The sequence below is a fragment of the Doryrhamphus excisus genome, linkage group LG8 (assembly GCF_037039965.1).
Source record: "Doryrhamphus excisus strain RoL-2023G ecotype Guam linkage group LG8, RoL_Dexc_Guam_v1.1, whole genome shotgun sequence".
NCBI classification, from domain to species: domain Eukaryota; kingdom Metazoa; phylum Chordata; class Actinopteri; order Syngnathiformes; family Syngnathidae; genus Doryrhamphus; species Doryrhamphus excisus.
The window spans coordinates 11,596,412-11,668,500 of record NC_136364.1 but is presented as its reverse complement, the minus strand read 5'-3'; the positions used below and the strand labels follow the sequence as shown (position 1 = coordinate 11,668,500).

General features: G+C 40.7%; 1 protein-coding gene across 3 annotated transcripts; it reads right to left on the bottom strand.

The window, feature by feature from the left end:
• Positions 1 to 29,488: 29,488 nt before the first annotated feature.
• ets1 (ETS proto-oncogene 1, transcription factor) lies at positions 29,489 to 70,421 on the bottom strand. Of its 3 annotated transcripts, none has more exons than XM_058080193.2 (10): positions 70,147 to 70,421; positions 67,353 to 67,454; positions 64,326 to 64,473; positions 37,086 to 37,205; positions 36,446 to 36,646; positions 36,085 to 36,162; positions 35,240 to 35,485; positions 33,969 to 34,229; positions 30,627 to 30,745; positions 29,489 to 30,180 (listed from the first exon to the last, which is right to left on the bottom strand). In XM_058080193.2, exons 2-10 carry the CDS (start codon positions 67,419 to 67,421, stop codon positions 29,965 to 29,967), a joined length of 1,458 nt encoding a protein of 485 aa, XP_057936176.1. In that variant the 5' UTR covers positions 67,422 to 67,454; positions 70,147 to 70,421; the 3' UTR covers positions 29,489 to 29,964. The 3 variants fall into 3 exon arrangements, with proteins under 3 accessions (XP_057936176.1, XP_057936174.1, XP_057936177.2); XM_058080191.2 differs by having other exon boundaries at positions 64,326 to 64,476; positions 70,147 to 70,420; XM_058080194.2 differs by lacking the exons at positions 64,326 to 64,473; positions 67,353 to 67,454; positions 70,147 to 70,421 and adding an exon at positions 52,389 to 52,827.
• Positions 70,422 to 72,089: the final 1,668 nt, after the last annotated feature.

The window sequence follows — 72,089 nt, the reverse complement described above, 5'->3', positions numbered from 1 at the left end:
GAAAAACATGGCCACTATCACAAAAAATGTTTTTCTAATGTCATCTAATTGTCCATAATTCATCAACCTTTTGTCTGATGATTATAAGATTTGGAGGATATCTATATTACATGTATGCTAGCACGTCTTCCAGCGCACTTTGAGTACAACCCACAGTGGGCTCCACAAGGGCCATCTTCATTTTTCATTGTGTACAAACTAGTTAAGCTGTCAAGCTGTGAGGCTCCGCCCACTTTCAATGGCGCATCATCACAACCACAAGCAGGCGCTTCCTGGAGGAAATCCTCTGTCCGTCCAGACATAACATAGTGTCACAGTTATCACAACGCACCATCTGCTCATGTTGTCGTGGGCAGGTTAGTTGCCCCGGAGAAAAAAAAAAGAATGTGACGGAAATGGCAATTTGACTTCATTTTTGTACACAAGAACCTCTCCTTTATTATCTTCTTTAATATCCGACCATGCCAAGTGAATTTACTGATTTCACAGTATTATATATCAACACAAAAACATCACTAGGAAGAATTCCCGGCATGCTTTGCTATTGTCACTTATGACTCTGAAAGGTGTTATTTTGTATAGACAACCTTAAGAAGAAAAGTTGTGGAATTCATTTACAATACTATTACTATACAATACTCTATAGTATAATACTATGGCCACTTCATTCTGCTAAAGACAGAGAAACAGTCAATACTGGAAGTCAACTCAATGCTATTTTCTAACAGCTACGTGCAGGATCAAATAAATGACACTTATATCCGATAGCATGGGTGGGCAAACTACGGCTTCGGGGGCCACATGCAGCCCACCAAGCGTTTGAATCCGGCCCGCTAGTTGCTTTCTATTATTTCTAGTATTTCAACTTTTAACATACAAACTGACAACTTGCAAGTCAGATGTCTTATTTAGTAAAAAAAAACAACAACAACAACAAAACTGTAAAATTTAATTACTTAGTTTGATGTGGTCTGAAAAAAGGGACATGAGAACATTCAGTTGATAGTCGACCCATAGTCCATTACGTTCTTTTACTGATAAAATTAGACAAATAATTCGAGGAAAATTCCAAGTATAAAATAGTGTGTGCGTGTGTTAAATATATGTTCTGGACCCCCGGACAATTTTGTTAACTCAATGCAGCCCACAAGTCAAAATATTTGCCCACTCCTGCTCTATTGTCACCTTTCTACTCGTATTAGGCAATATAGTAGACAAAAAAAATCAATAAGACTCATGCTTGTGTGTGTTACTATGGCTGTGTTCGAAACCGCATACTTACCTACTACTCATACTAACTATTTGAGTATGCAGTGTGTCTACACTGGCAGTATGCGAGTATGCGAGAAGTTCCCGGATGCATACTGCATTCGCCAGAAATGTTGAATATTACTACTCATACCCAAATTACCCAGGATGCAACATGGCGTGACGTCATCACAAAAAAAAAACACTGAACACTGAGCAGCAGAATGGAGCAGAATGGCGGTGTCAAGCAGTGTCAAGCAGGATATATTGCGAGTTGGTTCCCTTCTTGTTTTCAAAGTAAAAGCAGGGATTTATCACTATGGTTTTTTGTATGAGAAAACTAATGGGGTGTTTTATTTTGTGAAAAAAAAACGAAAGTGCGTTGTTCACTAGGTAGCTTAAATTTTGCTGAATTTGTGCAAACAAAACTGTAAACGGTTGGTATTTGGACAAATAAATGGCACACACGGGATCTAAACGGCCACTTTCTCGCCTGACTGAAAAAAAACTCAATAAAATAATGTATTTAAAGAGGTTAGAGCTAAAGTGAAATCGGCTTCAGCCTGTGTAAGAGCGCAATGCATTGTGGGTTATCATGTAATACACAGTAGAGTAAACGCTTTGCGTACTGTCTGATGGATTGGGATTAGCATGTGGTTTCGAACACAGCCTCTGATTGTGTTCCCCTCGGGGACCTTAGTAAGGGACGGACAGGAAAGGACATCGGTGGTTCAGTAGTAGTTAACACTTGGTTAATTCCTATTCTAGTCTTATTATTGTGCCTGTTTCAAGATCATTTCATCCTGCAATAAAAGCCTGTTGTTCTGGCTATCAAATCAGATGCTTGTTTCCCAGATGAATTACTGATACCTAGTGGCCAATGGGACTACTACATTCACATTGTCTTAATACCTTTTGATTTTAGTTTATTTCGCCATTTCTATAACTGGAAATGCGTAATTTAGGCAAAAGTATTGAACATTTTCTTAAATATTCATATTTTTTACTAATTGTCAAGCTTATTCAACCATGAAACAGAATGATTTACTAATAAATATATTTAGAAAAAAACGCGACAGAGTGGAACTGCCAAATTCAAAGCGCCAAGTGGTGAGGGACGACGGTAGAGCATTCAGCTAATTAAGGAAAGCCTTCATCTCTGATTGAAGTTAGAAAAGCTCAAATCGATTTGTTGAGGGGAGGATGTGATAATCATCCAAACTGCCAAGAATGTCCCTTTAATCACACCTGCGTCTTCACAAAATAGATGAACTGAGAAGAGGTTGCCCAGGCGTCACCTGGAGGGAGGGGAGGGGAACTGATAACTGCCGTCCCGACAGACATGTCCTCAAATAGAAGATGACAAGTCTAATTTGGACAAACAAGAGCGTCTGGTCTTGAGGCCTGCGACAGATCACGCATCAGTTGGAACTGATTTTGACAAGTCTGAACACACCGCATGCAAGCGTTTTGAGAGATAATGGAGATTTCAGACAGATGAACCACCGTCAGAAAGATAAATGATCAGGGCGTGACAGGGGTCTGAATATTTAGTCTGCAAGTGTGTATGTTGCTTGTGAATAGCGAGAAGTTCAATTGAAATGGCATTTCTCTTTGGTAATCCATCATCTCATGATGGGGATGCCCTGGTCAAATCCGTCCTTAAAATGACAGGTCATTATTAGTAACACGGCACCTTTAAATGAGGGTGACGTTATAGGCCGTGGTTATGAAAGCACTACACCTGCGCTATCGAAAAAAGATAAATTACCAGTAGCGGTGTTTAGTTCCTACCTCGGTTTTGAGGTCACAGCGGTGTTTACAAGGAAGATGTTGGTGACACCACAAATGAAGACCTGAGAGTCAGAAAACAGAAAACAACTGTCTTAAAACACTGTGCCATGACAATAGAATTAGTTAATTAACTCATTCAGGGGGCTGCACGGAAGTGAGTGGTTAGCACGCAGGCCTCACACCTAGGAGACCCGAGTTCAATTCCACTATCCCCATGCGTGGGTTCTCTTGTCCATAGGTATGAATGTGAGTGTGAATGGTTGTTTGTCTATATGTGCCCTGTGATTCAGGCGCCTTCAGTATCAGCCATTTAAGACTATTTCAAGGGCGTTTCTACTGCTGAAAAGTTTGGGATCAATTGGAAATGTTTTTGTCCAGTCTGAGATATGGCTTTTTCTTGGCAGTCCTGCTAAGAAGTCCAGCATCCTGAAGTCGCCGCTTCACTGTTGATACTGACACTGGTGTTTGATGGCTACTATTTAGTGCAGCTGTGAGGCATCTTTGTCTTAAACTACACACTCTCTTGCACAGTTGTGCAGCGTTTTTCTGTCCTTGTTAGACCTAGTTTGTGCTGCTCTCTGAAGGGAGTAGTTAACAGCATGGTAAGAGATTTTAGTTTTAGTTTAGATTTTTAGATGGCTTTTCTAATCATCTATTAGCCTTATAAAATGATGAACTTAAATTAGCAGCCATACCAGGAGATTGATGCAGAGGACTGACAGTTGTTGATAGTAGGCCTCTATGCAAAAATGTAGGTCCTTCTTTGAAAATCATCTGATTCATTTTAATTGTTTGTGAAATGGATAAAAATGTTTGTAAAATGGAAAAAACTGTTTGTGAAATGGATGAAAATTTGTTTTTCTTTGGAAAACAAAGACATTTGCAAATGATCCCAGAGCAGTAGTGTAAAACTGCTTAGATTTTGCGCAAATGTGAAAGCAGTGCGATCCGAATGTTCCGTACTAAAAAAATCAGATTACACCTACACGCGCCATTGCACCCCTAATTACCGGTAGCTGACCTTTAATAATAAGTTGGCATACAACAACTGAAACAGATGAAAGCATTACCCCCACCAAGGCAGATGGTGGCGTCCCCACAGCTGGAAACTAACAAGCTATTCCACACAAGGCTTGTATCCCCCAAGGATCCGCTTAAGGGAGTATGTAGAGCTTATAGGGCAGCATCCAAGGCCTTTCACCTTGGAGCTGTTAACAGTCAAGACTGTGATCTCAAAATCCCCCCTCAGTTAAAGACCCTCCTGGGTTTAGGACTGTAACCAGAGAGTTGGAATAACAGCGAAGGCAATGCACCATGCCGAGCGGCCTCATGTGGCCTGGTGGGTCCTCGACCAGCACCCCCCGGTTGGCCCGGCTAGAGAGGTCATGGGGTCTTTCTCCCTGTCTATCTTCTGCTCTCTCCCATTGTCAAACATGGATCAGACAGTCAAGGAGGTCAGGATCGTATGAGTCTCAAGGGGGCCTCTGGTAGATGGACCCAGTGGTTAAGGTCAGAGGATTCCAACGTATTGTAAAACTGATCATCATGCAAATCTCGCAGGAGCTGGTGTAGCTGTTTATTTACCATAAATTCTGTAATTATAGTCGGGGCTTTTATTTACTAAGGAATCAGGCGATAATTACAAAGAGGCTGTTAAATTCAAATTCAACTTTAATAATGAGTTGGAGTGCATGAGAAATTATTTACATGAGAATGTACGTATGTATGGTTTCAACTCTAGTTGAGTCTCTTTAGACAGCTATTGTTTCGCTTTAAATCCCACCACCATTCATTTTAGAAGCGTCACACATTTCTCGCATCCCCCATGACCCATGACGTTCCACTATCTCATCCACACAGACGTGTCACACCTACGCCCCGGTCAAATAGTGTCCTTGCACCTTTATTGTTTCCCATCACTTCAATTCATGACCTCCGACACAAACACAGCGGGGGTCTGTTCCTATTAATAATGGGACAAATGAGGAGGGGCAGTCTTCCTGTTTGCATTGTTGCCGTTTGCCAGCACTTCCTCCTTTCATTGACTGACCTCTTCTCTACTTCCTGTTTGTGCGACACACCAGTGGTCATCCCAAGGGTCGTTTGGTTCAATCCTCTCAATTAACGAGGGTGGGGCCGCTGCAGCGGAATGAATGTGAGGAAGTGTGAATCACTGCGACCGTGTCTGACCAGACCAAGTGGTCAGTGACCAGTCGAGTCACAGTTGTATTTGTACTCACATGTAGTATTTATTACAGTCATTGTTTGTCAATGGCTGTAGTGATTGGGGTCGACTAAGACCAAACTCTTGCTTGTTATTCTTGCAATAGAAGTTTTTCAAATTACTTTTTTTCAGGAGATTGGAAAGACTTGGGTTCGATTCTTTGCTTGGGCATCTCTGCGTGGAGTTTGCATGTTCTCCCCGTGCATGCGTGGGTTTTCTGCGGATACTCCGGTTTCCTTCCACATTCCAAAAACATGCTAGGTTAATTGGAAACTCCAAATTGTCCATAGGTATGAATGTGAGTGTGAATGGTTGTTTGTCTATATGTGCCCTGTGATTGGCTGGCCACCAGTCCAGGGTGTACCCCGTCTCTCACCCACAGTCAGCTGGGATAGGCTCCAGCATACCTGTGATGAAATGTATGGTATATATTTATATACACTACCGCTCAAAAGTTTGGGATCACTTGCAAATGTCTTTGGTTTTCAAAGAAAAACAAATTTTCATACATTTCACAAACATTTTATCAATTTCACAAACAATTTGATCCATTTCACAAACAACTAAAATGAATCAGAAGGATGTATATTTTTGCATAGAGGCCTACTATCAACAACTGTCAGTCCTCTGCATCAATCTCCTGGTATGGCTGCTAATCCAAGTTCATCATTTTATAAGGCTAATAGATGATTAGAAAAGCCATCTAAAAATCTAAACTAAAACTAAAATCTCTTACCATGCTGTTAACTACTCCCTTCAGAGAGCAGCACAAACTGGGTCTAACAAGGACAGAAAAACGCTACACAACTGTGCAAGAGAGTGTGTAGTTTAAGACAAAGATGCCTCACAGCTGCACTAAATAGTAGCCATCAAACACCAGTGTCAGTATCAACAGTGAAGCGGCGACTTCAGGATGCTGGACTTCATAGCAGGATGCCATATATATTTGTGTATAATGATAATTTTACATATTTTATACTCTATTTTAGCAATAACAGTATGTTAAGAGTGAAGGTAATAATATAATTTGTACAGTATAATAATACAAATGAGCTCAAATCTGAGGCATAAATGATCCAAAATGTTGTCCATAATAAATCGATGCATGTACAAAAGTGGAAAACTTTCTTTTTTTTTGGTAGAAGGAATTCATTACCACAAACCTGATTTTTTAAAAATTTTAAAACTGGCACACACAATCGGCAGTAGCGAGTTGTTACTTTTTTGACTGTTTGCATGACATTTGCATATTTAGCAATGTATGAGGAAGATGCAGGCTGGTGTGTGTGTGCGTGCGTGTGATTGCAGAACAATCTGTGAGTTCTACTTCAGATCTCTGTTGTCCCCAGGGAAACCTTTTTATAGTGTAACAGGAACCAGCCCTCCCTGGTGGCTTCCACTGATCTGCACCAATGACACACTTTTCTTCCTAGTTTATCTCTCTTATTTTCTCCCGAGTTTGTAAGTTTTTCTCAAGCAAAGTCATTAACAGTCACAAGGGACCTTTGTGATGCTTGTGAATTAAGTCATTTACTGTCATGTGGCATATGTTGGCGTACGAGGGCTATGCCGAAAGGAGAAAGTCGTAAAAAATGTTGATGTACCAAAACATTTACTATTATACTATTGAGAAAGTATTTATGCTTATGTAATAGTCCAACTTTATTTTCTTAATATAGTGTTTTCTCATAGTACTACAGCTTTATTCTTGCAATTTTGTCACTTCATTGTGACAATAATAATTAAGACTTTATCCTCATAATATTAGTAATTATTATTAAAAGTATCCCAACAATATTTAAGTAAAATTAAACATATTTAATTACAAATACAACTACTAGTTTTTGCATTAGTATGCCTTTATTGACTGAATATTTGGATTTGGTTAATCTCATAATGTTTTACTTTAGTGTCAAATAATAACCTAATATTTTGACTTCAAGCAATATTACAACATTTTTTTTCTGGTAAAATATTAAAATTATATCATAATAATTGATGAATGTTAATAATTAATCATAAATCTTTTTAAAATATATTTTCTAAATTGCAAAATTACAATTCAATCTTTTAATAATTTTTTACAATAAAATTCCTGTATTGTTACTCTGTTTTAGTTCTTTAATTTCTTTAAATTATTAAACTTCTATTTAACTTATACTGTCTTAAAATCAGAACTTTATATTGCCAATTGCAACTTAATTCTCTGAACTTTTCATAGTAGTATTAGTTGCTGTATTCTTCTAGTATTCCAACTCTAATCAGGTAAATGTCTTTGTTCATTTAATATTCCAATTCCCATCTTGAAATTCCCAGTCATTATGGAGCAAAGAGCAGAAAAAGCAGATAACTGATGGATACAACCATTTGTTAGCCAAGTGATGTTAAAACTATGGCAGGAAATGATGTAAATGGTGACCTGAGGAGGTAAAAACATTGTATGAAAACAGTCTCTGGAGGGTCTTGCTGACAATGGATCAAAATGAGCGCACAAACAATAGAACACAGGTTACAGCGTCAACCAACCAGATGGTAGTGTGAGAAAACAAAACATGGTGGTTTGATTATTTGGACCTCTTGAGCTGCTCAAGCCAAGGCTGCAGCCCACCTGGATGTTAGTGAGGTGGGAGGCTTGGGTCCTAACTCACAAGGCTCTTATCTCATTCCGACATTGTTTGCTCAGACAGCCTCCTCCAGATGTTTCCTGCAGGGCTTCTGCTGATTCTTAGCAGGGACAAGGGCCTGCACGCTGGGCCCCGTGTTGGCGTTGGACCTTTGGGTCCCATCCATTGTGTTTACCCATGACTGCATGCTGATAGCAACTTGGCAGTAAGGCTAAATCATATTCCAAATGCGGTCATCTGTGGTGGTGGAAGAGGATTGTTATTTCGATTATTTTTATCCATGGGCACGTGCACTTTGGTTGTCAAAAAAAATGGAGGACTTCTTTCTTATCCAAAGGATGTTGTGTAATTGTACTCTTTGTGTTTCCTGTGTTTGAGCTAAAACGGTCAATCAAATGTGATCATCAGCTAAGTGCAGTGAGGTCATTCAGGCTTCAGTTACCCCATTCACTTTTCAGTTGGGTTTAGTACAAGGAGAATAACAAGATACGCTGGTACGTCCCAATTGAAACACTCCTGTACTGTGCAACTTACCTGCTTCACACCGCCCATACCGGGGCTCAAACATAGCATCTTCCGAATAAGAGATGAGTGCTGACCGTTGGGCCGTAACAACTGCACATTTTAAAAGTATGAATTTCACAGCTAGGAGACCGTTCAATTCGACCCTCGGCCATCTCTGTGTGGCGTTTGCATGTTCTCCCCGTGCATGCGTGGGTTTTCTCCGGGTACTCCGGTTTCCTCCCACATTCCAAAAACATGCTAGGTTAATTGGCGACTCCAAATTGTCTATGAATGAGGTATGAATGTGAGTGTGAATGGTTGTTTGTCTATATGTGCCCTGTGAATGGCTGGCCACCAGTCCAGGGTGTACCCCGCCACAGCTGGGATAGGCTCCAGCACCCACCGCAACCCTCGTGAGGAAAAAGTGGTAGAAAATGAATGAATGAATTTCACAGGAGACGTGGGTAAATCTTGCTGGTTCAGTGAACAGCAAGGGATTTTCTGCACATTTTTGTCTTTTTATAGAAAGAAAAGCATGTTTTGAATGTCAAAAACCAAGAGAATTGTGATTGAAATGAAGTGGAAGACATTCTCACATATAATACAGTCGTCCGTCACTACCTTGCACTTTGAATTTTGTGGCGTCACTCAAATCACATTTTTTCAAAAAATATATTTATTAGTAAATCAAGTTGCACAAGCACATTCATGTCGCAAGTGGTTTATTTTCTGTTATTATGTCTATTGTATTGGGTAAAAGCGACTTTAGAGGTGGTATTTCATGTGGGGCTCCAATAAGGTTAAAAAACATATTTAGAAGGGAGCAAACCGTTTTTCTACATTTGATTTATAAATAAAGAATCCTAATGTGAGGAAATACACTTATCATGGTCGGGTCTGGAACCAATTATCCACGATAAATGAGAGATTACTGTATACTAGACATTTTGCTTGATGGCAGCAATGTTTTTCAACCAATCTTGTTAAAACGTTCCCATACAAGTCTGAACCCAATTTTGTGGTGATTCGGCACACCCTAAAGTTACAGTGGTTGTTTTGTAGAGCACATTGAGCTGTGTGAGAAATTTCAAGTCAATCTGACTTGCATGGTGCCACCAAAATAATAGCACCGCCACTGAAGCATTTTTGGTCTTTTATAAGCTTTTTATAGCTTACATTTTTATTATATCATGCATGCCACTTATCCCCACGAGAGTCGCGGGTATGCTGGAGCCTATCCCAGCTGTCTTCGGGTAAGAGTCTCTTTAACAGAAAAGCTGCAACAGTACATTAGGTACATTTTGGTAAGATCTCCCTACATCTCCCGCCAGCAAAAGGGGTCACCAGGGTCGCGGGCATGCTGGAGCCTATCCCAGCTGTCTTCAAGCAAGAGACGGGGTACATCCTGGACTGGTGGCCAGCCAATCACAGGGCACATATAGACAAACAACCATTCACACTCAAATTCATACCTATTGACAATTTGGAGTCGCCAATTAACCTAGCATGTTTTTGGAATGGGGGAGGATACATATATGATTCCTTTCATCATATTTTTTAGCAACGTGCACATTTCCTGAAACTATACCGTCCTAAATTTAAACGTCTGAGTCAGTGCTTTTGATGTAGGAGAACCTATTTAATGTGTCTCCCTGCAAGTACGCACCGCAGGTTTTGAACTCGCCTTAGTGTTTTACTGCACCGTGATAATAGTTGGAGACTAAGAAGGCTGGCTTACTCAATCATCTGTGACAGCAGCGGAGACGGCTCTCCTATCTCATGTCTCATTCTGATAGAGCTTTTGTTAAAAAAAAAATGCAGTCTCACCATCCTCCTTCCTGAAGCAACCCTGAACTTATCCTCTTGCACTTCCTCGTTTGTGTCATTTCTCATGAGCCAGCCATGTTTCAACAGTAGTATCAGCTGTTAACTTGCTACATTGGACATTTCACAAACCATTTTGAACTTGCACACTCTTATGTTGTGCATACGTGTTCTGTAAAAAAACATCACATGAGCTACTATGCTTATGGCAAAGTTTGGGGTCACGTAGTTCATATCACACCATGTGCCCTGGAACAATAGTTTATGCTTTATCCACTGTTCACACTTATAAATGTAGTTAGAATTACTATTCTAACTACAGCTGCACATGTCCACATCATATGATGGCAAATTGCGGTGCGTACAAGTCAGCGGGTACCAGGCAACTCTTTATTTGACAATTATTTTTCTTCTGCAGTTGAGCTACTGTAACCAAGCATTTTCCCTTGTGGATCAATAAAGTCTAAGGAGCCAAACACGAGCCATGAAAAAACTCACAATGACCTTGCCAACCCGTTGGAAATTGCAGAAGGTCATTACTCAATATGACAGTCGGACTCACTGTGTTATCTTACAAACAATGTTAAAATTCATCACACAGCAACTGAACACTCCAAAGGAAACCAGGGAATATAAGTCACATGTACCAATACGAGTTTAACATAACAAATAGACTATCCACCCATAATGCATTACCGCCAGAAGAACAGTTCATTGATCCTGTGTAAAATGTCTAATAATAGACATTACGTTAAAAAATGTTATACGTAGTACTCATTTGTTTTCAATTGTTAATCCACGTTGCTTTGCCGTCATCTAGGTCACGTTTGTCACAATGTCTGCAACAAAGTTGACACAAACAAAACAAGGTAGAAAACCCTCAACTGCATTCTAGACAGTCAAAAAGGCTTCTTTGTAAGATATCAAGTTATCGCTTGCACTTTTACTGCTGCCAATGACATGCACTGACTTTCAAGCAGTGGGATGTGTTTAATATCCACCTGCACCATAAGGATCAGCGCATATTCATAGCATGTACTGCCAAGATGTTCGATTCTTTCCAGACCATTTGGCACCAAGCTTGTTGAAGCGCCTTGCAGATGGTTCTTTTATTCACCTTATCAGCCCTCCCCACCCCACTTCCCCCAAGACTGTTACTTCCATGAAGTGCACTGAATGAGACTTTTTTTATTTTTGGCGAACAAATGAGGAAATCCATCAGATCAGCAGTGGTGCGCCGTATAACACCAGCCTAATAAATTGTACTTGCCTCAAAGTAACAGGAAGTACAGGTCGAACAGAGTGTATCCTCCAGGCTTCCTGTTGGGTTAACCCATAACGTAAGATCACTGTTTGGCCTCGCATCTAGTATGTATGGTCAAAAAGACATAATTATTTTATTTAATCATGCAGAGGGTGGGAAAGACAACACTACAATGCCATAGGGTCAGTTTATTTGGGACTTGGGAAAAAATGGGTGCTTATAGCATTTTTTTTTCCGTATACAGCATGCTGTTGAAAGGACATGTTTCTAACTGAACTTATGACATCCATCCCTTGCTGCTTTAGCGCCTTGGTCTTGTATGTCAGACAGCTGATTAATTCCCCAAAGGACAGGAGAGGTGAATTTATAAATCATGTCTGTATTCATCCACAGGTAAAAAAAAAAAATGTTTAAAAACACCGTGGCATGTATCTAGACCTTGACACACACAGATGCTCTGCATTAATGCCTTGGGGCCCTCAGTGTATAGCATGGTAATTTATTAACTGTTTCTACATGTAGCCCCCCAGGGAAGGATGTGCACCTTTACTGCACTTGCATAGGAAAAAAACATATATTTAAAGTTTTTGTTATACGGTTCCAAGGCCCAAACAGACAGAAATCATCTAAGAGTTGAACAGTAAAGTCCCCAAGCTTGAACAGTTATGGGCCTGTTTTATGGGCTCGCTTGCATCTTCACAGTATGTAAAAATGACCGCAATTGCATCCAATGTACTTTAATCCAAATACTGCTACATTATGTCAAGTCAAGAGCATCCATACTTATTTTGCAAGAGCTCTTAAGAAATCATGATATTGCTGCATTCAAGCGCACTGTTGCACAAATGACACAACTATGTGAGAACTCTGGTGTTCTGTCACTTCATTGGAAACCCCAAAAGGATTCAGTCCAGCTGTGGCACACGTTCAGGAGCCCTGTACTGTACATATATGCCTTCTCATGTACAATGTAATGAATAATTCACACGAATGAGATCATTAACTCACAGGCGTGTCTAGTCTCGTGTCAATGTGGCGCAGTAAAGCCCATTCATGTGGGAATTTTGCATGAAATGTAATGCATTGTAAAACAGACATATTTTCTGTGTCACTTGTTTCATTCTTTTAGTATGAATGTTAGTAAAATAATATTCCTCAACCATTACTGCTTATAGAACAGAATATGAGTATTTTCATGGTCAAATATGGTATTTTCACTGTGATAAATTACTGCATTATCAAGTTAAGATACTTTTTTGGTTTGTTACTAATTTAATTTCACTAGTAAATATTGTTATTAGATTGTATCATATTTACAGTATATGTATATGATAATATATACCGTATTTTCTGGACTATAAGTCTCACTTTTTTTCATAAGTTGGCTGTTTCTGCGACTTATACTCCAGAGCGACTTATAAATAAAAAAACTGGTTATGTTACATAAACAATGGACACCTTTTCTGTTCATGTTTATTTTTTGTGTAGCTGAATAACTATTGTGTTAGCATATCTTACATCTACTCAGCCTGTTCTCTATTCTTTTATTGTTAGAACTTGCCTTCCAAGAGGACGTAATGTCTGTTTTGGTCAAGTCGTTTGTAAAATAAATTACCCGCAAAAACTGTGACTTATACTCCAGTGCGACTTATGTATGTTTTTTTCTACCTAAATATGCATTTTTGGCCTTGTCCAACTTATACTCCAGAGCGACTTATAGTCCAGAAAATACGATATTATTGTACAACACTATTTTTACGTCAGTGAGTAGCAACATGACTTAACACTGTTGGTGTGTCCTTGGGCAAGAAACTTCACCCACCTTGTGGGTGCTCACACTGGTCTGAATGTAATTGAATGTTTGGTGGTCAGAGAGGCCATAGCTGCAAGTTGGCAGCCATATTTCTGTCAACCTATCCCAGGGCTGCTGTGGGTACAGATGTAGATTACCACTACCAGTGCATGACTGGAAAGTGAATGAATAATGGGTTCACTTCACTGTGAAACACTTTTGTACCTTCAAAAGCGCAATATAAAATATTAAATATATTAAAGAAGGGGGGGGTCTACTGGAGATCTACTGTAGTCTAAAACCAAAAATATGTAGACAGGAAATAGACGGGAATCTACTGTAGTGATTTTCACCTCTGGCCACTCAATGGCTTTTATACCTACAACATTCATTCATTTTCTATGTCACTAGGATCCCAGGGATATGCAGGAGTGTATCCCAGCTGACGTTTTGGGGACCAGAGGCGGGGTCATACCTACCTACAACATCATTAACAGAGAATATTTATATGATGGTTTTCTAACACAATATAATTTAATAAAGGTACTGTTTACCCAGCTCACGCCGAATCCATTACGACTGTGGTCCTGATATAGTCTGGCTTGCCGCAGAGTGCCACTCACTCGGACTGTGGAAACTCACAACCTAGCCAGAGACTGATACCCCAAACGGATTCTTATGACGGAGACGGAGCTGCACGGTACGGAGCTAGTGTGAACCTACAACAGAGATTTCAATCATGTGGAATTCTTCCGGTGGCCACAACAGAGCCGCGATGGATTCAGTGTGAGCCTGGGGTTAGGCATATGCAGCATTTTGAGTGCTTCCAATGTTGCTCAACACAACAGGCAGCACAGGTGGAGACTTGAACAAAGGAAAAAGTTTATCAGTGCAGCAATATGTAAATCTTGCTTTAGTCATTCCCCAACTGACACCGCTGCTATTGCATTGTGATTATGACTTATAGCACAACTTGTTACAAGTTGGCTGGTCAATGACCCTGAACATTCGCTGCCTCTTCTCGGTATCCTGCTGCTCGCAACTTCTTATCGCCCAAAGTGACGCCCACTAAAATCAGGGTTAGGGTGACTAAGTGTGCAGAAAGTGAAAGTGCTGTCCATGCATGTTAAAATTGCTTACACACACGTTTTAACATCCAGTTTGCTTAGAGTTACACTAGGTCCAATACAAACTGCGTAATGTTGACTTAACCCCTTTACTAACTCTAAAATATATGCTCATCAGAGACATGCAAAAAAATTTAAAGTAATACTATTTAGCAAGTCCACTACAGAACACAGCAACAACAGAACCAATGTTGTAAAGCGGTCAGGAGCATACTCCTCAGTCAGCATTAATAGTGCTGATGAGTTCATTTGGTAAATGTAACACCAGCACCTAAATAACATGACTAATATTTTTTTAAAGAGCATGCAGGGGTGTCTGGTGAGTTTACAGTAAATTTTTCTGAGAGCTAACGGTTATGTACATCCTAAAAATAACAGATGAGAAGTCCGGAGCTCTCTGAAAATGGATAATTTAGTCAAGTAGCCCTGGTATAAACATTTTTGTTAATCCAATTTAGCTGGTATGCCAAAACATCAATATTTGTTTTTCCTCCAGTCAAGCTCCAGTGTCTCTTTTTCTATTATTATTATTGCAAGTCACTCTGTTCTGCTTTATTTCAACGTGTTATCACCTGACAGAGAAAATCAGCTGTCCAATGACTCAGCATTTTGGGCTCGAACCCCTGACCACACTTTGGCCTCCGTCGCGTTCTCTCTCGAACAGCAAGAGAGGGGGAATGGTGAGAACGGTGGGGTGTAGCCTTTCCCAGCCAAAGCCCCAGAAGATTGCTGTGGAGCAAAGAGCCCACCTCAGCCCCCAGTGATGTGGGAAAAGCCTGGGAGGGCGTCCGCGGAGGCGTGCTAAGGCTCCAAAGCTCGCGGTGCGTGCATTAGTCGGGCCAGGCCTGGCTTGTTAAACACAGCTTTGTGTTTTCTTTGCATGTTGTTTCACCTTGCTTTGTACCAAACACAAGATGAAGGCTGAGTCATTGAGGTTGATTCCTGACCAAGCATTTGAACCCCTGGAAACTCTTACACTGATGAACTCAAATATTTGTCAATATTAAGTAGGTATTTCCACTATATTAATTTATTTACATAAACTTTGAGTTAGGCGGCACGGTGACAAGTGGTTAGCGCGCAGACCTCACAGCTAGGAGACCAGGGTTCAATTCCACTCTCGGAGATCTCTGTGTGGAGTTTGCATGTTCTCCCTGTGCATGCGTGGGTTTTCTCCGGCTACTCCGGTTTCCTCCCACATTCCAAAAACATGCTAGGTTAATTGGCCACTCCAAATTGTCCATAGTTATGAATGTGAGTGTTAATGGTTGTTTGTCTATATGTGCCCTGTGATTGGCTGGCCACCAGTCCAGGGTGTACCCCGTCTCTTGCCGGAAGACAGCTAGGATAGGCTCCAGCACCCCCACGCGACCCTCGTGAGGATAATCGGTAAAAAATTAATGAATGAATATAAAGATCCAATGTGTTCCACGCGTTTGATGCCCCTCACCTCTGCTCAGGCGTCCCACACACATGTTGTCAGGGGACACCACCTCCTGCTTGACAGACAGCTGGGGTAGGCTCCAGCAACCCCCCCGACCCTCATGAGGAAAAAGCGGTAGAAAATGAATGAATGAATGAACTTTGAATTATGTCAAAACATAATTACATTCAGTTTCAACTCTGACCACTAGAAGAACAAACAAAAAATATACCACAATTATATACCTTTTATATTCTTTTGTAGTAACTGTGCTGCTAAAATATCTGCTGTAGTCAACATTTGAGAATGACACAGTGGCAGAGTGAAGTGTCATGGTGGCTTGGTGAGTAATCACTGGCTCGTCTCTGCGTGTTAAACTGATGCAGAGCAGGAGGATCTGCGTTCTGTCAAATCCTATAACAAGCACACATGCACACTCCAGCATGCACTGTTCAAACAACTTCCCACCAGCGGAGAGAGTGCAAATTTATCAGAAAGAAGAGAAATAAAGAGAGTGTTATTATTGTAAGATCATCGCACGACATCATCTTCAGAGTGTTCCTTCGCTGCGATGGGAATGATGGGAATAGGGATTGTATCGCATCTTTAGCTCTTCTATACAAATGTTTTCTTGTGTGTGAAGTAGAGCAAAAATGCCTGTGAAGCTCCTCCGAGCATACAAAGAAACCTAATGCATGACTGCAAGATGTTTACATGCACACCACTTGCTCAACTGCCAGTACTTTTCTAACCTTTTGCAGCAGTTCAAGCTCCTCGTGGAAGGCAGCACAATAGAACATGAAGTCAGATCACTCTGAATGCATTCACAATTTGGAAGAATATACAGTATATCTCTACAACTACACAGTTGTACCTCGTTTATCGCGGGACAGAAAAACTGTTTAGGACTCTTGAAATACACGTTTTAACATAACACCACAATAGTCACTTTTAAACACTGATTATTATTTGTTTACATCACATTGGCGTATGCTATGGAATCAATGCAAGGACATAACATACAGCCATCCCTGGCAGAGCAAAGCACCAAGGTAACTAGTACTACACTTTACTTTTTCAATCTCATATTGAAAAAGCATATTGGCTGGGCTCTGCTGGCTCAGTAGTCAGCTTCCATGCAGGGCAAAGGTAATGTCATCTAACATGAAGTCTTATTACATTACTGATGCTTATCCTTACTAGGGTTGCAGGAGTATGCTGGGGCCTAATCCCAGCCAACCTCGGGTGGCTGGTCGTCAGACATTCGTAGGGCACATCAACTACCGCTCCAAAGTTTGGGATGACTTGGAAATGTTTTTGTCCAGTCTGAGATATGGCTTTTTCTTGGCAGTCCTGCTATGAAGTCCAGCATCCTGAAGTCGCCGCTTCACTGTTGATACTGACACTGGTGTTTGATGGCTACTATTTAGTGCAGCTGTGAGGCATCTTTGTCTTAAACTACACACTCTCTTGCACAGTTGTGCAGCGTTTTTCTGTCCTTGTTAGACCCAGTTTGTGCTGCTCTCTGAAGGGAGTAGTTAACAGCATGGTAAGAGATTTTAGTTTTAGTTAAGATTTTTAGATGGCTTTTCTAATCATCTATTAGCCTTATAAAATGATGAACTTGGATTAGCAGCCATACCAGGAGATTGATGCAGAGGACTGACAGTTGTTGATAGTAGGCCTCTATGCAAAAATGCACATCCTTCTTTGAAAATCATCTGATTAATTTAAATTGTTTGTGAAATAGATAAAAATGTTTGTCAAATGCATGAAAATTTGTTTTTCTTTGGAAAACAAAGAAACTTGCAAGTGATCCCAAACTTTTGAGCGGTAGTGTATAGACAAACAATCATCACATTCATACTTATGGACAATTTGGAGTGGCCAGTTAAATGCGAAGAACAACGGATTACCCAGACAAAACCCATGCATGCACGACGAGAACATGCTAGCTCCACACAGAGATGCCCATGGGAGATTCGAACGCAGGTCTTTCGAATCACCTGACTGTGTGGCCAACATGTTAACCATGCGGCTTCATGGAACTTGTCTTTCAATCGTGGACTAATAATCGGCCATCCTCAAACACAAAACTGCGATATTTTTTTTTTTTCAAACGCGATCTAGTGAGGGATGACTGCACTCACGATTGTAAACCACTTTCTGATTAAAGGGAATTGGCAGTTGCAGAAATCCTAACCCAAGGCTGAATGACGAACCCAACCCTGACCATAACTCTTGTGTCGCCACAATGATGAGAGCCCTCACCCCTAACCTTAAATCAAACACAATCCTAACCGTAACCCAATCCCCTGGCATGATCACTAAGACCAACTCCCAACTCTTTCCCTAACCCTGACACTTGCAGGTCTTCTCGGCTAAAAAAAAAATATCATTAATCACCTTTGGTAAAGTCATTTTATGTCAACACCTCAATAACAAGCTGAAATGACCCTGGTACCAAAAGACTTCATTGGCCATATTGTAATCCAGTGGTTCTCAAACTGGTTTGGCTGCAGGACCCACTATTACCCCTGAATGACAAGCATTGACAGCATGGGGTCATTCCTTTTTTTTTTGGCTCAGGCAAAGACCTGCAACCTACCGAAAACAACGAGGTGAAGACCCACCAGTTGAAAATAATCGTGCAAGTTCAGTTATAGATACTAATTGTGTTGAAGTCTGATCTATTTTGATGCAAATCTATTTCAGGATTTTTGCAATGTCCATTGTGTTCACTTAAACAACTTTAAAGAGCTGTCAGTTTCAAAAAACAACACTGTGTGTATTTTTGTTTTGTTTTCTTAGGGTCACAGAGTTAATATTAATAATAATACACTATAATACAAATATATACTGTGTAATATCAGCCCACATGCCAGTGTCATCAACTTTAAAAGATTAGAAAAAGTGGACAAACAATAACAACTCTATTCAATTCTATAGTTTTATATAAATGGCTGTCAAACAACTGTGTGTGTGCATTTACTGTGACTGTGCAGTAGTTTTGTGTTTCGTGATTTCCACATCGACACAATGAAGACTTGAGATGTTTGCTTATGAAACCACAAACCATTCGTTCTTTGCCCCACCCCTGAAACTAACCCACACACCCATTACACCGCCTTGCCCTCGGATTCTGACCTGGCAAAAAAACATTTTCAAGAGAGGGAAAAAATGATTCTAAAGCAAGCCAACACATGTCATGATAACTTAGTATGAAAGTGCACAAAATGTTGACACTAATCCGTAACCCCTAACCCTAACCCCAAACCTAAACACCTACACCCTAAACCCTAGACTCGCCCCTAACCTAATCCTGACCCTAATCAAGTCAGTTTGGTTTGGGTTTAAAGGGAACGATAAGATTGGGGATATTGTTGGGGTTATGTTAGAGTTTAGGGTAAGTGTGTCCGGTAAGTTAGGTTAAGTTTCCTCATCAAATGTACTGCAATTTTGTCTAAAAAGTATCAAAAGTAAATGTATTAACTCTGAATGTAATATAGTATATATTTTACTGCAGTGGTCCCCAAACAGGCGGTTGTCCTGCTTGTTAAAGCATGAACAATCAATGTTAGCTGTCAAATGGTTTAACGTAAGCCCGTGGTTTGTAGCTTTTGCCTTGTGTGGGTTCAGTGTGGGGTCAACATGAGTCACAAATCAAATGTCAAATTTTCCTGCTATTTTCGATGAGCAGGGAAAGCCGTTTGGCCAAAAAAAAGAGAACACCAATTTGTGCTCTGCATCTACAGGATGTTTTTCCTGATCATTTAGTTAAAACACTGCCTTTTGCTTGACCTGTCCACTTGTGTGCCCGCTTCTCCGTTGGCAGCAGCCTTCTCTCTGCCTGCCCTTGCAACCTCTCCCTCCCTGCCTCTTAAATCCAAAAGTGCTCCAAAAAATGAGCCGTTGCATATAATGTTTTTGCAGCAAAAATAGCTCATTCATGTCATACAGGCCTTTGCACAAGCCCTGTGTGGATCTGTCCTTTCCCACAAAACTTTAACCTCCCAAGTGGCAAAGGTTGCAATAGCATAGTTCACTTAGAGAAAAGGCGGCTGCTCTCCAAGTCCTCATGGGAGGCAAGTTGTATAGTTTGTTATGTGGCTGTAGAGGTGGACTTTTTCCAAATATGTAAAATGCAATGTACAATTCTTATATACCCATTTTGAAAATAGACTCCCCACAAGTTGTGACTACGACAAAATTAAGGCTGACCTTCCCCTGTTGTTGCACACTTCAGATTTATTAGCTGATTCTGACCCAGGATTACACCTCCCAAAGAACTAGTCAGCACTGCTGTGCTGTAAATCAGTCCTAACACAGCATGAGCAGGGGCACGAAACCAATGGTGTTTAAGGTGAGAGGTCAATGGGAAGGAAGCTCAACATCAGGTTGATCTTTTACTTCTCAAGAGGCTACTGTTTTTTTCACCAATTCAAATGAAAGCTCATGCAGAAAGTGTTGCAAAGAATTAATAATTCATTTTACATGGCAGCACAAATAATGTGCACACATGAATGGGACCTCAGTGTGCCCACTATGGTATGGAAACAGTTCGGTAACTGATGCAGTGAACAACTCAGTCCAAGGAAGAAACCCTGAACTGGGACCAAGAGTAGCCACCTGGGGGACAGAGGCAAGGAATAATTCCCTCTAAGGAAGAAACCTCAAACAGAAACAAGAGTCCATGTGGTCTCTTTGGCAAGGAAAAAGGAAAGAAAAAAAATTGGGATTGGATGAATTGGTGATGGAGGCAGGGAATAACTATTAACTCATTCACTGCCAAAGACGTCTATAGACATCTTTTCAAGTAATGTTGATTACCAAAGACGTCTAACGTCACGGGAGCCACAAATCAAAACGCCTTTGTTGCTGACAGTAGTAACGAGCTAGCGGTCGGTTAGCTTTATTGCACAGTTGCTGCTACACCGGAGATCTACATCAAGCCCACGAGCAAGAAGCCAACACCAGTCAGGCAATGCAGCGTCTGTGCATGGAGGCCTCAAAGACGTGAGAGCAAAATGCGGTGCAGTGTGTCCCCCTGCACGTAGGACAGTGCTACACGGCTTACCACACTGAAATGCAGTACTCTTGATTATATAAACACATACATGCATGCACACTCATCTATAAATAGTTTGCGCCCACGCACACATCTGTAAATAGTTTAAACACATGCAAACATCTGTAAATTGTTGACTATTTTGTGTTTAAAGATTGATATTTTGTCATCAAAATCTTTTTTTGTGTGTGTTGTTGTTTCATAGACATAAACACCTATTCGGATCTTTAAGGTGTCACTATAATGGACATCAGTCATCGCTTGAATTTGCTTCTCTGCAGAAAAACTATTTCCTCTGTTTTTTTGGTCAAAATCAGGTGTTTTCACTGAAACCACCCTATATTCTACAGCCAATTTCTAAAGACTCAAAACTGCTATAAACCTTTTTTTGTAATGAAAGTTTCAATGTTTATGTACTCCGAAGACTCAATATTCTGTGGATCTTGTAGTATGGATCTCTCTTCTACCTCTGAGGAACAGACCTAGAACACAACCAATGCTTGTTGTGGAGTGGGTTAGGGATAGGTTGAGTTGCGATAGAGAGAAGAACGAAGGTAGATAGAGAAACAGTCATAGCGATATGATAATAGCAATAATGATGATTGTGTGTTTTTAGCATTAAGACTCTCTTGTACGTAATATTGTACGTAACAGAACAGATGACTTGTTCTTCTACTTCAACTTTCTATGTTGTTGTGCATGTATGTGCGTGTGTGTGTTTGTGTGTGTTTAACCCCAACAGCGGGGAGAAAAAGAAACGCTCTTTTGACTAACACTGATTGGAAGCAGATGTTGGCAAAAGCCAAGCTACACAAGAAAATGTTTCGGAAAATTCTCAGGGCTCAGCCTTCCCTTTTTCTGGGCCCTGGCCCAGGCAGCCAATAGCATCTCAGCAACAGCCAGACTCAGGGGTGAAAGCTGCACTCCTACTGGATGGAGACGCAGACGTGGGCGTTTGGAGCAGATGCCCTGGGAAAGTTTCTGTATCCCAGGTTGAGAGTAGAAAAGAAAAGCAAGACCATTTTCTCGTTGAACTGGAGAGTTAGCAACATGTGTTGAAATGCTGTTGAAGCCCTCCTACTCCTTTTCTTTCATTGCAAGTGCACTTGTGAATGTCACAGATACCATGCAATGTTTTCGGATTCAATAAGAATAGAAAGCCCAGAGACATTTACAATGAGTGAAAGCTTCCACACCTTTGCCATTTGGTATTCCACTTTTTCATTTTCTTCCTCCTGTGTCATCTCTCGTCTCCTCTGTCACACTCCAGTTCACCTGCAAACAAAGACCCATCTTAGTCTTCCATTGTAGCAGCAAATCAATCATCTTTCCTAATGGAAACTCCGCATTAGCCTGCGAAGACACTCCATTTCCGCCTCGGAATGCCAGGGTCGCCTGGTTACCTGAGCTCCAGCCAGCCCATGCGGACCCGAGACCCGGCAGCCGCTCTCGAGGTGATGGCGATAGGTCTGGGGGTTAGCGGTGGGGGTCGATGGTGTATTAACTCAGGATGCGACAATGGCAATAAAAATGCAAATTAGCAGGCAAAGCAGGGAACCGCCCCTGATGTGCCCTTCATGAAAGCGGATAATACAGTCTCTACACCTGCCAAGACGTGGGGGTCAACAACACAACAATGCAATGAATGATGAAAGAAAGAGGCATGGACTGTGTCACCAAGCATGATACCATAGAAGTACTGAAGTGGATTGCTACCCAGTATTTTTTGCTCCACACTGCTGTTTCCCAAGGAAAAAGCATTGGTTAGTTAGTGGACTTGCAATTGTTTCCACTAAACAAGCAATGTTAACAATGTTAGCTCAGGAGACAACAGTTTTAAAAAGACTTATTTGCAGTTCCATTTTAGAGTCTTCAGTTGAAGCACTGTGACAGTATATTAACATTTCATTTCCACAGGATATACCATGCCAAAATAATGACATGAAACGAAAGAAATACATTCAAACAAAGGCGCTAGCTTAATGCTAACGTCGCTCATATAAATGCTAGCGATTAGCATTAGCGATTTTTTGTGGGCAACTTCAAACACCTACAATATGACGTCCATCCCATTTTAGCATCGAGTTGATGTATAAAACACACATAGCACGACACACTCAGAGGAAAACACGTCTTTAGGCTCCATAAGAAAAGCAGCGGCACATTCATTGTTTATCTCAATAGCAAGTGAACACTTCCTGACTACGGAAAGCCATTTAGGACAAACTGAGCAACGAGACGCAACACAGCAGCCATCGGTGTCGAACAATAAAGTATCTAAAATATCACAACATGTTGTAAGGGTGTACATGACTGACAGTGCAAGTAAGTAAACCACAAGTCAAAATATATATCAACATTGTTTACTCCATCACTTTGAAATCCATGAGAAAGGGTCACGTTGGGACCCAAATGTGGAGGACATTAAGATGAGCATGTGGCTCTCATGGCCATGGGGGACACATTGATCATATTTCAGTGTATTTCTCCATGGAAGTTTTGTGCGTCACAGGGATTCTTTGCAAGACAGTGAGGTTATATTTAGCTCTGTTTCATCCTTATCAAAGTCTCTTTGAGGTTAAATCCAAGGCTGCCTTTCAGCAAATGGAGAGAAGGTAGATCGAATTGATAGAATGATAGAATGGACGGGTGTACGGTTACTCAATTTCTATAGGGCCAATTCACAACCGACGTTATCTCCCTCTAAGGAAGTAGGCTCAAACAGACCCGAGACTCATGTAGGATGGAGGCAAGGAAAAACTCCCACAAAAATTGAAATTTTAACACCCCGCCCCCAAAAAAAAACAATCTAAGGAAGAAACAACAAACAGAATCGAGCCTCAATGTGGACACTTTGGCAACACAGGCAAAGAAAAACTACTCTACTGAAGAAATCTCCACTACAAACTTTATCCGTTTATCCGTTGAAAACATTTTGTAATTTTTTTTTTTATTAATCTCTCACCCGAATCACCTGGGATAGGCTCCAGCACACCCTGCATCCCTAGTGAGGACAAGCAGCGTAGCAAATGGATGGATGACTATTTATTCCTCTTCAATTTTATAGACTTTTTTCTTATTATTTAATATATTTTTTTGTAGTTCAGATACTAGAAATTTAAGGAACAAAAACAGACAGAAGTGAGATCCATTGTGACCGTTTTGGCGACAGAGGCAAGGAAAACAATGGCAATGAAAAACTTAATTTAAGGACGAAACAATAAATAGAATCAAGAATCATTGTGGACACTTTGGTGTCATGAACAAGGAAAAACTCCCTGTCAGGAAGAAACCTTACTAAGACCAAGTTCAAGCACTTTGGCGATGGAGGCAAGGAAAACAATGGCAATGAAAAACTCCCTGTAAGGAAGAAACGATATAGAATCAAGACTGATTGTGGGCACTTTGGCGTAATAGACAAGGGAAAACTCCTTGTAAGGAAAAACCTTACAAAGACCAAGTTCAGGCACTTTGGTGATGGAGGCAAGGAAAACAAAGGCAATGAAAAACTCACTGTAAGGAAGAAATGATAAATAGAATCAAGACTCATTGTGGGCACTTTGGCGTAATACACAAGGAAAAACTCCTTGTAAGGAAGAAACCTTACTAAGACCAAGTTCAGGCACTTTGGCGATGGAGGCAAAGAAAACAAAGGCAATGAAAACTTCAATTTAAGGACGAAACAATAAATAGAATCAAGACTCATTGTGGGCACTTTAAAGAAACTTTACTAAGACCAAGTTCAGGCACTTTGCCGATGGAGGCAAGGAAAACAAAGGCAATGAAAAAACTCCCTGTAAGGAAGAAACGATAAATAGAATCAAGACTCATTGTGGGCACTTTGGCGTAATAGACAAGGAAAAACTCCTGGTAAGGAAAAAACCTTACAAAGACCAAATTCAGGCACTTTGGCGATGGAGGCAAGGAAAACAATGGCAATGAAAAACTCAATTTAAGGACGAAACAACAACCAGAAGTGAGCTTGACTATGTGCGCTCTAGTGATATTGGCATGGAAAAACTACTTATTAGGACAAAACCCCGAACAGAACTAAGATCTTTGGCAATGGAGGCAAGGAGAAACTCCTTCGAAGGACTAAACGTTGAACAGAAACGAGACTCAGTGGACATTTTGCCAAAACCACAAGATATATTTATATTTTATGTTATATTTGATCTTTTTAGGTCTGCTAGTGAGTCTTTCTATGGATACAACACTGTTGTGTGCATGATGCCCACCACGCCTCATACTTACAAGAAAGCGCATGTTGAAGCCTTGTGCAACGTTGTTCTCACCCGCACTGTTGAAATCATCAACTTTCTGTGTCCTTGGCCTCGTGAAGACTTGATCCAAGGCAATGGAACACAATGAGCACAACACAAAGAGTGTTAAATACTGTTGTGATCTTGACAACGTGACGACTAGCAATCACAGGCACAGACACATTTGTGTGTCCGTTCCTTCTTTACACTCCCACACAAGCAACATGTCCAAAAATACATATTACATGAACTCTGCTGCTGGTATTTCCCCTACTTTAAAATATATATCTTCTTTTAAAGCATGATTTCTTGTCTTGCTCAGCAATGTTAGGATGACATGCAGGAGACACATTTGGACAAATATTTAGCTTTGAGCACTGACAAATGGCTGGGGAACAGTGAGCTGCATAGGAGAAGGTGAGGGTGCAGAATCATCCAACCACTTTTTGAACCTGCTGACTGCAACATGTCTCCATTTTTTTTTTTACTTTTGTTACTGCAGGCTTCCTCTTTGCATCTGGTGTATTTCACTCAAACGCTTTTAAAAGAGTGGAGATGTGGTGGTTTAGATTGCGGGAAACAAGTGTGTGTGTGTGTGGGGGGGGGGGGGGGGGGGTGCTGCAGAACTGTGTTGGTGTCATTGTGTTTGCATGTGAAATGAGTAATAACGTATTTTCTTTTGTTTCCGCACCTATGCAGTGAGTATAGGAATCCAAAGTCAGTTAAGTCCAAAGTCCAAAGCCACTACACTACCATTAAATAAAATAATTCCTTACCTCCAACGCTAAGAACTGTGGACTTTCCTTAACTTTGATGACACACTTGTGCTTGGGAAGCCTTTCCCTTCACATTAAGTCCACCCGCAGCGGACTTCGTTATTCCGTTATTCTCATTTTATCATTAATGTTTTCACCAATTAACCATTTGAGGTTTATGAGAGGTTAGCACGCAGGCCACACAGCTAGGAGACCCAAGTTCGACTCCCTGCTCAGGCACGCAGAGATGCAGAGAGATTCTCATGTACACGGGGACTCCGGTTTCCTCCCATATTCCAAAAACATGCTAGGTTAATTGGCGACTCCAAATTGTCCATAGGTATGAATGTGAGTGTGAATGGTTGTTTGTCTATATGTGCCCTGTGATTGGCTGGCCACCAGTCCAGGGTGTACGCCGCCTCTTGCCTGAAGACAGCTGGGATAGGCTCCAGCACCCTCCCTGACCCTGGTGACCCCTTTTGCTGACGGGAGATTTGAGGAGATCTTACCAAAATGTACCCAATGTAGTTTTTCAGCTTTTCTGTTAAAGAAACACTCATGCAATTATGATTTTTTTTTCGCAAAAATCGGTGGTTTTATTTAAAACTTTTGATCAATTATGAGAAGTTTGATCCTGTTTTCTTTTAATGCAATTTTTTAAATTCAACCATGATGTTGAACAACCTTTGCTTTCAGGTCACCGCGGTGCGACTCTTCAGAGAAGATGCAACATACCACACTATCCATCCATCCATTTTCTATACCGGTTATCCTCACTCGGGTCGTGGGTATGCTGGAGCCTATCCCAGCTGTCTTCGGGCGATAGGCGGGGTACACCCTGGACTGGTTGCCAGCCAATCACAGGGCACATATAGACAACTAACCATTCACACTCACATTCATACCTATGGACAATATATACTGTGTATGTATGTACTATGTATACATATATATATCAAAATATATATTTTTATACCATCATTATTTGTATAGAGTATTTGCTAAATGTACTTAAATGCTAATCAGCTGTTTCCGCCCCCCCAATCGTCATCGCTTCAAAACTAATTTTGCTATCCACCAACCCTTTAGATACTAGATGCCTTCTATACAACTCCACAATCTGTATTCCAGCATGAATCATAAGAGTAACACACACAACAGTAAAATCTTTGTTCACATATATTTTATAACATTTTTTGAAGTACATTTTTAGAAATAGAGGCTACAGTTTATAAAACCTTTCCAGCAGAAATCATTGATGGGCCAGCATCAGCCTTTTTCTTCCTCAAGCAGACAGATCTATCATCTATTCTTTTTTTTAAAGAATAAAAAAAAAACAATAAAAACAAACTTTAAAAAAAAAACATATCGCTACATTGCTGAATCCTGTGCTACCTTTTTAATATCCCATGAAAGCACCAGCTGTCTGCAAATCTAATTTTTTTCTTCTTATAAAATATAAATTATTGAAAAAATATTCAAATGTTTGTGAACTAAATACAATAAAAAAGGATCTCATACAAAACAAAAACAATACAGACACTATAAAAACAACAACAAAAAAGGTTTTCCTTCTGAATCCTGAATCCCCCCCCACCCCCCGGAGATATGCATATGCTACCAACGAGGGTAAGTATACACTTGGCCGGCTAAGACATACAGTAGATTGGAATGTGTGACGCAGAAGGTTAATTCCCTCTGCACTCAAAAAAAGTTCCTCTGGAAAAAGAAAACAGTGTTTTAAAAGAATCCTAAAGAACAGTGTAGCTGATGGCCAATGAAAGAGTGAAGGAGGTGTGAGTCAGTGCTAGATAATAATGAGCTTCCCAATTAAACATCAATTTAAAGTCAGTGGGAGACCCCTAGAAGCTAAATACATTACTCTTTGTGCTGCTCCGTTATAAAAAAAAAAAAACAATCTGTGAGAGATACACATAGCGCAACGTCCAAAGACCTCACAAGGCTTTTGGTTATTATTCTGGCTTTGTCAGCTTGCTTATTTGCGCCTAAGCCGGGTCTCAATGAAGCATCATGAAACACAATCTGTACAAATAGACATCTCTTTAAAAAAAAAAAGAAAAAAAGCTATTTTGATCAATATGGGTAACATTCAGCTACTGTAAACAATAACATTTGTATTTTAGAAAGGATGCTCAACTTTGGCATTTCTCATAAAGCCAGTGTGCAGCCAATGCCAACTTTCATGGATTAAGATCACGAACACGCCGTCACCTCCATAACCTCCGCTTATTTCCTGAGCATGCTCACACCAGAATTTAGTAGGACTTCTTACCCAAGGTAAAACACTGTAGATGGAGTTCACATTTTTTGTGCTAAACTTCAATGAAAGTGATAGCTATTTTGTCATGAAAGTCACTTGGGCAAAATGGAGTGTAATACTTGGCTGCGACCAGCAGAGGCACTGTTGGGTCAATCTGAACTAATACGCCAGCGGTGTCCAAACTTTTCCTCAGCGAGGGCCAGATACGGTAAAATCAAAAGAAATGGAGACCACTTGGACATTTTATATTTTAACTTCTGCAACTTTTTTTTCATAACACCGTTACTTTATTCACATAATATTTAACAATGGCTGCCGGGCCGCATTTAGACACCCCTGCCGTTTGTTGTCAAAAAGAAGAAAATAATTAAAAATGAATCAATGAATTTTGTCCATCAGCTATTGACATGACGTCAACTAACGATAGACCTTCAGGTATAACAACAAATGTGAATTTTTTTGTGTGTTTGATTATTAGTAAAAAATTTCACATCCCATTTTGAAGGCAGTGAATTTGGGAACAAAGTGGAAACTCCGTTTTCGACAAATCGAATGGCGAAAAATATCTTGGTTTTCATACACTGTCTCGGTTGTCTCAGTGCACTGAACAAACTCGTCAAGTGCCCAAACAACGCATCCACACACTGGTGACTCTGAAGAATGGATAGTGGTTCTTTAGGTTAGGACAAGAGGACACTATAGACAGATTCCAGCCAGGGAATCCTTTGCTTAACTTTATTACGGTATGCTTGTGTGCGTGATTAATTTGTTCCGTGAAATGCACACAGAATGATAAAGAATGGGTTGATGAGGCATTCAAGTGCATCATGTATTTTTGAGTGTTCGAATTTTTTTTTTTTTTTTTTTACAGATTCATGACTAAATCCAAGCAAGCTTCATATATGAAATTTTGACTAAATAATATTTGCCATTGTTGGCATGGCAGATTATTTTGCTTATTTTAAAAAGGTTTTAGTCATTTCAGATGACAATTGTGTGTCTGTGGTGTCAAATGAAGCATATGTATCACGATCGGATGTAGGCCATGATTGACTTCCCGTATGATTTCCCACTAAATTCTGGCGAGAACACAATGATTTCTTTCATCTTCCATCTTCCACCACATTCCGGTCGCCACCTTGCATCTACCTTCTTCTAACATTCCAAACAATTCCCTCCGTCCACTCTGCTTTACTTTGTGATCTGAAATCAGAGCTGAAATGGACGACCATGAATACAACAAAAGGACAAAGACCTTGATTGTCTACGGTGTGCTAATACTGCTGGTTTATGCCAAAAAAAAAAAAAAAAAGAGCATAATTTTGAGTCTGCAAAAAAGCACGTAAAGGTGAGAGTTCGGTAAGCGTAACGGTTACTTTCAGGTCGTCTCTTCCTATGAGTGATCCCTCACCACTGCTCCAGTCAGCACATTAAGGCTTCTTCTACTTGGCTTCCACCTTCATTGTCCGTACACGTTCCACTATAGGCCTGTTGCACGGTGGATGTGATAACACTGCGTCTTCTCCTCCACTGCTTTGTCGTGACTTTTTGGTCCAAGCTGCAAACATTTGTCTCCATGTTGGCGTCCAACAGGGTATGAATGCAAGCTTTTGACTTTGTGTCCCCGCCCCTTCCATTCCACAAACGCTAGAAGATGACAAAACCAGTAAGTCATTAAAAACATTTTTGGTCCCTTACCCATCCCCTCCCACCCCCCACCCGCTTTTCGAGTCCAAGTGGCGTCACTGTCTCATGATGCTTCGATTTTCTACGTTCACTCGTCCGTGTCGGGCTTTACGTCCAACATGGCGTGCAGCTCCTCGGGGGTGTAGCCCAGCAGGCTTTTTAAGTCACAGACAAAGCGGTACACGTAGCGCTTCCCCGATGTCTTGTGGATGATGTTTTTATCGTAGTAATAGCGCAGGCCGCGACTCAGCTTCTCGTAGTTCATCTTGGGCTTGTTTTTCCTCTTGCCCCATCTCCGGGCCACCTTAAGCAAAAGAGAACGTTTGATTAGTTGCATCTTGACTGAAACTTTGCTCGAAGTCGACTAAGTTGTCGAAAAATCTGTAAATAGTTTGCAGCTCAGAATGTTAACATTAGCAACACGAGCATAAACGTTAATAGGAACCACCACAATATAAACCACCAAATATATATACAAAAATAAGTAAAATAAACCCTGAGCTGATATTTTTGCAAGCTAGTATTCCATCTAGGTAGGTATCTAGGTAGGTATCAGTTTTTATAGGAACTACTACTACTATTACTATTACTATTACTACGTGCGGCTAAGATACAGACCGCTTTCCTAATCATGAGTCATGGAAGCAAACAAACTGTTTCAAACTAAAGACCTCCGTTTTGTTCATCTGCTTAACTACTTAGGACCTCCCAGCACGTGTAGCAGTGACCGGCGGGGTCACGACCTCTCACCTCATCTGGGTCGGAAAGCTTGAACTCCCAGCCGTCGCCTGTCCAGCTGATGAAGGACTGGCAAGACTTGTCGGTCAGCAGCTCCAGCAGAAACTGCCACAGCTGGATGGGCCCCGTGCCTGCAGAGGGGACCACATCAAACCACATCAGGGGGCGGAGTCATTCATCTTTTGTTCTTTTCATACTACATTCATTCATACTTTCATACATAATGTTTCAAACTCAAACATTATGGTAGGAAGGGAGTATTTTGTATTATCTAAACTGCAGCCTGGCAGTGCAGTATTGGAAGCAAATACTGACCATAAAATCTCAACAGCACATTGTGTGCATCTGTGCAAGGCTAAGACGGCATGAACGCAGGGTTTAATGAGTAATGTAACAACCAGTTCAAAGCTGATGACTTGTTACTTACAATGGAAACATTCAGGAGGGAAAGCAGCAAAAAAAAAAAAAGGTTTAGTGCGTGTGCTAGATTGACTGTCGCACGCTATGATGTTGTGGCTTTTCAACCTGCTGCTGAGGCGTGCATGTTGAAATCACACCTGCTTATGCAGCACAGAAAAACGAAGTCAGAGTCGCCTCGCTCAGAAAACCCAGTGCATCTTTTCGTATAACGTAGGCAAATGCGTTCGGGGAAACGAGACGTGTGGGTTCCACACTTGACATGACATTTGTGAGCATGCGAGTGCGGCAAGAAGGCATACTGTACGCCGCAAACACTGGCTCTCTTTCACAGCTTTGACTCGCATTCCAGTGTCTGTAACACTGAGGCCGTTCACCCACCGCCGCCGCTCTCATGCATTAAAACGCAGACGGCATTTTAATGAAAAGAAAAATGTTTCCAAAAATATCATACAATGGCCTTGTAGTGAGTAAGTGTACAGTGGGCCTTCACATTAGCACAAGCCTTAAAGTATGTGACCTACCCAAATGGAAAACCTCATCTGGGGCCGTTGGAACTGGCCAGCAGGCAGCCACAAGAGGCCATTCTTTTGCGTTTATATTTGATACAGAGCAATGATAGAGTAATGCCATACTAAGGTCATAATACTCTATAATACTTTTCTGTTAAAATTTAGATTTTTTTAATTATTATGTCATGTTAAGTTGGAATTGTATTGATTTAAATTACTGAATAAAGCTTTACAAAAAGTTTTAATTTGGGAAAATAGTCACATAATCAGGAAAAGTAATATGGGAGTAAAGCCGTCCTCCCTTTACATGAGTAAAATCACACAGCTGTAATATTGAACAGAAAAAAAGTTAGTCATCATAATATGCCAAACATTTTCAAAACCCGGACAAAAAAATAGGGTATATTAAAATATAGTAGTATAAATAAATATTTTATCAAAATGGAAGTTGTAATATTAACAGGAGTTGCAATGGGAGAGTAAATCAATTCTAAAAAAAAAAGTCCTAATAATGAGTAACATCATAGTTTTACATAAAATTAAAGAAGAAAAAATTGTAATATTATTGTAATATAAAAAAAACACTAACTTTATGATAAGTCAGAACTTTGAGAACTTGTGGTGTTTTTCTCTCATTTTTCACCTCATGTTTGCAATGTTTTTCAGAGGAAACCATGGCAATGAGGGTTGGCTGCCTTATCATGCTCCACATCTCCACCATAAGCGTCAAATGTGTCACACCACCCAAATTGACACAAGGGGGATATATGTATATAGTATGTTACATATATACAGTGGTGTGATCATGACTCCGACAGAAGAAAGACAATGGGCAAAAATTTGTTCCAACAACAAAAAGAACATTAAAGGCTTGTCTCAATTTTGCCACAAAACATCTTGAAGACCTATGGGAAAATACTCTATGGTCTGATGAGACAAACGTTTTGGAAGGTGTGTGTCACATTAAATTTGGTGTAAAAGTAACGCCACATTTCAGAAAAAGAACATCATACTAACAGTAAAATATGGTGGTGGTAGTGTGATGGTCCGGTCTACCAATGTGGGTTTGCACCCCCACCCCTTAATAATGAAAAGTTTCATTTACAAACTGCATTTTGTGCTCAGTTCTGTTGTCATTGATGAATATTTAAATTTGTGGAATGATCTGAAACATTTATATACGTGCGACAAATCAGGAATGAGGGCAAACATTTTTTCCACACCACTGCATATTCATAGAATGTGATTTATATACTGTACTGTATGTGTATAATCAACATTTTCTTCAGTTGTGAGACTTAAAAGCATTCTACATGAACCGTCAACCGTTTTCAGTTTGTTCGGGAGACGTTGGAAAATGTAGGCCGAGTTGCGGGCTGCAGATTGCAAGGCAGTAGATTAGACTAAAAGGAGACGAATGCCATATCTATTTCACTTCCTGTAAATGTGTATGAATGGGGTTACAGAGGCTTTTTGAGGGTGTGACTCTTAATACTGCAATTTTAAAAGAAATAATTTGTCAAACAGAGCAAATAGAAGTTGCTTTTTTGAAAGAAAAAGGCACATAAAAAAAGTCAACAGTATGAAAGAATTTACAGGACGAAAAAGTCATAATGAGTAATATTGTCGTAGGAAATAAAGACAACTTTGTGGAAAAATTATTTTAAAAATGTTATGCAAGTTGTACTTTTAGGAACTTAAACGAACGTGGCTTTAACGAACACTTTAAATTTAATACTGAATTTTAAAAGAAAAAAAAACAAAACAAACTGTACTTGTGACAAAAAAACAACAGAAAAATATTTTTTTAATGAAAAGCTGCAGTATGTAAGTACTACAATAAAAAGGCCATTAAAAAAATGAATAAAAAATAGCCCCCTCCCCCCCAAAAAACTTAAATATCATGGAAAATACAGTAGTTAGAGTAAAAAAGTAGTTAAAATAATTAAAAATTAAAATTAAATTAAAAATAAATGAAAAATTTTAAAAAATCGTACTTTTGTGAAAAAAAATATTGAGCAAAACAATAAAAACAAACAAAACCTTGTCTTTTTATGAGAATAACATTACAATAAGTTGTACTATTATGAGAAAAAAAGTTGTAAGACACAATTAAGTTGTAATATGAAAAAAACAGACATAATTTTACAAGAAAATTCATGTAAAAGGGTTAGAGAAAAAACCGAGTCCAATTTTATGAAAAAATACTATAATTTACAAAACACAACTAATTTCAAGAATCAAAGCCCTAATTTTACGAGAATAAAGTCGTAAAAGGAATTCATTTGATGGGAATGACGCCATTGCATATTTTATCAAATAAAGGGTGCACTATGCTTGCACTGCTTTGGGGGATGGTAAGGGTTTTCTCATGTTCTTACGTCCAATGTTAACGTTCTCTGCCTACGATTTTCGGACATCTCACCTGTGTATCCTGCCAGCGCCGCAGCAGGGATGACGGGTTTGTCCTTGCTGAGGTCCGAGCGCTCCCTCACATAGTCCTTAAAGGTGCCCTTGGGCTTGTGGCCGTGCAGCGCCGTGGGGTAGTCCTCCGAGTCGAAGCTGTCGTACGACGGTACCCGCTGTAGGCTGCTGAACGACGACTGGCTGCTCCACGATTGTGTCAGCCGGTCGCAGCTCTCGAAGCTCTCGATGCTCTCGAAAGAGTCCTGGCCGCCCAGTTTACCTGTGCAGAGAGGACAGAGGGAAATGAACCGGACTTTACTCTCTCTTCAAGCATGGCTTTTTGGTGAATGGTCTAAAATCAGAGTTCAAAACATTCATGGAGGGATTATGCCATTCCCCAGTACAATCCCAAACACACACGCTAAAAAAGCCTAGCCTAGATTTTTGTATTAGTCTTAATCATGAAATATTAGTAACACAACACCCCCACTTCACGCTTTCTATAGTACCATTTAACCTCTGCATTTCACACCTCATTTCACTTGAACAAGCATTTCAATTGCATTTCTAATGAGTGAAAATCACACTGGCTATTTTTGGCCCTAGCAAAGATAAGAGCCTTTTATTGGCAAGCCATTAACAAATGACGGCCAATACAGCCCTTCCATTGATGCCCAGATCCTCAGACTACCCCCAAATTGAAGCCATGTGTGGCATATCAGTCGGGACCACAAAAAAATACTTTCCCACAAAGACAACAACGAAGGGCTGAGAATTAAAAAAAAAAAACAAAACAATTTGGAACTTGTGTAGAACACTGAAGGGATATTTGTACACTCCGCATGATATAAAAAAAAACATATTTGTAAACTGATTAATTCATCTCAATTAATACTTATTTAATCACTGAAAAATTTAAGAAAATGGAAATATTTGTATTATCATATTTATAATTAAAGAAACACACCCTGCTGTGCAATAGTGTTTTTATTGATAACTCTGATTTAAATATATATTTATAATTTGTTATAATGTATTTTAATAAAAATAAATACTTTTTCCATTTGAAACAATGTTGGCGACTCCCAAATGTCCATAGGTATGAATGTGAATGGTTGTTTGTCTATATGTGCCCTGTGATTGACCAGTCCAGGGTGTACCCCGCCTCTCGCCGGAAGACAGCTAGGATAGGCTCCAGCACCCCCACGCGACCCTCGTGAGGATAATCCGTAAAAACTGAATGAATGAATATAAAGATCCAATGTGTTCCACGTGTTTGATGCCCCTCACCTCTGCTCAGGCGTCCCACACACATGTTGTCAGGGGACACCACCTCCTGCTTGACGGAGAAGTAGTCTCCCTGCAGGGGGTTGAGGGGCGTGTCCCGCAGGATGACGGCAGGGTACTCGCTCTCATACTTCAGCGTCAGCAATTCCTCCGAGCTGATGGGGTGAAGAGTCTGGTAGGACTCTGTGATGAAGCTTGGCTCAGAGTATTCGGAGGGGGGGACGCACTGGGCGTGCTCAACGCCGTAGCCTGGAGATAGTGGAGGGAAAGCAGAGCAGGAAAGAGATGGGTGAGATCAATCTTTGTGAGGGAGCAGAGTGATCATCCCTCATGGGAAGACTAAAACAACTGTGGCAGATGACGCCAGGAGAATCAGCAGTAAAGATATTGCTGACCCTGAACTGTTGGAAAATGTGAATTAGTGATTTAGGACATCCCAAATGACATTTGAAAGGCATACTAGCGTGCATGTAACATACATATATAAATAAATATATAATCATTAGGCAAACGGTCAATGCCTTATTAGTGGCTGAGCCCAGTCCCTTTCATGACGTTGATGGTGGCCATGTTTTTCAACCAATCGTACTCTAATTTTAAAGACATGTAGCTGTCAGTCCGCGAAAAGCGTGAACCAAATTTTGCGGTGATTCGGTTAGGCGCCCTAAAGTTACAGCAGCTGTTTTGTAGCGCACATTTCAAGTCATTCTGACATGATGTGGGTTGTATGTGGCAGAAAAATTTATTCACATGCTGACTATGTCAATATTCTAACCCAGAGGTTTGAATGTCCTGGCCTATTATAAGTATGCTATAATATTACAATGTGATTGTAAGCAAGTACTTACTGACAAAGTAGTCTGAGGTATAACGGGATTCCTGGAAGTTGGAGGTCAGTCCGTTGTTGGGGTAATGCTTTGTATCCTCTTCATGAAAAATAGATAGACAGTGAGCGTCAGTGACCTCTGCATTGATTTTATGTATCATGTAACTGCATGCAGCATCGTAAAAGATTAATGACATGAGCTAACACGCTCCTTCCTGTTCGTCTCCTGTTACGACAGCAAACGCAGGCTAAACGAACACAAGTAAAGGTTGCACATCTCGGGTGGCTTTCACAAATACACAGTTTTAGCTGACAGTACCAGCTTCTCATTCGATAATAATAGTTTGGACTGTAAAAGCCTCCCAATTTGATGCTGGCCTTACCTTTTTGAAGCATTTCTAAATGCTCCCAAAGGATGTCGCCCACAAAGTCGGGTGCCAAGTCCAGGAAGCGCTCCTTGCCCATGGCATACAGGCTGCCGCCGTTCATGCGGAATTTGTCAAAGTCTACGTTTTTCAGGCTGAACTCATTCACGGTCCACGTTAGCCATGCCGCCACATGATTTTCAGTCCACTGTCTGGGGTCTGGAGCACATAAGAAGCAGTGATGGTTTAATTCGTATGTGGGCTTTGGTGTATGCGTATTTACTGTAAATAAGAATGGCTGGCGAATACACCTGGACACACAAGTCGATGCAAATCTAACAGCGAGGCATAAGTGGATGTAAACAAGCACTTGCACAATGGCACAGACAAGCACAGCCTGTCCTGCTGTTACCCAACAGGCCCTGCAGTTGGCCTCAATTAGGAAGCCACCTAATGTCTTTACTGTCTGTCTTCTCGGTCTACACTCTCAGGATGCTTGAGTCAGTCTGAAGTGAAAGGCACCGAACACAAAGCCCATTTTTCATATATGCAACACATTAAGGTTTTCAGGGTCTGAGATGGAATCCCACCCTCTGACAAAACATTATAAAACAATACCAATAGCTAAGAAGTGTACGAGCAAGATTTACAAGTGTACCTTTGGGGATGCCCAGCCGCTGTTGTTCTTTGGTGAAACCGCTGAATGTGGCCTTCAGAGCTTGAGACATCATCTCTTTGCTTCCGGGAGTTAGCAAAGGGATGTCGCCACACTCCGGATCTGCAGTTCACAAAGAGAGATACAGATATTAGATATTCATGCAAACACACACAAGAAAACACAGTATGATAAATGCTCTAATAATAAATGGGGTGTTCATTTACATAAACCACATTATGTATTAATTGGAAGCAGGTGACAATTGGAGCAAGGCTGTGATTATTTAAGAAAGTACTTGTAATTTATGACTTTAATTTAATTTTAAAAACTTAAAATAATAGTGCATGGTAAGGTGGAAAGGGAAACAGCTCAGTACAGCAGCATCAGAACCAATGTTGTAACAGCAGTATTGAGCAAACTGCTCAGCCAGCATTAATAGCGCTGTTGTAAGCAACAGTACAGCTGCTGTTACACAAAACTGCCATCTTACAGAGTTACTACAAAGAGAAAATACATCAGGATGTTGTCTACAGCCACATTTGTTAATGGCCTGGCAGTTATTTGCTTCTAGAACCCACGTGACGATAAGGACTCTACAATTTATAATATCCACGCCATTGCATATGGTTTGTTAAATGGGAGTGCAAAACGATCAGGCAAGTTCTGAACTCCTGTTTCTATGACAGTGTCATATTGGAACAGAACATGGCATGAATGTTACTCACTTTGCCAGCAAACAAGTCTAGACTGAATCAACAACGTCTACACTCCATTTTGCTCGTAAAGCAATACCTTTCACCTGGTCTCCAGCATCCAAACAAACACCAGATGTTTATTTGCCATTTCTCTACTACACATTCCCGCCTGGTGCCCATCAGTGACACCGTGACCCCTCCTCAGGCCTCCTACCACGCTGCCTTGACACAGTGGACCTACTGTGGCCACACCAAAAACAGGGTCAAACCCTGAGAGGGGTCAGAGGGTCAGGAGATGAGGTGGTGATGTCATCCGGGCTAGGGAGGTGGGCCATCTTGAGGGTCTGGGCTGCACACACTGGGCTCACTGTTCTCTGCTCACAGCCAGTGGGCACCCCCAGTAGGGAACAGGACTCCCTTTGATGCCTTTAAACAGTGCCTGATGACTCGTGCTGCTCTAATTAGATTGAGAAGCCGAGAGAAGTGTGGGACACGCAGGGCAACAAGGGAGACGAGGAAGGAACAATGGGGAGGACCCCCAGGCCACCATCACGACTAGAATAGACTGCTAAAAACAAAGTGGGCAAAGACCAATCACTTGCCAATAGCCACATAAAACTGTAGACATTTAAATTACTGCAAGTGTGTCTGTAGAGGATACGCTGTGTTCTATTATGCTGCCAGTCAGACATCAAGTCATTACATCGTCTGATAAGATGGACTGTAGTTAATTTATAACCTGACTGAGTTCTTTAAAGATACATCACTGGTTCAACATGAGGTTTACGTCATTGCATTTGGCTTGATGTCATAATTCCTGTGTGCTTTTTCCACTTTTCTGACCTATAAATGTAGTTACAATCTTGTATTTTCGTGTTAAATGATGCCAAAGTGTCAAGATAATGAAGTTTGCGCATTTGGAAGTAAGTCCTAAAAGAAGTTTGAGATGGCTCAAAACACTCTGTTTCAAAAAGCGTAGTAAAACTAACTCTTTGTGATGGCACAGAGGGGCGGACTTCCTTATACGGTTCACAGTTAGGAAGCACTTTGGGCATGTGACCTATCACAGTGTAGTCGGCATGCCGGGAGGCGGGCCGTGGGTGGAATACATTAACAGACCTTTTGGCAGGAAGCACAAATACAGGGAAATGCAGCAGGAGTAGGTGAAGATTCTACAAATCTAAAAAGCTTTCTATGCGTGTTATTGTGTGTAGCTGCTCTATAGGAGACCACAACTCAATACAAAGGGTCGGAAAATGAGCACAATTTTAAAAGTAATCATATGTAAAAGTAATAATACATTAGAACCTTATTACAGAAGGCATCTAGTTGGCAGACACTGGCGATGATGAGTGCATTGTAAACAGCAAAGGAAGTTGCAGAACCATCATTTAAAAACATCATGCAATACAGCAAATGCAGTATTGCACTCTTGTGGTGTTCATTAAAAAAAACTACATCAGGAAGTCGCCTACAGCCACAGATGTTCATGCCAACGTTATTTGACTCTGCACTAATAAGTCACTCTGGTGGTTATTTGTTGACCACAGTCTTGCTTTAGTTGTGCTTAAATTTCCATTTTTGCCATGCAGTAACTCATATCATCCATATTTTAAAGTTGTGCTAATGCTAACATCCATTGCATTTCATTTCTTATAAGGATTGTGGGCTGTAAGTCTGTAATTTTATGGTATTTATGCGTTAATGATACACAAGCCTCAAGCTAGCTAATCAACAGGGTGCTTGTTCAACTCCGTAGAAATGGTAGTAAGTACTTGTGTGCAGAGCTGACCGGGGATGAGCGATGGAGACATTTCTGACAGAAATGAAAAAGGTAAACAGGTCATGATAACCGAGTATAAAGTAAAGGAGACAGCTAAGCATACATGGCCCTTAGGATTACTGCGATTCCAATAGGAAATGAGGAAAGGCTTGGCATATGAATTATTTGCACTTTTTTCTCAGTTATGAGAATCACGCAGACTTAAATTTTACAAATTGAGTTATATACTTAACTTCAAAATTGTTTGAAGTTGTTTCCGATGTTATCTCATCTCATTTTATTAATCTATTTTGTAAATGAAACAATTGTATGCAGAATGCCAGTGCCAGCAACTCATACAGTGATTTGCAAAAATAAAGAAACAAAGCAGGGAACGCTTGAAAAAAAAATCTCTTTCGGGGGGTGGGGCTGGCAGAAAATATTTGAGAATCACTAGTCTAGACTGTACCACATGCTAAAATTATCGCCATATGTTTAAAGAAAATAAAGTACTGTATATGCTTAAAGTACTGTTGCTTTAAATCTTTGGTCAAAGAAAGCAAAGTGGTGTTACAAAAAAAAAAAAAAAGTCATCTTACAGCACCATCAAAGCCACATGTTCAGGCATCTTCCACTGGTCTGGTGGTTTTGTCTGCGAGCACGGCACACTAGAGCGGCGTACGCTTCATGCCTGTCGTGACCACTCACTGACGTCTCGACCTCGTCTGGAATTCCCAGCAGCTGTCCCTCCTTTCGCCCGTGTAACCGACATCTGTCTGCGTAAACTTAGGTCTCCCACTGGCTTTTTTGCATCCCTGTCTCTCTCTCTCCTTTATATGTAGTTCCCCCCCCCCCACTGTGTATATGATTAGGTTAATTTTATACCAATATATCACTGGTAAACAACTGCCATGTTAACCATCATTATAGAAAGACAGTATGGTATATAATTTGCTGCAAATAGAAGATAGAATAAAGACTGGTTTTGCAGGACCATACAAGCTGACACATGCATTTCCTATCCTCAGTTTCCATTTGCAGTTAAATAAAACATGCAGCCTGGTTCCTTTTGAAAATGTCTACATGTCGCAAACGCTGCAAACTGAGATGCGACAGAAGGGCTCAGACAGTCTGCGCTTTGATGTGGAGCCCAAAGGGCCAAATGTGGCCACTGATTTAAAGTGGACGGAGCAGGAGTTTGTCTGCAGTTGTGGACTGACTTATCGCTTTTATCAGCCCCACACCCCCGACTTGTAATTTGCCCAGGAAGTCTTGAACCCACTTTAGCACTAAATCCTGCATCAAAGACACTCTGTAAGATAGATATATAGTGCTTAAGAGCTGGCATTAAACACTCTGAAAGAAATTTGAGCTGAGGTAGCATGCAAGTACAATTGGGGGTATTTATTTAGTTTTCATCAGGATAAAGAGACGATAATCCCTCATTAGTCCAATGGTAAACAATGGGGACTAAGCATCTTCAATAAAAGGCACTTCAGCAAAATTAAAGTGGCCTTCATTCAATTCCCTCAGCCATATTGTCCCTTACGTGTTTGGGCGATTATGGGAAAAAATACTCAACCAGTTTCTGGCGAGATGAAGAAAAAAGGCAGCAAGAATTTTGGCTAAGCGCTGGTTTGTGAGGTACTAGCAGCTGGTAGGTGAGGTGTCGAAGCCGGGAGTGATTGGATACTGTTCATTAAGCTGCTTCATATCATTCATTCATTCATACCGTTTATCCCAGCTCTCTTTGGGCGAGAGGCGGGCTACACCCTGGACTGGTCGCCAGCCAATCACAGGGCACATATAAACAAACAACCATTCACACTCACATTCATACCTACGGACAATTTGGAGTCGCCAATGAACCTAGCATGTTTTTGGAATGTAGGAGCAAATCGGAGTACCCAGAGAAAACGCACGCATGCACGGCGAGAACATGCAAACTCCACACAGAGATGGCCGAGGATGCAATTGAACTCGGGTTGTGAGGCCTGCGTGGTAACCACTCGCCGTCGTGCAGCCGCGGATTTATAACATTTTTTGCAAATAAAAACGGTTCTGTGAGTACCTTTTCCCAAAGTTCAAACATCAAAACACACCTTTTGATGATGTATAGGTCGGAAATACGCAGAACATTCAGACTACAATAGCATTGGGCACTTATTGGGTTTATGTCAACATACAAAAGTCCCATTTGAAAAAAATCTAATTCGTACTATTCACACAGACATGAAAATACGTATCTGACATCGTTCACACACTGTATGAGTAATACAAATGGAATTGACCTGTCGTGTGAACATATTTTAGCCTAGGCTTAAGGTCCGGGTCTCACAGCCATAAAGCAATAACATGTTGATCAGAACCCCTACATGAGGCCACACATGTTACTCGTGAAAAATATATGTCGATACGATTTTTCCATGCTTAGACTGTAACACCTTGGTGTAGTGGTTCAACAAAAGGTTGTAAGCATGAAAGTGCTGCAATTACAACAAGAAAAATCACTGTCTGTATTGATTTGTTCAGCGTCTATGAATTGACCAACAGATGAGTGCTGAAAGCGCAAACACCACCAAGCTGAGGGACTAATGGTAGCAGCGCCATCATCTCCGCGAATGAGCCATATGAAAGTTATCTGTGGCAAGGCTAATGTGCATCCATTAGTGAAAAGAGGGAGGCAGTCTAGCATCATGCCAGACTGTATCTGGTAAATGACGCCCTGATAGGATTTCAATGCCTGCAAGCCCCATTACAAACACAATGGTCAGTATGTGCTGCCAGTTTGAACATCCTCAAGTCGTTGCTTTCCGCATTAGTGTCTACAAAATGACTACCGTCCACTTAGCTAACAAAAGATGGGAGTGGCTTCCACATTTGACTGTCACGACTCGAGGGGGTGGAAAATATAGAATGGTCTCAAGTTTGTATGGCTGCTATTCTGAGAAGTGAATGGGTTTAGACTGGATGCGCAGTAAAAAGGTATCGATTAACCACGCCCCTCTTGCTATAATATGAGTAATGCACACGCTGCTGACAGAGTGATGTGCTCCCACGGGGATGCTACACCAGCCTTTCCATTGAAGCCACATCCCAACCTCAGACAAAGGCTCTATTAAGGACCTAAAACTGAAAAACATAAACACATGTGAACTGAATTAGCTTGAGCAGCAGAAGTGCGTGGGTGTGAAAATGAGATGCTTGCAGGCTTTGGGTCGTCAAGAGCAGGACAGGGAGCATCCTTGCTAGGTGGGTGCAAAGTATGGGGGGGAATGAGTCACCAGTCTGTAATAAGATCCCATGAACGGGAGGTCTCAAAAGGCTCCCTCTCTCTGCTATGACATCACTGTGGGACCAGCGCCATCTCCCAGCCTCTGGTGGAGACTCTCTTCATTCATAAAGCCACGGACTGCACAGCCTCCACTCTCAATGATGCAATGATATAAGCATCACATGCAACGCAATGGGACAATGCACTTTTTTATCATGCAACTGAACTATAATTAGCCCTGCAGAGTTTATTCATTGAGGGGCTGTGGGTTCGGGGGGGAAAAAGCGGAAGCAATGCAAAAAGGCCATCTTTGATTCTCTATGCTGGTGTATGTTGGACTGTGTAAGAGTCAATTTCCTGTAGCTAAGTTGCCACTTCCTGTGGGAAGTAGGGAGAGCTCTGGGTTCAGGTGAGGGTCAAGACACTTTAGATTCACCACTGAGGTGTTTCTGAATATCCCACATGAATATAGCAGAGATGTCCTGACTTAATGCTAGAGACTTACAGCTCTTTAAAAGGCCGCAGCCGACCAAAGGTGCTATCTGAGACAGCCTTTGATGGAGATTCTATCAGGACCCCTGCTCTGAGACCTTGGGATCATAAACCTCCACCGATATGAAGGGGGTCCATTCAGCACCACAGGGTGATGGAGTGCCGGGTGAGGGCGGTAGTCTGGTTTTGAGAGGGCTGCTTGTTCAGACAGCTGTTTAGATTTCCAGAGCAAAGCAAAGAGAAGGCCGACATTTGAACCGTTCCTAACGCAGGACAGTGGCGGGGAGACAGTTGCGGTCAGAAGTTTACGTACACATGATTTATTTGAAGCATTCTTTTTGCAGGATGGAATTATACAAAGTATATATTCTACTCATTAGATCAATCAGCAATCTGAATAACGGGAAAGTCCAAGACGGTCAGTAAAGTGAACTGGAGATTTACACACGAAGGAAAATTGTGGGTTCCAAGATCAATCATATATTCAAACCTGTGCACTCACGTCTTTGAAGATGTTTATTGTATAACCATTCCACCTTACAAAAAAGAATGGTTCAGATAAATCATTAAGGGCCAAACATGACTGACACCGAGTCCCATGATGAGCGCATGAGCTCTCCTGCACAGGCGACAACGCTGAGAAAGTAAGTTTTATTCTTAGGGTGATGACCGCTGCTAACTTCTGGGTACACTGCCGAAGAACACAAGCCTGTGGTGGTGGGCCGATGCCACTCCCGCTGACGTCTGTCTTTGGCAATGAAACTAGAGTTGTCCCGGATCATCTTCATCATCACCACCACCACCACAGTCCCAGACATGTTGGCCACTGACACAGACAATAAGTGAGACTGATACCTCACGGCTGGCCATACTGTCCTATTTCCCCTGCATCACTCTCTCAAATCGTGTTAGCTATGATGTGGTGGTGGTGCTGTTTCTGCTAAAGATGCAGTGCTAAACCCCGAGGAGATGCTAAACATATTTTACCCCCGGAATTTTTCTTTGTGGTAAGTGGGGGGAAAAACACTTTCAGCACAATTGGACCATGTTCTTTTTTTGTTGTTGTCGTTGCTTGTGTAACGGCTTATGATTCTTCAATGTGTGAAAAGCCCTGTGGTTTAGGTGTGCCTCAAGTTTCAATACTGTTTTTAACATTCTTGTACCTTACGTTTAAGACAAGAGCAATCACAAATTGAGTGAATGGCTACAGGCAAACAAATGCCTCTGAACATTTTCAAATAATGAAAAATTGGTAATTTGCAAAAAAAAAACCCTGCATATCCACATTATCCACATTATGCTTATCATATTGACTTAATGATAATCAAGAACAACTGTGGGGGTCGGTATGTTAACTTCGACATGGTCATGGAAGGATGCAGAATCGAACCAGCAACCTTCAGATTGGGAGACAACCACTCAAACACTTGAGCCTAGCCATTTTGGCAGTTTTACAACGTGATAACGAGCCTAAACGCACCTTCAAGATGCCAGGTGCCTTTTTGCCTACTTAGCAAGTTAGCGTGGAACCTCGGTTTTCGTCATTAATCCATTCCAAAAGTTTAGATGAATACCGAAACATACAATAACCGAGGCAATTTTAACCATGGACAACGATATAAATCCAATTACCGTTCATCACCGTTATTTGGTTATTAGGATTGCTTATTGAAAATGCAATGCATTTGAACATAGCAAACCTGTTTACGACCTCCTAAATACAATTTGTACCATTATTGAGCCACTCATATAGTCACTTTTACACACTTGTACCGTATTATCCAATATAGTTAACATAATAATCGGAAATAAGACTCACATGTTAGCATTGACAACATACTTGGTGGCTATTATCTCATCAAAATTCAACAATGACAACTAGTGGCGAGTGTAGTAGAACACTACAGTAAAGCAGCAGCGAAGATATGTAGTAGGAGCTGCTGTCAGCCACAACTCCCCCCAGTCACTGCCACGCCACACTGCTAAACATGCTAACACTCAGCAGCTCTACTGTAGCTGGCTGAGGTCACACACGTGACTTCCCAGGCCCTGCCATCATAGATATTATACTACTATTATACTACATCTAACATCTTCTAAATGACTTATATTTGTATTTTCAGCAGACTAATTTGTTATGTGCAAAATTGTATGAAAACAACAAAACAACATTTTAGCAAATGTTTTTGACGAAAAAAATCATTAAAAATTTAGGCTGTACATCAATCACTGGTTTCTGCATGTGGGCAGAGGAGAAGATCCTCAGGCTTCACACGAATGCTCATGTGTTGTATGCTTAACGTGCTAAAAGGCTTGTATTGTGAGTCATTGGGCAACAATGCAACCAACTAGACGTGGTCATTGTTTACATCATGACCAGTCACATTGACAGTGTGACTGTCATGATACCGCGCACGCACAAACACACACACACACACACTAGAGGGATGAGTCACGGAGAGAAATGCATCATCAATGAAAAGTTCAAATCAAAACCATCTCCTATTGCAAAACGTTCACTTGTAACTTTCCACTAATCTGACCGATTTATTCTGATATTTTTATGAGCTCAGCCAGTTGGAGGTTTATCAAGAAAACTTATCTTAAAACAAGGGATAGAGAGGGAGAAAGAGAGAAAGATACGTTGCCAGATGTTCCAATGCTCCTTATAGCCAGAGTCGCTACACCAAGCTTAAAATAGAGAGGTCGTTAATCATAAGCCGGCTCTGGCCATGAGTCATTTTTGGTCACATTTGACAAAATAAGAAAGCAAGCTTGTGTGACCATGCAGTACATTAGGGCTTATAAAACATGAAGTGGAATGTGAAGTATGCGGGAAGAAAACAGTGCGATATGGGGGAGGCATTTATTTATCAAGTATTCATCTGTAGCCCATAGCTTGCCTTCAAACATGGAACAAACCTCCTTGATGTGCATGCTTTTCCCACCACTATGGCAAGAACGTGTTTCAGGAGACACAAAAAACACTTCATAGTTCTGGATTTTAATAATAATATCCTCCATATAAATGCTAGTGGCCATCTAGAGTGCCTGCAGCATAATAGCAATCCGGTGTAAACAATAATATGAGTGTAATTATGACTACAGGATTTCTGTGTCATGTCTAGTGGGATCTAATAATGTTACTACTAAGAACGTCAGAAACAAATTTTCTATGCCGTAACTACAGAAATATTAAATTTATTATCAATTAATCTTATATTGCGGAAATTAATTCATCAATCTTGGTCTGCAACCTATTAAGCACGATAAATGAGGGACAACTATAATTGAGTAATTGTTTAGGCAATGGATGACAACATTTTTTTTTTTACAAAGATTCTGAAATTTGAGGATATTTACATTTTAATACCAAAATTGTTGACAATTAATTGGATAATTAATTGTTGCAGCTCTAGCAAGCAGTGCATTTTATTTGCCTCAAGGAGCAATTAATTACACAAATTCCCCATATGTACCGTCCTACTTATTTTACATTTACATAAGGGAACCTGGTTGCGGAATTGTCCGGTTTGCATGGGAAAAAAAATGTTTCGTGGAAAAAATGCAACATGCAGTGTAAACTGTTTGTCAGATGTGTCGTCTGTTTGGTTTAATGCCCAAACAGTTCCCCGAGAGCATCCCCTGTTTGTTTACAAGGAGATGGACCGAGCCTGGACTCCAACCGCCTGCGTTCTGTAGTGGAAGTTATCCATTTTTCCTCCCTTACAGTGTGGGAATATGCTTGACCGGTTAGTTGGTGAAGTATCATTTAAAAATGTTTCAAATGTTTGCCTCGAGTCCCCCAGCACTATTGTTACTTAAACAGACACTGTTTGTCTCTGTTTACAGTCAAACCGGCAGAGAAAGATCTCACAGAAACATCCTTTTCCATTTTTTTTTACCTCCTTTGTGGCGCCAATACAACATTTTATCCCCATCTTAAGAGTAAAAATTAACTGACTATTTTTTTCAGGGCTTTGCTGTAAGGTTTCTGTGGTTGTGGTCCATTTGCTCACCTTCTCCACCCCAAAAAAACTTTGCAGACTTTACAGCAGGTGGTGTGCCGAAAAAAAAAGCACTTTTAAAAGAAAAAACAAGTGAACAGAATGAGCAACATGGGTCCAAGCAGTGAAACAAACCAGCTGTCTTCTTGGACAGTGGGCTAACGCTCAGAGCAGACTACAACATTAGAACAGTGTTAAAATGAGGAAGTGAAGCAGAAACAACAAGAATCTTCGAGGAACGTGTCGGGCTGATTGTCTGCTGGTACTCTACAAAAGATACAGGCTTGCCAATCCAGTTGCGGTGCAGCAGACGAGTATTACCATGACTCATGGCTTACAGACTGGGAATGACGGTGGGGGAGATACAAAGCACTAACACCAGGAACTCACTATCAGCCACATAAAGGTGATGGGATGTGGCCCGCAGAGAAGCGGAGGGAGGAAGGGAACACTGGAGCTGATGGAGTGGGCGGGCGTGTGAAAAGCTTGTTATGTTTTATTTCGCCTGCCAAGGCACATATTTTCTTCTCAAGTTAGTACTTTTTTTTTTTGAATGCGAGTAAAAAGACAAGCCTCTTATCACCAAGCACATTGATAAACTGTCACTACCATCCATTCAGCCACACCTTGCTAAATCTCTGGCTCTTTCAACTCTCCCAATCCTCCTCGTGGCCCACGCCATATGCTTGCTATTTAGCCGACTGTTGGCGTAACACGCCTTGCTTTATGACTAAGGTTTATAAGAAGTGATTAAGGCGTGTAGTCACTAGGGAAGCTTAAAGATAGGGGCCTATGCTTTGGTGTAATGATTATACCTTTATACGGGCCATGCAGTACATGACAGACTGAACAAGGACGTAATGAAAAAACAAAAAAACATCAAGGTGGCATCGGTGAGCTGTTGGAGGGGGTGCATTGTGGAAACATTTATTTAAATTTGTACGATGTTTTCAACAAGGAGTCGCTGTTGAGAGGTTTGTAGCATAGAATTATAACCACTTGTCAAGAAACAAGGTCAGCTGTTTTTTTTTTCCTTTATGCAACGTCGGCGACTCAACCTGTGATAACAGTTGCCCTCCTTTCTTCACAAGTGGTTAGAAAAAAACAACAACACTACATTAACTATTTCTTCTACTCTTACAAAAGCTGTCATCTGGAATATCTATTTCACTAAGCATTGCGGAAAAATATAACAATAAATTAATAGATCATTGTTATTTTCATAGCGGCAAACTAACCAACAGTGCCTCTTCTGGTTTCAACAAGTACTGCACTCCATTTTGGCCCAATTGCATCAATCCATGCATCCATTATGATGCACATTTCTTGTAAGAACGGCCAGAAATGTCACTGCACCCCACCCACTCTGCTGTGTGATCAACAAATTGATTAATCGAGGATGACACATGACAAAATAGGGGGCGCACTGACCTATAATGCCAAGTATTTTGTCCTCAGTTTGACATGGTAGTCCATGAGAATGAAAGAAAAAACACACCAGATTGCTTAAATTGGCCCGGTTCAATGACAACCCACATCAAGAGAAGGCCTGATGGTCCAAATAATGTTTGCACAGCTGCCAGGCAGCCACCACGTACACTCCAACACTGGCATATGTTACACGAGCGCACACTAGAAAAAGTGCTGACACCACAACTTATGCAACACACCGCTCCGGCGCAACTTGCTTGGGCCTCACTGTCATGGGAGGCACCTCCAACACCTGAAAGTTCTACGTGCATACGTCGCAAGAAAGGAACCTTATAAGGGCTTTCGTGATGAATGGGCGGACATGTTAGATATAACAAACAGCATTTCGATCTGATAAAGCGTGCTCCTCCATGCATGTCACCAAGCAGGGGCATGATCATCTGCAGCATTCCTCTCTGCCACCAGAGCAGAGAACTCTCCCAGCAGACAACTCCTAGCATGGAAACTGATTAGCAATTTTTCTATATTAGATACATATATTCTACCCCACTTCAATGCAGTCCCTAAAACACAGCGGAACACTGAACAATTCAAACGAAACTTACATAATGTCACCTGAGAGCTATACAAATACTTTTCCTTTGGCTTTTATTGCCATGCCAAGACAGGTGGTTAGAAGTGACAGCAAGTGAAGACTAATGATAATCACAAAACAAAAACTGGAACCTAATAGTCCTGGCTACTCAGTACAATGTGGCTGAAGCAAAAAAAAGATAGCAGTCATAATATGACAAGAAGAAAAGAACATACACGGAAAATTAAAATAAAAGTAAATTCTCAAATATACATATTATATATATTATATACACTACCGCTCACATGTTTGGGATCACTTGGAAATGTTTTTGGCCAGTCTGAGATGTCGCTATTTAGTGCAGCTGTGAGGCATCTTTGTCTTAAACTACACACTCTCTTGCACAGTTGTGCATCGTTTTTCTGTCCTTGTTAGACCCAGTTTGTGCTGCTCTCTGAAGGGAGTAGTTAACAGCATGGTAAGAGATTTTAGTTTTAGTTTAGATTTTTAGATGGCTTTTCTAATAATCTATTAGCCTTATAAAATGATGAACTTGGATTAGCAGCCATACCAGGAGATTGATGCAGAGGACTGACAGTTGTTGATAGTAAGCCTCTATGCAAAAATGTAGATCCTTCTTTGAAAATCATCTGATTCATTTTAATTGTTTGTGAAATGGATAAAAATGTTTGTGAAATGCATGAAATGCATGTTTTTTCTTTGGAAAACAAAGAAATTTGCAAGTGATCCCAAACTTTTGAGCGGTAGTGTATATATCTTATATAAATATATTCGATGATGCTCGCCTCTCCTTATTAGTAACATTGCTTTGTAAGGTTTTGATTACTTTGAAGACTGTGAGACTGTTTATCACTCTGGAGTGATAAGAAACGATATTACAGTACCATGGCCTGTAAAGCAAAGTCCTTTGGCATATTTGTGTTACGTATATGTCAATGGAATGACATTCTAGATTGCTAATGCATTAATTTATTGTAAACTGGGCAAACATATTATCCCATTATTCATTTCATTCCTTGTTTGGAACATGCAGAGCACCACAAGATGATGCATTAGTGTCAAGTCCTAGTCTATGACTTGAGTGCACCCACCTAAATTGTTTGTGAGGATTTTGATATATCATTATATGCAGAACAGCGAGCCTTCGCACCTGGCATCGACAAAACTTTGTGGGATGTGCATATATGCTATCCACAGGTAACTGTAATGAGGAAATGGGCGGTTAACGTGGCCACTCATATCTCATTAGTGGGACAATGCAGTTTGGTGCAAATTTCCATGACGCACATGCATGTAGAATGGGGGGAGGGGGATAGATTTGAAAATGTAGAAAATCCAAAGTAGGGAGGCAAGGTGTTGATGTGTTTACATCACCCTCGGCCATCTCTGTGTGGAGTTTGCATGTTCTCCCCATGTATGCATGGGTTTTCTCTGGGGGACTCCGGTTTCCTCCCCCATTCCAAAAACATGCTAGGTTAATTGGCGACTCCAAATTGTCCATAGGTATTAATGTGAGTGTGAATGGTTGTTTGTCTATATGTGCCCTGTGATTGGCTGGCCACCAGTCCAGGGTGTACCCCGCCTCTCACCCGAAGACAGCTGGGATAGGCTCCAGCAACCCCCGCAACCCTTGTGAGGATAAGCGGTAGAAAATGAATGAATGAATGAATGATTATTTTGCTAAGATCAGCAAAGTATCATTGATGAATCTTCTTTTGGACAAAAACTGAGACTGAATCAACAGCTCCCCTATTGGTTGGAGACAAGCAGTACACTCCATTTAGCCTCAACTGCTTCAAAACCCAAATGATCAACAATTGATAACTTATCAATTAGCTAATTTTTATGCCCTTCCCTAATTCAAAGAGCCAATACTCCAAAAATGGCACCCACAAAGCCAGCTGACAACACTTGTGGTCTTCCCCTGGACTGAAGTAAGCCAAGAGGTTCCTGGCAAGCAGGGTCAGCAGAGAGGCAAGCCTCAATTCTGCACATTCATCATCTCAGCAGGCAGTGGAGAGAGAAGGGGGGGGGGGGGGTACTAAAGAAGAAGAGAGGGGAGAGAGGACCAGGAGCTTTCATGATGGAGGGGAGTGGTTGCAATGCTCCTGTACTGACAGCAGCCTTGGCGGGGAGGAGGGGGGGGGTCAAGGATGAGATGCACAAAGAGTTATGTGGAAGACAACACACAGGTCAAAATGTGTGCTGTTAGGTACTAATTGTGTAACAAAGACTTAGCTTACATCAACACTACACTATCCCCTTACTAGCTAACGTTAGCCAGCAGTGTCACCAGCCCACACTCGGTTCAGAGCCAAGATAAGTAAGCCCACGTCTAGAAAAATGTTTCCAAGACACGAAAAGGGCTTGATTTTACACAAGTCCTTTAAAAAGGTTCAATATCGCCAATCCAGTCTCAGAGATCGGGGTTTTAATCTCTGTTGGAACATCTGTATGTGCATGTTCTGCTTCCAATTACCCCTAACATGAGCAAACAAAAGCACAAACATTGCTTATTGTGTCAATTATTGTAGGTCAAGTATTACAAAGACTAATTAGATTAACTTTTTGAATCAAGTCCCAGCACCGCTACTAACTTTTCCCACTTTTGTAGCACCCAAGTTTCTTCAACAAGATGACAGCAGGACTCTTTCAGTCATCAATCATCTATTGGGAAAGCATTCTATCAAATCTTATGCAACTATTACAATTAATTACAGCCTTTAATTAAATTCCTTTTAAATCAAGTCCCACCACAACAAGTTTCAATGCTAACTTTCCCCCCAACAGTGCAGCCTGGTTTCTGCAACTAGATGACAGCATGATTGATTCATTCGGTCATAAAGCGGCTTCGTGTGTTATTGCATCACTATCAAAGCCCGTGGCGTGATTGCATTTTTCCTCCAAGTGTTGTCCCACGTTGAGCAACCATGACACTGAAATATGTCCACAGTGTGACGGCACTACAGTAACGTGATGTACTGTACAAGACGCGCGTCACTCCCCGTGTCTGCGAATGACATAAAAACTTGAAATTGTCAACTCACCGTCTATCTTTTCAGCCTTTATGATTGTCAATGTCGGCTTCATATCGACAGCTGCCGTCATGATCATCAGAGCAGTGCGCCGCTTTCGAATCACAACCTCTCACTTCTTTCTGTTTTTTTTTTTAAGTCGCCCTCGCTAGAAGTCAAGCAAAAATTCTGCTTTCTTTCTGTCACTTCCCAACTTGGCTTTCTTTCCCTCTCGGCCGGCAGACACACACACACTCCCTTTTTTCCTCCTTTCTCACACACTAACACACACTCACTCCTTCCGTCCCTGGCGAGGGGGCGTTGCATTGATAGAGCGGCTACAGCTGAGGGGGGCGGTGCTTGGCGGGGTTGGAAGGCAGGAGGGGGAGGTGAGGGTGGAGGGAAGGGGGCGGCGTGCCAGTTGATTCACAATTCAATTATGAGCGCAACACACACACACACTCACACAACCGGTGTGTGTGTGTGTGTGTGTGTGTGTTCAAAAAGCCCGAAAACGTCATCAAGCAGTTTACACGTTCCCGAAAATGATGTTAAAGATGTTTCACGGGGAGGGGGAAGGTGGGTGGGGGCATAAAAGTATAAAGCACATTTAGGTGAGTACTAATCATGTACTTTTCATATTTTCATACTTCAGACCACTTTTCAAAGTTTTCTAAGATGTCAAAATTAGTTGTGTCCAAACTTTGAACTGACAAAAAAAAAATCAAAGGAAGTGGGGGTCACCTTGATATTTATTTCTTTATTCTATGTTGTAAAAAGACTCAAACAAAAAAGGCTTTCACCGTAATATCACCTTTTCACTTGATGTTCTTCTTTTTTTTTCTTTTTTTTTTCTATTTTTGGACCTAAACTAAGGGAGGGAGTTTCCAATGTGAGGCAGGCCAGAATGCACTGCAGCTCGACAAAAGTAAACAAAAAAACACCCCCCCTCCCCTGGTTGTCCGGTGCGTTTCACTTGGGCGACATGACAGCAAATACCCGAATCATGGCTTCTTTCATGTGCTTCTTCCATTGCTAACTGTCATGACTAAGTCCACTGTTATTACTATGTGAATATCAAGTACAGTGGAACCTTGGTTAGCGTCATTAATCCCTTCCATAAGTTGTGACTCTATCCAAATAGATTGTTTTTCATAACAAATAATAAAATGCCTATTCATGCGTATAAATGATGAATCAAAGGCATAAATTAACAGTGAAGGATACATTTTACCTTCAAAGACCAGCATTTTGATGATAAATGTTATTAAAATGTTGTATTATTGTGTTAAACAATGCCCAAGTTTCAGATAATGAGGTTTGCACATTTGGAAGCCAGCCCTGAAACAAGTTTGGGATGGTTCTAGAATGGTTCCGGTTCCGGCTACAAGCTATTTATTAGCAGTGCAAGCTGAGTGTGACCAATCACAGCTGAGTAGGCGTCCCTGGAGGGGGGCCGCTTTGGATATCCAAGGAAATATAGCTGGAATAGGTGCAGATTCTGTAAGATCTAGAAAATTTTATGTGCAGGTTATTGTGTGTAGCTGCTCTACAGAAGTCCACATCTCAATACAAAGGGTCAAAATGAGCATCATAGGTCCCCTTTAAGGTAAAACTTACCTTAAATGTTAATTTATCCATTTTGTTCGTTACTTATATACAAAAAGAATGGTTTAGTGCATGTCAAAATATAATTTAAAACAATGTGTTATTTTTTTGTGTTATGACAAATGGTGTTAGCTAGCAAAGAAGTACATAGTCAAACCCTGATGACATCATACACGGGTAACAGCGTTGACTACTGTTCCGCTGCATTGTACAAACACAGTCGGACTTCGCAAGTCGCGTACTGTAAAACGGTGTTATAAGGGACGGCGGGGACAATTTTCGGGAAAATGTTTTAAATGTAATTCTGCCTTTTCTTGTTAAACAGGAAGCCGTTTTGTGTTTTTTTTTATAACCCCGTTTTATGGTACTGTATTATGTGCTAACTGGAAAACTAGGTGTAAATTTGAACCGAAAAACACGCCAACCAGAATTCTGCTGCCGTGGAATGCGGCTTCCTGTTAACCGAGGAAAAAAACAAACTTCTTTTTGTTTTTTAGCTCAACTAATCAAGATAAATTGAGTAAATACTTGTGGATCCGTTTTAAAGAACAGTGTCAGAAGTGACAAGAAACATGACTGATATGACTAATAACTGATACTGATCTCACTGTGAATAATCAATAAAAAGAAAAAGAAGTTGCAATTTGTTATCTGCAGAAAACAAGAACAAAGAGCATGGCTTCCTGGAAATCAAATCACCCAAAAAAAGAACTGAGTGAGGTCTGAGCAGAGCAAGTGTTACAGCACACAGAACGTCACGTCATTCTCTCCACTGCAGGAACAATACGGGGAAATTCCTATTGTTCAGCAGCAGCAGCAGCAGCAGCATCATCATTATTATCAACAAGCTTGTTTTTTAAAGGCGCATCATGGCAAACGTCAATATGACACTGCAAGAGCTGTGTGCATGCATGTTTTCCTAAATGATGGAGATGGAGGCAGCCCGGCCGCCCGCCCGGCCCGCCCGGGATATTGATCACGTATGGATTCTCAAAGCGGCGCTACTTCACCGCTTCCATTAGCAGGCCTGTGGGTCAGGTTTCACTGGCCAGATAGGAGCCTGGCTTGGGAAGAAGTGCTCTGGCTGCTGTGGTTGAATGGGGGTGGGTGGGTGGGGGGAGCTCGCATTGGGGCAAAGCAGAGCGTTGCGAGGCGGAGGGGGCGGGGGCATACAGTGGAGTTCACTCCATCTTCGTCACTCCGTCTTTCTGAGTGGACGTCTTTGTTTTCTGTTAATGAACTCCCTCATATCTGTTCTTAAAAGGAGCGGCCTACGTCCTTTGGTGCCTGGAGGCGGCCATTAAGAGTTTTTAATGGTGTTGCTGACTAATACCACTGAACGCTGGCTGAGTCGGTTGTATGTTGCAATTATAGCCAGTATTTTTATGCTAGCTACTCAAGGGGATGACAGTATAGAAATAATATACTTAATGGAGAATATAGATTTACATGCATAAACCAATGCAAAATTAAAGAAATGAAATGGATAAATGAAAGTTTTTACCTTTTATGAAGACTCTTTGTGGTGAAAATGGTGAAGAGAGGCGAGACTACTTTGCAATGAGTTATTTCAAGAGTTTTTCTTGTTGGCCCCATGGCGAGTTATTTAGCGCCCGCACTTAATAAAAAATGCATGGCAAGTGTGTCAGCAACACATGGGGTGCTGACCTGGCCGCTCAGTTCCACTGAATGAGGGCAATGGGACTAGTCTGTTATGCGAAATATTGTACGATAGTGCATGAAAACTGGGGCAAAATTGTCATCAAAAATTGAATCATACAAGAACTGGGGCATTCCAGATTTAAAATCAATTGAAGAGGAGTCATTAGTGTCTAAAAAGATGGCGACACAAGAGTGTACTGTGTATCTTGTGTCAAAGTTTGGGGCTGCATGATTGCTGCTGACATGAGAGCTGCGGTTCATTGATGGGAAACATGAATTCTAATAGGAACTTTGACACCACAGCCAAACAAGACACACCTATCACAATAACCAATTCTTACCACACCACTTTTAGGTCCCCTCTGGTAAGGCAACCTCCCCATTGGTACCGTACTGTACCCTTGAATGGTCTGGCCGTCTATTGAGAATGGGAATGGGAATATAAGCAATAAATGTGGCACAACACCACTGGACCAATTTTTCAGTCTGTCTCCAAAGAAAAAATGTTTTCTTGTAAAATTCCATTGCTCTCATTTTATTTTTCTATAATAAATTTTAGTTTTTTTTTTATTTTATTATAATATTTTAGTTTGTTCTCTAAGAATTACAGCTTTTCTTCAAAACAATTCTACTTTTATTTCCTCACAGTTTCATCTTTGCTTTATTCTCATAAAAGTAATATTTTCTATTTAAAATTACAGTTTTATCTTATAAATGGTTTTGATTTTTTTAAATTATAACTTCTCTCAGAAAATGACTTTTTTCTCACAAAACAACACATTTTTATTCTCATAAATAATATTTTAAAAAGTAAGGTTGTCCTGCAAAGGTGTTCGAAATTAAATTAAATAAACATTTGGAAAACAAATCAATGACATTATTCTTGGTTTTATATTTGCTTTCATCTCATAAATTATTATTTTTTTCTTAGAAAAAGTAAAAAAAAAATATTGCAAAATAATGACATTATTCTGGCATTTGTATGAATGTTATTCTTGTGAAATGATGTGTTATTCCAGTTAAAATAAACATTCATGGCTTTTTTTGCAACACAGCGCGATGCTCTGATGCAGCTATTTCCCCTCCTGGCTGGCACATCTGTGTCTCCTGCAGGTCTACTGTATAATCCTCATGTGGAACACCTGCTCCTTTTACCACCTTTACTGAAAGCGTACTGAATTTGAGGCAATGCACACAGCTGCCAGCTTGACAACGTCAAAAGAAGAATCCCGCCTGCTTAAGTTGTTTATTTGGTGCGTGCTTCGTTTTCTGCATGAAATACGTACCCAATGCGATGGCTAGGTTGAAATGAAAAATCAATATGTGTGTGACAATGAGCGCAGTGTGTGGCTAGACGGTGTTTAGCATGCAATCAATCAGTCACTCATTCTCAGGCCCAGATGGGTGACACACACATAGAGGGTGCAGACAGTGAAACAGTAAAACAGTAGGATCTTTGTGGTGGCTGTCTAGTGGCTCAGTGGCAGCTCTATCAGTGCTTCATGTTGTCTGAAGGTGCCACAGGCTGCATGCCCCCCTGCTGAGATCTAAGGCTTAGCTGGCTGACTCGCTGCGTATCTTAAAAGTGGGTTTATTTGTGTGTGTGTGTGTGTCTTGTGTGCATCTTTCCCCTGTGCCGAACATTCCACAGTCTGCCCAGTGTGTGTATGTATGCATGCATGCGTGTGTGCATGCGTGTGTGTGTGCAGTGGGAAAGCAGAGAAGCCCCCCTGAATAAAGGCTTTTCTGAACAATTAGCTCCACTAAAAAGGACATCTCTTCCTCCATTAGTGGCACCACGTGCCCCCCATCACTCCATTGTGCAGATAATTCAATTATCCCCACCCCCCTCCCCAGTCTTTTTGCCTCCCCCTCGCCTCGTCTTGCCCTCCCTCTTCCCCTCCCAGCCCCATAATGTTGCCGACATGCTAAGCCGTGCCGGAGCAGCTGAGGGGGAAAAAAGCATCAGTCTGCGCCTCTAATTTGCTTCACATTGAATGAAAGACGGCTTGACGTTGGCGGGAGGAGCCGCACTCATCACAAGCCGAGCTTTATCTCCTCACTCTTTCACTTGTGATATTTTTGCACCTTTATATCATACCTCCACAGCTTTTTAAACAGACAATCTCGAAAAAGATTGCATCTGGAGGACAAACGATGGCAGTGATGTCATCCCTTTACAGCTCACAGTCCCTAGGGGTCATATGGGCATGGTCTGCCATGTAGTCACTCCATTCATTTCTTTCATCTCCCGTGGAGGATCATGGCACCAACAAGACATCTACAAAGTGGTATACAATCACATGGATAAGATCTACTTACTAACCACTGCACAGAAAATGCTGAAAATTAGCTGAAAAAGATGCACCATTACTGTGCTTTATGTGCTATTATTTTTCATGCAGTGCTACTACTGCTTGACCTTGCTACCACAGATCAATGCGCTCTACAAAACAGCAATGGTAACTTTAAGGTGTTGAACTGAATGATTAAATAATTTGTTTTATACTGAGCAATATTAGTTGAAAAACAACCATAAGGCAAAACGTATTTCCCAGAAATTTTCTATATGTTTTAATCATTAGCTGCAACTAGCAATTTATTTTCTTAGTCAATTAATCTGAATCTAGATGTTTCGATTAATCGAGTAATTGATTAGCATGCAAATGTTGGGTTAATTAGTGACTGTAAATTGTCCATAGGTATGAATGTGAGTGTGAATGGTTGTTTGTCTATATGTGCCCTGTAATTGGCTGGCCACCAGTCCAGGGTGTACACCGCCTCTCGCTTGAAGACAGCTGGGGTAGGCTCCAGCAGCCCCTGCGATCCTTGTGAGGATAAGCGGTAGAAAATGAATGAATGAATGCTATAAGAGACTCATTGCAAGTTATCACAAACACTTGATTGCAGCCAACTACTTATTAGGTTTAGTCGGAAATCACTTTTTCACACAGTGGCCTGTGACTTTGGATTTTTCCTCTCCCTTAAAAACTGCATTTTGTGTTCAGTTTTGTGTCATTGGAGAATATTTATATTTGTTAGATGATATGAAACATTTCCAAGTTTCTTGAATGCTTTTTCAGGAGGGCAAACACAGTGTACAATGATTTCTGACATCACTCTAGTCCAGTACAACATGTTCTTCGATGGTTAGCAATTAGTCAATGTGCTATCAAAGAGGAACTGACACACTTCCTAGAAATATAACACGCAGAACTCTTGGAAAGGGAAGTTTACAATATGACCAAAATGTTGATGATGTAGAAGAGAAAAAATGTAAACTCTAATAAACTGTACTTGTTGGTGAACATTACAAGATATTTTTATGTATTTTTATTTCTATCAGTAGAATGATTAACCACTATCATATTATAGTCTTGGAATGTAGTATTATTATGAAATCACACAGCCCTACTGCCTCATGGTGAGCCAAGTAGGGCCTGTTTTGTACATGCACCAAGATTAATATGAGCAAAAGTTTGTAGTAGTGTTAGGGTCAAAAGCGGTGTGAAGTTGAAGTATTACCACAATGAAGGTATATACTGTATATGGTTTATTGTTTCATTGATTTATTTCATTAATAAATGAAATAAATGCTTTCATTTATTAAAAATCTGACTTTTTATTGTGTAGTTCAGACATTGTTCTCAAAATGGATGGTAATGGTGCTAGATACTACTAAAACCGATAACCCAGCTGAAATGTGGGAGCACGCCGATGGCCACGCTGCACATTCCTCCACTGTTGTCTGCAGCTTTTCCGTGTTTCCACTCTTGTTTTGTTTTATTGTTGGAGGAGGGCGGAGGAAGTGTGCGCCGGCCTGATTAGCATCACTGCTTCCTCCTTTCCCATAACCCCCACTAAGACCCCCACGGCCCCCCTGTTTACTTGGAGAAATAAAAAATGGGCCTGCGCCCGTGTGGACGTGCCCCTCGTCATCGTCCCCCCCTCCCCGTAGCCTCTTCTCCCACCACCACCCATCCTTGCTCTTGTGACTTATCCTTCCACTCTGCTCAAACGCCATTCCGCCCACTCACTTTTACCCCCCGCCCCCCCTTGCAAATGTCCAGCTGTCAAATCACATCAAATAAAAGGGAGGCCAATGGTTCCTGAGTGCCAGATCACAGCTGTGTATACTAAAGGGAAGTGCTAAAGAGTTAATGTGTGTGTGTGTGTGTGTGTGTGCTTTGCTGAATGGGAAGATGCTGTAATTCAATAGTAGTCAGAGTGCATGGTGGGAATTTAATGAATGAATGAATATGTGAATAAGTGTGCATCATCCCCATGCAGGATCTTCTCAGATTAGAATGACACACATTGTCAGAGCATTGTCACATCGTGGGAGTGTTTTACAGAGCTGGCTCAGTGTAAACATCACTATGGAGTGTGTGTGTGTGTGTGTGTGCGTCTATGAGTGTCTTCTAACATTCAACATCTGTATTCTCATACAGGAGAAAACCCATGCATGCACGGGGAGAACATGCACACTCCACACAGAGATGCCCGAGGGTGGAATCGAACTCGGGTCTCCTGGCTGTGTGGCGTGCGTGCTAACCACTCTTTCACTGCGCAGCCCCTACTTTAGTTTCAGAAAACTAAAAAAAAAATATTCAGGGACTTTATTTCTTTATTTAAATTTATGACGGAATCCTCAGCTCGATTGTTTTCTCATAAAATGGTGATTCTCACATATTCGACTGCATTGTGTCACATTTATTCTGGCAATTTTTTCAAGATTACTTTTTAAACTACCCAGAATTTCGATTGAACAATCCTGATTTTTTTCTCATAAAATGGTGACAGTCAAATTTTTTGACTATATTTTTCCTTTCTCCAAAAAAATACCAGTTTACGCTCCGAAATTTATGAACAAATTATCATTATTATTTTATTTTATTGTCAGATAATTTACACATTTATTGTTGCAATTATTAAACTCATAATTTTATTTTCTACAAAAAATTCATAAAATCCAGATTTTTTTTTCACATAAAATGTTTCACGTTTTTTGACTACATCGTCTCAACATTTTCTCATTTATTCTTCCAAATTTCTTTTCACTTCATTATCATTATTTTTTCCTACACGTTTTGTTATAAAGGATTATCATGAAATTAATTTCTTTCTCATAAAACGGTGACAACTTTTTTTTAAACTTTATTATCAGAATATGTACACATTTATTGTTAAATTTCTTGAATTTATTGTTAAATTTGTTGTTAAATTTGTTTACATTTTTAAAATATAATTGTGGTAAAATTTTGTCCTCATTTTTGCTAAATGAAGACTTTATTCACATATGTTTAAATTTTAATATGCATGTAAAATTTTTAATGTTTTTTATTTCCATGAATTTGTAAAGCCGGTTACAAAATAAAAAGTCATAGGCAGCAAATGGACGTTTGACACCCGTGTCTTTGCATCAAAAGCTGAAAATATTGAATATTTAAGGAAGGCACTGTTGGAGGGTTTACCAGGAATTAGTCAAGGCCTTGAGACTATGCCAAAGTTCGAATCAGCACCAAGTTGCACTAAATGACTCTAACAACATCTCCAGGTGGCTCAAAAGCTGTTCAAACTGCGCTGGACATGGTGATAGCATTCAGGAGCAGGATGAGAAAACAAAAAAAAGAGGGTCATCGCTGGGTCATTTTTTTCCACTTAGCAATGTTTATGTCAACGGTTTAGCGCTGGGAGCAATGAAGTGAGGGCTGCAAAGGAGTGTGTCTGCGGCAACAAACACTAGCAAATCCCATCAAATCCTCACTCCCTCACACACGACACACACTCGGACCTCCTCCACCTCTCTAGAGACCAAACCAGAGGCTTGGGAAAAAGATGGCCGCCCTTTCGCCCCTTGTACGAGCTCCCTCCCCTCTGTGTCGTGTAGCCTCTCATCCAGCCCAAAGAGGTGGCGGGAGAGAGCAGCCCAGCGGCCCCACGCTGCTCCTGAGGAGTACGTCCCAGCCTGCCAGCATCAATCACGCTTGAGGACGACAAGAGGCACTGGAAAGAATGTTCCCGTTTAAAATTAAACGACAAAAGGGAGAAAAGATGAAGAGGACAACGAGGGAGAAAAAAAGAGAGGGGAGTGGTTATCTGCTAAAGGCATTGCCCTGTCGGTCAGCGTCAGCAACACAACAACAGTGCGCGCATGTGGCCAGGATAAAAACAACAAAGTTCAAATGCGGGTTGACATCCCACATGTTGAACCACAACTCATTTCTTCCTTTTACACAATCAGTCGTTGTGTCAGTGCTGCGCCTTTACAACACAACTGCAAACTCATGCACAACATCACTGCTTTTACCCTTTAAGCAATTCAGTCTTCACCAACCTTCACCAACCTTCCGCTTTCTGGATATTTCTGGATAATATTACAAGCACCGGTAATGTCTAAATATGATAAAAAAGGTGAGTATTTTACTAAAATAAAGTGGTAATATTACAAGTGCCAGTAAAGCCTAAATATTATGAAAAAGTGTACATTGTACCAGAATAGGCGGCACGGTGGTCGAGTGTCGCAGACCTGTGTGGGTTTTCTCCGGGTACTCTGGTTTCCTCCCACATTCCAAAAACATGCTAGGTTAATTGGCGACTCCGGATTGTCCATAGGTATGAATGTGAGTGTGAATGGTTGTTTGTCTATATGTGCCCTGTGATTGGCTGGCCACCAGTCCAGGGTGTACCCCGCCTTTCGCCCGAAGAAGGGATAGGCTCCAGCACCCCCCGCGACCCTCGTGAGGAAAAGCGGTAGAAAATGAATGAATGAATGAATGTACCAGAATAAAAATGTAATATTACAAGTATCACTAATGCCTAAATATTGTGAAAAAATTTACATTTTACTTAAATAAAGTGGTTATATTGCAAGTACCAATAAATTCTGATATTTCGAGAGTAAAGCTGTCCTTTTTCCAGAAAAAGGAAAAGGTTCTACTTCTCTAAAACCACCAAAAGCAGCTGCAATTTTACAGGAGGAAAACTGAAATTTCTGCGAGGAACAAAAAAAAAGCTTTAAATTTTCCTTGATTAATTTTGTAATGGAATATTATGGCATATTATCTTCGTTCTGTGAAAGCATACTCTTGATATCAACCACTGGCTTGTATCAAAGACCCTAAATGTCGTTTTAGCAGCAGCTTTTAGCCACTCACGTGTCTTGATAGAGCAAGATATGCTCATTTGAAAAGCCTGCAGCCAAGGCTTTGACTTTTATCTAAAAGGGGATGAAGGGGGGTTGGGGGGGGCCAAATTGGGCTTCGGGATAAATGCAAATCGTTTGCTTGGAGTGTGAAACCGCATGCATCGCATTCAACCATGGTGTTGATTAATGTGATGGCCAACAACATTTACATCAGAAGCCGCAATCTTTCCCTAACATGATACAGATGTTGTTTTGGTTTATGCCAAAACGTAACTACTTTCTATCATATACAATAACTAGAAACTCCATTAGGTACACCTGCACAATCCAGCAAGATGAAATACAACAGGTGTCAATCAAGGTGCTGAGCTTTACTAGCTCCACCAAACAGGTCATTCAATTTAATTACATTAAAAAAAATACCATAATGTGTGAATAAAATTACTTGAAAAAGTCTTAAGATAATATAATTTAAAAAAAGCAATAATATAATGTATATGAATATGTAAATATATGTAAAAAAACAAACTAAACGTGTTAATGAGGATAAGCGGCAGAAAATGAATGAATTATATAATATATTAAATAAGTGTTTTTTTTATTTAAAAAAAAAATTAAAAGAGCAAGTAATTTTTTTAAAATCACAAAATGTGTAAAATGCCATCAAAATATATAATTAGTTTTTTCCCCATTAACTTCAAGTCATTGAAAATTAAAACTAAACTAATAATTAAAAAATAATAATAAAAAGCAGTTTGTCTAATGTATATACGTATGTGCTCTGTCATGGGCTGGCCACCAGTCCAGGGTGTACTCTGCCTCTCGCCCAAAGACAGCTGGGATAGGCTCCAGCACCCCCGGTAGAAAATGAATGAATGAATTATATCATATTATATATTAAATAAGTGAATATTTTTAATTTCAAAAAGTTTAAAAAAGCAAGTTAATATTTTTTTAATCACAAATAAAATGTGTAAAATGGCATAAATAAATATTATTAAGTTTTCTTCTCACTAACTTCAAGTCATTAAAACTTAAAACTAAACTAAAAATGTCTTAATAATGTTCATTCATTCATTCATTTTTTACCGCTTTTCCTCACAAGGGTCGCGGGGGTTCCTGGAGCCTATCCCATAATGTTAAAAAAATAAATAAAAATCAGTTTGTCTAAAGTTTATGTGTCCTGTGATTGGCTGGCGACCAGTCCAGGGTGTACTCTGCCTGGGATAGGCTCCAGCATGCCCACAACCCTCGTGAGGATAAGTGGCATGGACTTATCATGGATGGATGGATATCAATAATCAAATAAAAATAAATGCTAATGGCCATCGACATGTTACCAATTTTGTATCAACTTACTAAGACTTTTCCATATCCTCTAAAACGATGTCATGAATAAAGCATCCACAGACCTCCTTATGCAGGAGCTGAATATCTGTCACAAGATGATTTGCTGCTGATCCATATTAGGATGTGATGCCTCAGGGAGGAAGACTGATTTCAGGTTTAAGCTGACTCAGCATGAATGTTTCGCCTCGGTGTACACATCCTACCTGTGGGGCACATGTCGTGTCCATTGGGGACCTCCTGCAGGGGGACGTCCTGGGTGTAGAGCGGCTGTGAAGGGTAGTACTGCGGCTGCTGAGGGTGGACAACACCGTGGAGGTGCAACTGAGGGCCGATGGCGACTCCTCCGCTCTGCTTCTTTGGATAAACAAGACACAGAATGATTATTTACTGCGTTGTTTCCGCCGTGGTTAAATGTGACGCTTTATCTTTTTGCTGTGTTGTTTTATTTTTCAGCTTATCACACAAACACGTACGAGAGGCCTCAGTGGGAGGGGGAGACAGGACTTGACAAGGGGGGAGTGGAAGAGATATGAAATTCTTTGTGGACGTAAGCGATAGCGGCATTCCATTTTTAGCACTGGTCAACAAACCTCAATAGATATTGTTCAGCGGCTTCTGTTTGAAAGAAAAGTCAAAGAAAAAGACATTTTCTCACCAAAGTACCCGTGAGTAAACGCTCAAGTATCACAGTTGTGTATTACACAGCACGCTACCACGCTGACTAGCCATCTGATAAGTGTCGCCTGTTCAAGCATAGCAGCGTTTATCAGTAGCTGGCCTGCTTTATGGATGGCTAACATGAAACGAGGATGCTGGAGGGGGGGGGGGCATTTTATGAGTGCCTTTATGGGTATGAGAATGAGACGAGACTCTATCAGTCCAGTCAAAAAGTGAGGAGGCATGAAGGAGCAACATGATGATTGATGGATTGTAAAAAGAGACAACCATAGCGGAGGTGACACTGCTTGACACGCGTGTACTATAAAGAGAGGATGGGTACTCCACTATTCAATTCAAGTGCAGTCAGTTGTCAATGGAAATGAAATGAAACACACATTAGCATCTGCTGGGTGAATTTGTGTATGCAAACTGATTTCTGTTTGTGCTTCATGGATGGCATCACACTTGGAAAAAAAGCCAAACAAACCTGGGCTCTGGGTACAAAAATCCCAAAAACCTCAAGCCCAAAAAGCAAACCAAACTTAAAACAAATTCAAAAAGAGTAAAAAATAAATAAATAAATAAATAAAAAGGAAACCCTACTTGGACTTCACACCCAAAAGCATAAAAAGGACAAAAAAAACGACAAAAGAAATAAAGATGGCGGGTCCGAAAACCCCCCAAAAGTTAAAGAAAATGTAAAACTAACTTGGGCTACTGGCACAAAATCACACACACACAAAAAAAGTGAAACTTTGGGCCTTAGAACACAAAAAGTCAAATAAAAAGCAAAACTAACTTGGGCTTTTGGTGCAAAATCACAAAAGAGACGGATAACCTAAAGGTTAAAGAGCAAAACATTCCTGGACCTTGGGCCCAAATGTACAAAAAAGACCAAGAGAAAGATAAACCAACTAAAGCTAAACCACCAAAAAGTCAAAGAAAAAGCAAACCATGAAAAAAAAATAGGATTTAGGACAGTGACACAAAAAATCAAATGAAAAGTAAAAGTAACTTTGATGACTGAAAAATGCTATGATGCAAAAAAACTCTAAGAAAATGCAAAATTAACTTGAAATTCTGGCTCAAAATCACACACACAAAAAAACTAAGTAAAACTTTGGAGCTTAACGCACAAAAAAGTCAAAGAACAAAGAAAAAATACTTGGACTTTGAGCTGAAAAAGCGCAAAAAAAGAAAAACAGACTAAAGCGTTATTTTTAAATTACTAAAAAGTCAAACAAAAACAAACCATACGGTACTTGGGATTTCGACCGCCCCAAAAAAGACCAAAACTAATTGGGGTGACTGGCCTAAAATCATTAAAAAAAAACAAAGAAACTAAAGCTTGGGGCCTAAAAACACAAAAAATGCAAAGAAAAATGAAAACTGGTGCTCGAAAAGTCCAAGAAAAAGCAATACCAATTTGGGTGACTGAATGAAAGACACAACAAAACAACAAAAAAGTGAAACAAACTCAGGCATCGGGTCAGAACACTAAAAGAAAAGAAAAAGTAAACAAAAACAACATTATGTTTCGAGGCTCACAACGCTGAAGTCTCATCTCATCTCAAGCATTTGAATAAGCAATCTGGGCTTCATGCTGCAGCTTGTTTTTTTATTGGAATATTTACGGCATACTGTAAAAAGCAAAATTACTAATTTAGGTTAAATATTACACAAGTTTGCTTTGTCAGATATTAGCTAAGATCGCTTCGTATATCTTGACATACACTGGATTGCGTTAAGCATCAAAAAAATATCAAAGCGGCTGCCACATCCTTCAATCTTTATGTATGCGGCCCTTGATGGAAGAAGTTAGGACACCCCTGCCTTAATGTATAAAGAGCTTAGATGTGAGTGTTCTATAAATAAACATGAATTCTACTGTTTGTAAGGCAAAAACAAAAACATGGCGTCTTCTGCCGTACATCCAAATAAGTTTGCCTCACCTTTTGACCACATCTGCCCTGGTGTACGGACGTCTCAATTCCAAAGGCGAGCCCCACCACCTGAGCCAATTAGGAGCGGCGGAGCTGCAACCTTCCGTGTTTTGTATCGGGCTGGTGTGAGGTTCCCATTAGCATATAACCTCCATCTCTTATCCTAATGTGCTGCAGCTCTGCATACAAATGGATGCATTTGTGTTGCTGCTCTCTGGCCTTCACCCTTCCAACACTCACCTGACAGGAATCCCAATGTTCCCTGCTAGCGCCGACTCTGTATTGTTTGGAAAGACGTGTGGGGAAGTGTTTGATGGGGGTGTGCTGACTGTGATAGGCCCAGTTAGTGCAAGGTCTTAGGCGACATGGAGAAGTGCATCGTAGGCAGGGTTCTTGCGCAACGGTTCATAAAGCCAATGGAGGAAATTGTTCAACATTTGATTGTCCTAACTGTTGATGAACTCATGAGGACTGCATGTGAACGCAACACTTGGGGACACATGAAGGTAAAAAAACGGAGGTGGTGGAATCCAGAGTTGCAACAATCTGGCAACATCCTCTGACTGGGCTGTGTGGTAGGTAGTCTGAGGTAATTTATGAGGCGAGAATGGGGAGTGGGGGTCTTACCATCACGCCCAGACGGTCACAGGGGTGAAGGGCCGGATAGGAAGAAACTGGATCCATGTAGTAACTCATCCCGGACACTGTGGACAGCAGAAGCTGGGCCTGCTGAAGGGATCAACAAAGCAACACATGAGGCAGTGTGAAGCCCGCCATCAATCACACACTGTTTACACTCTCTTTCTGTGTGTGTGTGTGTGTGTGTGTGTGTATGTGTGTGTGTGTGTGTGCATGAACATTTGCAAGTGATGGGAGCTGGCCGTGTGAATATTGGAACTCTGAAGAAGTCCTCATCTCGACATTGGTAGAGTGTGTGGTGCTTCACAATACACCGCCAGCCAAAAGTTTGGAGACACTTACCCGTCACCTCAACATAAACATGTAGAATGTATGCAATGCCGTCCACCCCGCCAGTTATTACCGATAAACGCCACCTTTCACAAGAGAAATAAACACGGCAACTACAAAGTAGATACAAAGTCTAAAAAAAGATGCAGTCCCACAGTGTTATATTATGAAGTGATGATGCATGACGTGTATCTAGTAAGGTGTCCTCACTTTGTGGTATAAGTTTGAGTTGTTCTTTATATTTCTATTTCTGGCAGTTATCATAAATAACCAGCGGGATCGGGGACCCCCATTAATTATTTATTACACATGCATGACGCATATGTGCAGCGGGCTTTGATTTTGCGGAATATATACGTTTTTAATAACTGGCAGCTGGAGTGATCACATGACTGATAACATTTATCAATGCATGCATGTGCCTGTGCATGAGCAAGCACACCACAGACTTAGTTAGGGCTGCAATAAACGATTATTTTCTTAGTCAATTAATCTGTACTTTGCTGTTTTGATTAATCGAATAATCGGTTAAGCCCTTGATGGACCAACTCAATATACCACCCAAACACAAAGATAATAGGTCTTCTTTATTAGGTCTGCAGATTTTAATCAATTAATTGCTGATTAATTAATCTACGACTATTGTAGATAAATATGGATTTATATTTGAGTGAAAACTGAAAATAGACTGACTAAGTCCAAACAATAATGGATAATTTATGAGTCACGGGTGATGCTGGAGCCTATCCCAGCTGTCTTTGGGAAGAGGCAGCGTACACCCTGGACTGGTGGCCAGCCAATCACAGAGCACATATAGACAAACAACCATTCACACTCACATTCATACCTATGGACAATTTGGAGTCACTAATTAACCCAACATTTGCATGTTAACCAATTACTCGATTAATCGAAACATCTAGATTCAGATTAATTGACAAAGAAAATAAATTGCTAGTTGCAGCTTTCAAGGAAATCAAAAGAAATCAAAGAATATTTACATTCACACAACGATTAGTCAAGGACAAAATAGTTGTTGATTAATTGGATAACTGATTAATCCTTAATTAATCGATTAATTGTTGCAACTCTGCACTGAGTCAATTTCTTTACCAATTTCCCCCCAAATACAAGTCAATAGTTTTCCCTCAGAAAAAGACAGTCCCCAAGAGAGTCAAGAGCTTTTCTTCTGGTCACTCACACACCCCAGTGACCTTTGGGGTTTAGTAACAGCACCCCCATGTGGTGTATTTGCCAGACAAATGTTCACCCTTTTGTGTGCAGCAGTTCAGCAATAGTCAAAAATTAGTCCAACATTGGGTACACTTATATTGATGTAAGTGTCAGTTATTTCTGAGTGTGGTCCATTCTGTAGTTTTTCCCACCCTGAAGTCTTACAGGTACAAGTAGTATTTGTGCAGGAATGGATGCAGCAAAAGCCACATTCGACAGCAATTTGTCACACGCGCTGTGACAGCTTGTTGACAGATTGCGAGGTGATGAGGCAACGCTTGCAGATGTTCACCACACTCTATGGGAGTCACTTGGTTCAGAAGAAGCGCCAAGTGAATCATGTGCAAAACGCTCCTGTCATTCAAACGCACGCATGGCGCAGAGTATTCATTCAAAAGTAACTCAAAACGCTCTTTTTTAAGGCAATTTTAGTGTCAATTCAACGGAAAGCCAATTGATTTAAACAATTAAGTGAAGTTTATGCATGCTTAAATGTCAAAAAATATGGCAGCCTGTTTCCGTCACTGAAAAAAAGAATATCCCAATGCTCAAAATAATGAGATAAAAAGTCTAAATTCTGAGATAGAAAGTCGAAATTATGAGATAAAAAGTCAAAATAACGAGATAAAAAGTCAAAATAATTAGATAGCTTTGTAGAAGAGTCACAGCAGCAGCTCTTCTGGATTGTGAGTACATTGAAGAGTACTTTAAGTGTGGCTTTACAAGTGATGAAATAACTTCATTTGCTAGTGAATTCACATGGAATTGTATACTAAGCAAACGCAAATTGGAAAGAGTTTTGAGGCATAGAAATATTAAAAGGGATGTGGCTGTTCACAACTGTCTAGCCATTTTGCCAAGTGACAAGACGACTGTGAAAAAGACGGCACCTGCGGCACATGCGCAGTTGGTATCTCATAATTTCGACTTTCTTATCTCAAAATGTCGATTTTTTATCTCGTAATTTCGACTTTCTATCTCGTAATTTCAACTTTCTATCACGTAATTTCGACTTTCTATCGCGTAATTTCGACTTTCTTATCTCGTAATTTCAATTTACCATTGGGATATTTTTTTTTCAGTGGCGGAAACGGGTTTCCATACTAAAAAGATGTTTAACGTGTTAAAAAAAAAACAGACACTTTACAGCGGTAACATTGCATCAACAACCACACACATCTGAGCATGGAAAGTCTAAATAATAATGGCTCCAACTTACCGAACGTTGTGTGAGAAGTTCGCCTGCAGACTTGTCAGACTTCAGAGATGCTCTACCTGCTCCGAGCGTGGAGTCCCGCCGGGAAAGAAAGAAGAAGGAATATTATGCACACACACACACACACACACACACACACAACCGCACACACGCACACTTGTAGTCCCTCCCTCAATCATCCACGGTGATCCTCCTCAAATCTTTTATTTCCCTTTGGCGTGGATTCCTTGCACCTCACATACAGCAGCTGCAGCGCTCATAGAGAACAGGTGGAAACTTGCAAGGCAGTCCACTCCAAAGATAAAATGCTGACTTTTGATTGGTCAGGGGAGGTTGCATACTTTGGCTCAGACTTTGTAAAGACATTTTGGTGAGGTTCGGGTAAAGGTACAACATACAGGAGTCTATCTAGCCATCCCAAAAGCCTCACATTTCATATGTGACAGGGATGCTCAAATGGTGGGTCGGGACCCAAAAGTGGGCTGTGGGTGGTTACCTGGGTAAAAATTAATAAATAAATATAATCATACAAAAATAATCTTGTGCTTCTATTCTGAGGGGGAATTTTTTAATGCAGCAATGTTAATGAAATATTATTAAAATAAACATGTACTGCTGAAATATAGCAGTATGTTTGTGAGGATATTGCACTAAACTAGAGTTGCCAACCCAGCACAAACATACACTGCTTTGGCGTATATTTTCCTCTCAATAGCGGCCATTTTTGATGATTGCACACAGAATATTGTGTTCTTGGGCTTTATAGAAAGAAATATTAGACTCTCACCTTTCATCTCTCATATTTTCCGCTCTTTATTAATCAGTAGTAGAATAGACGTTGTGATGATATGTAGTATCCCACACTAGGTGTCAGTAATGTTACTGTAATGTTGGGTGAGACACACAAGCACCAGACACCATCGCCAGAACAACAGGCTTATTGCAGGTCTGAATTATCTACAGCTAATAATAATACAGAATACAAACACAAGCCACTGTTGCGGCCATAACCCATGTCAAGTTAAAACTCCACTCTGAACCGCCAACGCCACTTCCTGTCCGCCACTCGCTCTGCTCCTCTAGCACTGGCACACATTGACATTTGTAAAGGTGACAATAGGGGTGCTATTCCATGCCAAGAGGGCTCTAATGTAAAAAAAGACATACAGGGATTACTGTATGTGGCAACACAAGTGAGCACCAATGTAATTGTGCCTACAGAGAAGCGTGGTCGTAGTAGCGTCACGTTCTGAGGTCGCATGCGGTCCACTGAGGTAAAACATGAATTCCAAGATGTACTGGGAGTCCAAACACTAAATGATATTCCCGTAGACTTGAGTACAATAACGCTGCATGTCCACTCCACTGCACCGTACCACCTCAGCCCTTGTTGGTTTTCCACTCCAAAACCTGCTAAAAAAAACATCAAAATGACCACTTCAGCAGGGAATGGGACATGCTAACCAACTACGTATAACAAAGGAGGGTCTACGGTTGTTTTGTCTCTGTTTGAGGATGATTTGATCCAAGTGAAGACTAAGGTTCCTTTCAATGGTCCAAAAACGTTCCGGTTAGGTTCATTGGAGACTGGAGTCCAATGCTGCCAGCTCGCCTAGGTTGCTTTTCTGTTCCGTTTGGTTTAGTTTTATCTACGAGGAGACTGAGGGCCACAAGTGGAGACTGTGGAGTAGAATAGAATATTGTTACCCATGTTTATCAGTCATTTCATAACATGTAGTCTAGACCACTATTGCAATAAAGCGAGCTGGAATCTCTCCAGAATCCAATGTTTGGAATTTCTGATCCTTCCATGACCTCTTATTGAAGTTGTGAAGGACCAAGCCATTATCAGTAATGTGTTTGTGTTACTTGTGTTTAACTGAGAAAATGTGGGCAGGAAAAAGCGAGTCAAAGACGAAGCTAAAACAGTCAAGATGGTGCCCACG

Bases quoted from the DNA above. Each gene is read 5' to 3' on its own strand.
- ets1 (XM_058080191.2), bottom strand. From the start codon at position 67,421: ATGAGTTACTACATGGATCCAGTTTCTTCCTATCCGGCCCTTCACCCC. The intron at 35,486-36,084 runs GTAAGTACTTGC...CACTATCTCCAG, and splicing joins TACCTCAGACTACTTTGTCA to GCTACGGCGTTGAGCACGCC. The intron at 30,181-30,626 runs GTGAGAGGTCGT...CTTTTGCTTAAG, and splicing joins AGCTTTCCGACCCAGATGAG to GTGGCCCGGAGATGGGGCAA.